Source organism: Piliocolobus tephrosceles, chromosome 4, assembly GCF_002776525.5.
Source record: "Piliocolobus tephrosceles isolate RC106 chromosome 4, ASM277652v3, whole genome shotgun sequence".
Lineage (NCBI taxonomy): Eukaryota > Metazoa > Chordata > Mammalia > Primates > Cercopithecidae > Piliocolobus > Piliocolobus tephrosceles.
Window position 1 is genome coordinate 25,753,398 of NC_045437.1, and position 72,089 is coordinate 25,825,486.

Here is a 72,089-nt window from a genome sequence, read left to right on the forward strand (position 1 = left end):
GGCGACCTTCACAGTGAGAGTTACAGCTCTTAAAAGGCGGTGCCTCTGGAGTTGCTCATTTTTCCCAGTAAGCTCCTGGTCTTGGCGGCTTCAGGAATGAAGCTGCAGACGCTTCCCCGTGAGTGTTACAGTTCATAAAGGTGGCAAAGACTCAAAAAATAAGCAACAATAACACTTTTTGTAAAGAGTGAAACAACAAAACCTTCTCGTTGTGCAGCGGTTCCCTGGCTGTCACTGACTGACTCAGGCAGCCTGCTTTTATTACCTTATCTCACCCCACCCACATCCTGCTGATTGGTCTGTTTTACAGAGAGCTGATTGGTCCGTTTTACAGAGAGCTGATTGGTCCATTTTGACAGAGTGCTGATTGGTGCATTTACAACTCCTGAGCTAGACATAGGGTGCTGATTGGTGCATTTACAATCCTTTAGCTAGACACAGAGTGCTAGACAGGACAGTTATACAAGTTCCCACTAGGTTAGCTAGATACAGAGTACTGATTGGTGTAGTTACAAACCCTGAGCTAGACACAGACTGCTGATTGGTGCGTTTACCATCCCTTAGCTAGATATAAAAGTTCTCCAAGTGCCCACTAGACTCAGGAGCCCAGCTGGCTTGGTACCTAGTGGATCTGGCACTGGTGCCCAGGTGAGCTGTCTGACAGGCCTGAGTTGTGCAGGTGCACTCCTCAGCCCCTGGGTGGTTGATGGGACGGAACACCGTGGAGCAGGGGACAGTGCTCATAGGGGAAGCGCGGGCCCTGCAGGAGCACAGGGCAGAGTGGGGGGCTCCAACATGGTGGGCTGCAGGTTCCTAGCCTTGTCCCACGGGGAGGCAGCTGAGGCCTGGCCAGAATTCAAGTGCAGTGCATGTGGGCTGGCAGTGTTGGGGTACCCCGGGCAACCTCAGCAGCTGCTGGACCAGGTCCTAAGTCCCTCACTGCCCTGGGCCGCAGCGTGGCCGCCGCTCCGCGTGCAGAGCCCGCAGAGTCCGTGTCCGTGCCTCCTCGAACTCATGCTGGCCTGGGAGTGCCGTGGGCAGTCTCATTTCCTGCCCACGCTTTTCCCTCAATACCTCCTTGCAAGCAGAGGGAGCGGGCTCCAGTCTCCAGCAGCCAGAGATGTGATCCCACTGTGCAGTGGTGGGCTGAAGGGCTCCTCAAGCGCTGCCAGAGTAGACTCCGAGGCCGAGGAGGCCCTGAGAGTGAAGGCTGCTAGCACATTGTCACCTCTGAATGCTTAGGTTTTAAAAGAGTCATTTATGGGTCCAGGCGCGGTGGCTAATGCCTGTAATCCCAGCACTTTCGGAGGCCGAGGCGGGCAGATCACGAGGTCAGGAGATCAAGGTAAGACTATCCTGGCTTACAAGGTAAAACCCTGTACCTACGAAAAATACAAAAAAATTAGCCAGGCATGGTGACAGGCTCCTGTAGTCCCAGCTCCTGGGGAGGCTGAAGCAGGAGAATGGTGTGAACCCGGGAGGCAGAGCTTGCAGTGAGCTGAGATCGCAGCCTGGGCAACAGAGCAAGAGTACATTTCAAAAAAAAAAAAAAGATTATGATCTACTAATATATGTAAAATACTGCTATGGGCTCTTAATAGATATTCTGATTTTCTGTGACAAAACTGAGAACTGAAGATTTTTGTTTCGGAAACCCTTTGGTCTTTTTAAAAAAGCTAATAGTTCTGAAGCCAAGATGACCTTTTAAAATAAAAATAAATAGACAATGTGTTCATATTTAATATATTATGTCCAAATATTGGAAATAGCTGCTGTTTAAGAAAATATATGTTGTGGTTATAAGCATTTTCAGCAACAAATTGCCAGGTATTTTTATGGAAAATTAAATGTGATGTGTTGACATTTTGTTATCCTTTAACTAATTTTAAAAGATTCATTAGTTCTACAATATTCAAATATGTATTTGATCTCATAGTTTTTGTTCTTATAATTTTATTATTGTATCAATTATACATATATTATGTTTCAGTTTCATGAATGTAGTTTGCTTTCAAAATGGAAACTACCCCATTATTACTATAATTATCTAATATAATGTATAAATCATTGTTGTAGATTGTTTTCAAAGTTGAAACAACCCTTATTATTACTGTTATTATCTGAAATAAGATATAAATCACTTCTGTCCTCCCAGAGAATGTCTTCACTCTTCTTTCTAGTTAAATTTTTCCACCGTTATATATTATCACTTACTGATTTTAGTCACCATAATTTAGTGTGCTGATTCTTGTGTTTTGTATAAATAGAATCATCAATGTGAAAAACAGCCTCTGACACATCCACTAATAATTTTCAAGTCCTCATATTCATGCCCTGATTTAATTCCCTCTCTTTGGTGTGTATTGGGTCTAATAGCTTGCTTCCAATGACTAGAATGTGGCAAAAACAAACAAACAAACGGAAAAACAAAAACACAAAAAAAGGCCACTTACCAGATGAGGTTTTAAAAAGACTGTGGCTTCCACATTGGGATCATTCTTTCTCTCACTTTGAAAATACTTTGAGGTTTTAAAAGCTCTTTCTGGTGCAAAACTGAGGGAAGTTTATGGCCAACACTCAGTTTGGAACTGAGATTCAGAGTCTAAAAATCCAGGAGGAAATGACTTTTCTCAACATTCACATGAGATTCTAGGAGTAGGTCTTTTCCATATAGTACCTTCAGATGATACTACAGCCCAAGTTAACACCCTGACTGCTAATTCAGGAGTGTTTCAATCAGAGGTGTCCAGCTAAGCTGTGCTCAGATTTCTGACTTACAGAAACTGAGATAAATGGTTATTGTATTCTATTTTGATTTGTTTGTTTGTTTGAGACAAAGTCTCACTCTGTTGCCCAGGCTGGAGTGCAGTGGCATGATCTTGACTCACTGTAACCTCTGCCTCATGAGTTTAAGCTAGTCTCCTGCTTCAACCTCCCAAGTAGCTGGGACTAGAGGTGCATGCCACCACGCCCGACTGATTTTTTTGTATATTAGTAGAGACAGGGTTTCACCCTGTTGCCCACGCTGGTTGGGAACTCCTGAGCTCAGACAATCAGCACTCCTTGGCCTCCCAAAGTGTTGGGATTACAGGTGTGAGCCACCACTCCCAGCCAAATGTTTACTATTTTAAGTTACAATTCTTTGGTGTAATTTCATAAACAACAATAGATAACCTATGATAGATAATATATGTAGTATAAAACATACACTTTGTGTGTCTCCGTATCTGCTTCTTTTGCTCATTATGTTTTTAAGGTAAATTTTTCAATATTTATCCATGTTATAGCATGTCTCAGTAGTTAATTTACTATTATCCCAAAGTAGAATTCCATTGTATGAAAATATCATAATTTTAAGATTATTGGCAGTTATTGAAATCTTATTTCCCTTTTTTGGTCTACTATGAATAATGCTGATGCAAATTTCTCATGGACACACATTTTCATTTCTTCAGGAAAATGGTGTCTTGGTCATGATGTAGAAATACTTTTTATTTTTAAGATATTGCCAACATCTTCTCAAAAGCATTAACACTTTACACTCTCATTAATAAAATATGAGAGTTCTATTTGTTATACATCCTTACCAACATTTTCCATTGTCAGTCTTTTTAATCCTTGCCGTTCTAGTGTTAGAATTGTTTTATGGTTTAATTTTCGTGTCTCTGATAACGAATGATGTTCTGCAACTTTTAATGGACTTAATATCTATCTGTGTATCTTATTTAGTCAATTATAATAAATTTTTAACTTCATAATTTATTAAATTCACTTGTTCTTTCTAGGGGCACTTGTACATTTTGGAAATGAATGTTTATATATATATATGTATATATATATATACATATATATATATATATCTACAATAATTATTTTCTATCAGTGTGCTTTACCAATTCACTTTTTCTTTTGGTGACCAGATAAGTTATCCTTATTCATATGTTTACCACTTGTGGTATTTCTCTCTACACATTTGGATTTCATATTATATAATTTCAGAATGAAAAACCACTTTATCAATTACTGTAATGCAACTTTGCTGGAGAAAAATTAAATTACATCTTTAACAATTATTTTTAAATATGTATTTATTTTGCCTTCTTTTTGAAATATGTTTTTTTCTAGTTATAATATTTCAGGTTTGTAGTTTGCCTTGTCCTCAGCACTTTAAATGTGTTATTCCATTATCTCCTTTGTCTTCTTTCTTTATTTTATTCTAGTAAGATTTTAGTGTCATTTTGCTTATTTGATTCTTTAAAATGTGCCATTTCCCAAGAGCCCAGCAGTTTTTATGACTTCTTCTTTTATTTAGTGTACAGTCCTTTGACTATAATATGCCTAGTTCAGTTTTCTATGCATTTATCCTGATTTGGATAGACTGAGCATCGTAGATCTCAGAGTTAAGGCACTACAATATTTTGGGAAAATTCTTGGCTACTGTTTCCTCAAATGTGTCTTATGCTTAGTTTTTTCATTGCCTTCCACCTGGGACTCCAGTTACATGCATGCTAAACCATTTTACATTTTCCACAAGTCTTGAATATTCTGTTAACTTTTTATTGTTTCTTATCATTTTATTTTTGTTTTTTGTTTGTTTTACTCTTCCATTATAGATAATTTGTAGACTGGCTTTAATTTGAATGATACTTTTTCTATTGAATCTAATTCACTGTGAATTTCAATGACAAATGTTTTTATTAACGTTATTTCATTTTTCAATTCTAACATTCCCATTTGCTATTTATAGCTTCATTTTATGTGTTAAAAATTGTCACCTATTTATCCATGTAACTTTCCAATAGATCATTTATCTATTATTTTGCATAGTTATTTTAAATGTTTGGTTTGATTATTTCAAAATACTCTTCTATTGATCCTTTTCTTTCTTGATTATGGGTTGTATTTTTGTGCTTCTTTCAAATTTCACAACCCTGGTTATATGTAGGTCAGTGTCTGTCAAAACAAACACTAAAAGTTGATACGAATAATGTAACTTCCAGAAACTGTCATACTCCATATTCTAACAGGCTACTAGATTGTATGATTGGCATCTAATCAGCAGCTTAGTTGTATCTGACCTTTTTATAGCTATAGTTAGATTTAGACTACTGCCAATATTTTAGGAGAATTATCAAGACCTTCCCTCTAGCAGGAATGGAATCTGAGGACTGGAACTCTGATATAATTTTTTTCTACTATGAAAGATTTCACTTTGATTTTTAATCCACTGCCAGATATTTGGGTCTACGTACATTGTTTATGCTCCACTCTTGTCTCTCTTTTTAGTTGTTCAAATACTTTCTTTTTACTACAGTTCCCTGTTCTTGGCCTTTAGCAGGCTGTTGCCTGACAGTCAGGATAAGCCACTCTTGTTCGATGCTATGTCTCAGCTCTCCTGCCCTGCCCTGTGGCTTTGGGCTGTTGCCTTACACCTGAGAAGCCCACAGCACATTTTGGAGAACTATTTTGTCTTTACTAACTGGTTCTCAGCTATTGGCATACTGTCTGTATTTACTCAAAGAAGAATATCAGAGTTAGTGTTGGTAATTAGAATGAGGTTCACTTGGTAACTAGGAATCCTCAAGATTCTAATTCAGTACTTAGCCTATGCATGGCCATTACAAGTTTCATAAAACTTCATCTGGTTTCTTTTTCCCTTGTGCATTCAGGACTCTTTCCATTAGACTCCCAAAATGAAAATAACAAAAGGACTCTTATCTCCTATAAAGGGGAATTATTTTTCTAGAATTTAATTTATTTAAATTTGTAAATGTTTAGTTCCGTGACAGGAAGGAGATAGCTCTGATTTGGTAACCTATATGGCTTGACTTCACTGTTATAGTGTGATTGATGATCATATGAGCTACTAAATACTAACTAAAACCAAAATATTTTTATTAAACAGTTAATTTTACTTTGTTTGCAAAGTATCCAATATATTATTTTCTTTAAATTCTGTTTGTCCATTGTACTACTGTCCATCATATGTAAAAAGTTTGTGTTTAGATGTCAGAATAATTTCTTGAAATATGCATTAATGCCTTCAAAACTATAAAAATATATCATTTAAATTCTTACCTTATATAGTCAGTTCAACCTTGAAAAATATTTCTTTCTATATTTTTTCTAAACCATTGTAGACTTTTGATAAATCTGGAGCTAAGATATTAATTGACCATTACTAGAATTATGTAAATATTAAATCAGTTAATTCATATATTTATAACAAACTTTCTGTAAAGAAAAAGCTAGCATTTGCACAATGTTAGAAAAGAATGAAGTGAATAAAGAAGACAAATATTAAGCTTTGTAGCATATATATGACCTTTTTAAATATAAGCATTTATATTTTTATCAACTGGGTAAAATTAATAAAAGAACCTGAAATTTTCTATTTTATATATATTTTTAATTTCTTTCCATTCATTTGTCTTTTTTGAAGCAAATTTGAGTTGGTATTTTTCTGTGAAGTACACGCATTTGTCCATTTGTTTTAGGGTGACATAAAGCATGAAATCACTGAGAAAGTTGTGAAAGCAAAGTATTGCATCTTGAGGTAATCTTTTGCATTAAATAATTTACCTTAATGCAAATGAAATTTAAAAGTTCTGAGAGAGGATAAAATTTTTAAAATTTGAGTGTTCTTATTTTAATTAACTTATTTTTCTTCATTACAATCCAAATGTACAGAAAAAAGAGTAACAACAAATACACATACATCCTTCCCACGAACAAATAAATGGTTAAAACCTTGCCAAACTTGTTTCACTGGTATATATCTTTCTTTCTGGGAGAACGCTGCAGACCTCAGAACCTCACACTCCAAAATACTTCACCATCCACATCTCAGAGGTAAAGGGTATTAGCTCCTATGAAAATACAACCAAATTACCATCAATTACCTACAAAAGTAAACAGTGTTACAATGATATAATCAAGCAAAATATCTATTCTCAGCTTTCCTAGTTGGCTGCACAATTTCCTTTACCTTTTAATTTTTTAATTCATTTTCATTCCTTGTGTTTTTCTGTTATAGGTCTTTACTCTTCCCCAATCTAAATAATTCCCATGACTTCTCTATGTTCTTCATAACATTAAAGGCAAAGAGTCCAGGCCAGTTACCTTGAGGGGTATCTTAGAGTATCTTGTGTTGGGAATTCAATTTCCTTTTTTTCTATATTCTGGTCAATAATTTCTGCAGAGATATTGCATTGCTGATGCTGCTTAATTCCTGCTGTACAGTGTTCATGTTAGCCTGCCCATATTGGTGATGACAAATTTGAGCACTGAATTAAGGAAGAGATAGATTACATTATTATGAATGTATTTTTCAATTTGTAGTGAAAAAATAAAATATTGGATTATTCTTTGACACCATGTAAATAACTTGTTTCTCAACAACCGTTCACACAACTTAACATTTCTTGACATTCTTTGCTTGAACTAATCATTAAATTGCGTTTAAAATATGATGATTTTCAAGAATGCCATCATTTGTTGTATTTTTATTAACTGGTTTATTGCTGCAAAGAACAAACTTTTCTCACTTATTTTTTGTATCTCTTCTCCCCAATTCAAGTAAATGTTTATTTAATTACATATTTTACATCCATTACTGAGTTATCTTTTTTATTCTCAAATTGTTCTCACTATGATCAATGGGAACTTTTTCAATTTAGTCTTACATCCTATTTTTTGGAATGTTATTGAAATATGAAAGATGTACAGAAAAGTACATAAATAATTGTATTTCTTTATACATTTTCACAAAGAAGACAAATGCTTTCACCTATTAATCAGATTAATAAAAATAAGTTTAAAAAACTACAGCAATTCTCTTCATGTTCCCTCCTAATTACAATTTTCCTGCCGGAGGGGGAGGGTTCCTGATTTTTAAGTTTTCTAGGGTGAACTGAAGAAGGCACCGTATCTCACAGTCCTGGTAATCATTCTTAACATAATAGACAAGTGAAATAATCAATTGATTCTCTAAAACTTTTGCTGCAGAATTAATTATTCATAATGCCATTGTATGTCCATAGTTGCAGTTAACTTACTTCTCACTGACTATAACTAACATGAAGTCTTAAGACACATGCAAATAAATTACTAAATATCATTCTAATGATCTATTTCTGTGGCTACTCCTGGACCATATGCTGAGCCTCAGCCAGGTCCTATCCAAAAGTAGAAAAGAAGTTATATATGTCAAAACATAGAAGTTAATGTGAGGATATAGTATACATTAATGGAAAAAAATAAATGTAAATAATAGACACAAGGGAATTGAACATGTCATTTCTGGGAGTATCAGAGAAAAGTTGGAGGTGGTAATTAAATTCTGCCTGTATGAAGGGCAATTTGTGTGGCAAACATTTGAGAAAAGCAAACAAACAGGATGGAGCAAGTCTTTTCTCTTGCTTGATTCCTTCCTGTGACTCCTTTCTCAATTATAAAACTTAAAATAAAGTCAGCCAGAACAAAGAAAAAAATAATTTTCGGAGATCCAACCATAGTGTCAAAGAGTAGCTTAATAATTCTGACTTCTAACATTGTGGCTTAGATTTGTCAAGCTCTGAACATTAATATACATATAGGAATATATATATGCACATACATGTGTATATATATTATATATAATATATATATACACACACACATATAACTGTGGCCAGGAATGACATTTGATTTAATGTAGAATGCTCCTCTCTTATATAAAAAATGTTAAATTTGTTTTTTTACTTTGCTGAGCCATAACGGCTATACAAAAAAGTTTGCACATTTAATGTACATATCTTGATGAGTTTGGACATATGCATATATATGCAGTACTATAAATATAGACATATATATCAATAAAAGAGAAGAGAGATCCCAGAAATAATTCCATGCACATATGAGAAACTAATCTTTTACAAGGATGCCCAGAACACACAATGGGGAAAGGAAGTGTGATCCACAAATGGTATTGGAAAAACTGGATATCCACATGCAAAAGAATAAACCAGATGCCTGTTGTATACCACACAGAAAAATCAACTCAAAATGCAATAGAGACTTAACTGCAAGACCCAAAACTGTAAAGCTTCTTGTAAAAACATAGGGGACAATTCTTGACATTGATCTTGACAATGGTTTCTTGGATTCGACACAAAAGCACAGGCAACAAGCACAAAGATGGGCAAGTGAGGCTACATTCTGCACAAGAATGGAAACAAGCAACAAAGTTAAAAGCTATTCTGTGGAAAGGGAGACAATCTTTGCAAACCAAACATTTAATAAGGAGTTAATATTTATAATACATAAGACTCTCCTACACCTCAATAGCAGAAAACAAAGCAAAATGAAACCACCTGATTAGAAAATAAGCAAAGGATATAGATAGACCTTTCCCCAAGGACATTTGCAAATGGCCAACAGGTATATGAAAAGCTGCTCAACATCACTAATCAGGGAAATTCCAATCAAAACTCACATTTGCTAGGATGCCTATAATGAAAGAAGAAAGACAAGTGGTACACTTTGGAAGGCCGAGGCTGGCAGATCACCTGAGGTCAGGAGTTCGAGACCAGCCTGGCCAACATGGTGAAATCCCATCTCCAAAAAATACAAAATTTAGCCAGACCTGGTGGCTGGAGTCTGTAATCCCAGCTTCTTGTTAGGGTGAGACAGGAGAATCGCTTGAACTCGAGGCGGAGGAGGCAGTGAGCCGAGATCATGTCACTGCACTCCAGCCTATGTGAAAAGATCAAGATTCCATCTCAAAAAAAAAAAAAAAAGGATAAGTGGTGCAAGCATTTGGAGAAATTGGATCACTTATATACAGTGTTGGTGGGAATGTAGGATGGTGCAGTCACTATAATAAACATTATAAAGGTTCCTCAAAAAGTTAAAATAGAACTACCATTCTATCCAGCAATCTCATTTCTGAGTATACATCCAAAAATTGCAATCAGGATCTGGAAGAGATATACATCAATGTTCATTGCCACATTATTTTTGTTCCAGACTATCTTTAATATCCAAGATATAGAAACAAACCAAATGTCAGTCAATAGCTAGATGGATAAAGAAAATATGCTCCCTACAACATAACATTACTCAGCCTGTCATTTGTGCCTTATCCTACCATTTGTGTCAGCATGTATGAAACTGGAGAGCGTTATGCTAAGTGAAATAAGCCACGCAAAGGAGGACAAATACTGTATGATTCCACTTATATAAAATATCTAAAATAGTTAAACTCATAGAAGGAGAGAATAGAATGGTGGTTGTCAGGGGCTGGTGGAGGAGGAAGTGGGCTATTATTCTTCAGTGAATATAAAATATCTGTTATATAAGATGCCATGGTATGAATAATATCCTCCCAAAATCTATATGTTAAAACATAATCCCCAAAGCGATAGTATTAATAGGTGGGGTCTTTAGAGGGGCCCACTCTGCCTTCATAAATGGGATTAATGACCTTATAAAAGATACGTAATGGGTCAGGTGCAGTGGCTCATGCCTGTAATTCCAGCATTTTTAGAGGCCGAGGCAGGCGAATCACGAGGTCAGGAGATTGAGACCATCCTGGGTAACATGGTGAAACCCCATCTCTACTAAAAATACACACACACACACACACACACACACACACACACACGGAGAATTAGCCGGGTGTGATGGCAGGTGCCTGTAGTCCCAGCTACTCGGGAGGCTGAGGCAGGAGAATGTTGTAAACTCGGGAGGCAGAGGCTGCAGTGAGCTGAGATTGTTCCACTGCACTCTAGCCTGGGCGACAGAAACTAGACTCCATCTTGATATATGCTGTTCCTCTCCTTTGCCATTCCACCGTCTGCCATGTGAAGACAGAGCAACAAGACACCATCTTGGAAGCAGAGAGAGACCCTCACCAGACACTGTATCTGCCAATACTTTGATCTGGGACTTCCCAGTCTCAAGAAATGACTGAAATGAATTTCTGCTATTTATAAATTCCCAGTTTGTGTTATGTTTTTATAAGAGCAGGAGTGGACTAAGATTCAAGATGAATAAATTCTAGAGATCTCTGTGTGATATAGGGCCAGCAGTTGACAATAGAGTGTTGTGTACTTTAAAATATGTTGAGCACAGGCATGGTGGCTCATGCCTGTAATCCTAGCACTTTGGGAGGCCGAGGTGGGTGGATCACCAAAGGTTAGGAGTTCAAGACTAGCCTGGCCAACATGATGAAACCCCATCTCTACTGAAAATACAAACAATTAGCTGGGGATGGTGGTGCATGCCTGTAATCCCAGCTACTCGGGAGGCGGAAACAGGAGAATAATTTGAACCTGGGAGGCAGAGGTTGCAGTGAGCTGAGATTGTGCCATTGCACTCCAGCCTGGGAGACAGAGCGAGACTTCGTCTAAAATAAAATAAAATAAAATAGTTGAGAAAATAAATCTTACATTAAGTGTTCTCACCGAAAGAAATTTAAAAAAATATTCACAAAAGAACACGGAAATTTTTGAGGGTGATGGATGTGTACTTCTTTCTGAAACCTTTCTTACAATACCCTAGTCAAAAGGTTATTTTTTTTTTCCTTAACCACTGATAATTTCTTATGTTCTCATTGTTCAGGTTGAAAAGTGGCACAGTTTGGCTCTGTGTCCCTATGTAAATCTCATCTTGAATTGTCATCCTCATGTGTTAGGGGAGTGGACTGGTGGGAGGTGATTGAATGATGGTGGCAAACGTCCCCCTTGCATAAATTTGAGACCCTTACTTTGGACTCAGAATTTCTCAACTGAGTAAAAATATGTCATAAGGCATGACTCAAGCTCAAGCTTGACAAGTGCAGATGGAATTTGCAAATCTAGACTGTCTCTTTTCTATTTTTTTTTTTTTTTTCTGTATTTGCGGGTGTTATTTGCTAGTATCCTTCCTCCAGATTCCCAACTAGAGCTATATTCCAAGAAAAACGAATTTTTGTATTTCACCAGGGATATATATTCATTAAGTATGGGACACCTGAAGGCAGACTATAGCTTACAGAAGGAGACTAAACTCTGTAGAAGAGTAGAAAGTTCAAAGATAAGCATACTCTGCCTTTGGTTAGCAGAGAAAGTAGACGATTTAATTCTCCAACATTTGTTATGAATTCAGAAAGAGTTTTCCTTTTCTTTTTTGAGAGGTCATGATAAATTGTTGCCATTAAGAATTCCCAGATCCTCAAAGGTCAAAGCTAAGGAAATTTAATCAGGGCAAGGCCTAGGAGTCTTGGAATTATTCAAGCTTATCTCTATTTCCTCTTATCTGTAATTTGCATATGGAAAACAATTTGGAATGTTGGACATGATTTTCTCGTTCTAGATGTATCTCATGATTTTCCTTCTGTGACTTTGACCATTGCTTGAAAAAGCAGAGAAAGTGTTCTCTATTTTGGAAATCTGCAGACATTTCTTTCCAATTTCCTCCATCCTATCCAGGCAGGAACCTATTTTCTGTCTGGCAACATGCTTCTCCTGTCCAGTGTTGGAAGAATATGTTTTCTCTCTGTGAATTCTCTCCTCTTGCCATGTGGAAATAATGCTGTACTTGGCATCAAAATTGTATTTGCCTTCTGCCCATTCTGCTTTCTGAACTGTGCACAGAGGAATCTAAATATTTCCGTAGAAGAAAGAGAAGATGGAGTCAAATGAAACATATTAGAATCAGAGCCTATTACACCAAATACGGGCCCTCACGACAAAGCTGTCTAGTAAATAAAGTTTTCTTTTTATCATGCCTTCCTCCCACAGAGAATCTTAATTGTGTTCATTCAGACAGTAATGGTTACCTGAAAAGCAGCATCATGCTAAGAAAATGACATTTTCCTCAGTGTCTCTAAGTGTTGAGGAAAGATTTAGATATTGGCTGTATATCTGCCTCTTTCTATTATTTACTCTATTTTATTTCTTACTGGGCTTTCCCCTAGATCAGGTGGAATCATTCCCAAAATGAGATGAGCTCCACAACAGGTGGCCAGATGGTGAGAAGCAGGAAAGGGCCCGAACGGTTGACTTGTTGAGTTTTCAGTTTTTGCATATAACCATCTGGTTTTCCAAGCCATAGCTCCAGCTGAAAACAATTTCTCTTTTGTGACATTATTGCTCCATTTTCTGGACCTAAAAAATGAGAAGAGGTTTTCTGTTATTAGTTTTCTGCAATAGGAAATAGATTATGAATGAAACTGCTATGTTAGCTGTACCTACTAAGTGTAATTATGAACGCAAATTATTTTGTCTCATTCTCCTTACACTCCTGAACTGAATTTGCCTGGAGGAGGAAGGAAGATGAGAGCTAACGGATCATACATGCTTGCCTGGCTGGAGTGGCACCAAACAATGTTACTTTAAAAATTCTAGGCCTCCTCCAAGAATCCTAGGCCTCCTCCGGATTAAATTCTCCTTAGCTTTGACCTTTACAGACCTGGGAAATCTTAACAAGAACAACTTACCATGACCTCTCAAAAAAGAAAGGAACGTTCTTTCTAAATTCATAACAAATGCATGAGAATTAAATCTTTTACTTTTTCTGCTAACCAAAGGCAGAGTATGCATCTCTTTGAACTTTTTACTCTTCTACAGAGTTTAGTTTCCCCCTGTAAGCCATAATCTGCCTTCAGGTGTCCCACACTATAGTAGATTAATGAATTATATAGGCCTGGTGAAACAAAAAAAACTCATTTTTGTTCGAATATAGCTCTAGTTGGGAATCTGGAGAAAGGATACTAGCTAATAATACCTGCAAATACAGAAAAAAGGATAGATACAAAAGAGGCAGTCTAGATTGGTAAATTCCATCTGCACTTGTCAAGATTGAGCTTGAGCCATGCCTTATCATTCGAGACAGATTTTCACTCAGTTGAGAAATTCTCAGTCCAAAGGAGGGGTCTTCAGTTCATGCCCTCTCTTTTCAGGTATTTTTAAAATTTTTTATTTGTCGGATAACTAGAAAATACATTCTGATCAGCAAAATCAAACAATCTACTTTTTCCCCTTTTTTTCTTTATTTTTTTTTGTCAGCGCACTGTACTCAAATAGAGATATTTAAATCATTCATTCATCAGTTGACAACATGATCAACTCAGTCTCAGAGAAGTTCACTGGTATCCCCCAAATGTCAGTAATTTATTATAACCTTATTACCACAGATAGATTTTCAAAGAGGGCCTTGGTTATTATATCAGTAGTAAGTGGTTGCAATTTTAGGTGTGATTGATATGTTACTTGTACAATTTGTAATCCTGGACACCTTTAGTTTGACAAGCCATCCCCACGTGAATTGGGAGTAGATTGCAACCTTCGAATTGAGATTTTTCAAGAACTAAACTTTTATATAACAAATTTATTTCCTACTGAATCACTATCCCAATGGAATGGCAGGAAAAAAAAATCAAACCACCCTTTTCTATGTGCCATCCTGACCCAGAACAGGTGATGCTCTGATGGGTGGACTAAAATGTGCTAAGGCAGCAGGAATTGGGATCTAGAGCTTTTCCTAATATCTGTATTCTTATAGAATATATTTTTAATATCTGTAATCTTCAAATGTCTATTAAACCTGCAAGACTAAGGGCTATCTTCTGTTTACACTCGATGGTTAGAACATTTCAGTAAATTTCAGTTACTTGGTTTATTACCTTTGGTCTGAATTTCTGTTTCCTGAAAATGAGAAATATATAATGTTGCCTCTCTGTGAAGCAAATTATAAAACCATGCAATGCATTTATACATATAATAAATACACAAAACTAGTTTTATCAGAACCTATATGAAAATGATTTGATAACTATAAAAATTTATTTTTAACAAATATTTGAGGATAAATTTTGATTAAAATCATTTTGGCATATATATGCCAAAGTAATTTTAGATTTATATTTGTGGGAAAATTTAATTTGTCAGACTTATCTGAGCCAAAGTGTCAAACTAAAAATTTAAGTTATCTAAAAAAGAAAAACTTAAATTTACTATGAAAACATCTGTTGTTCAAAATAACGAGGTTTAAAGCATAAGCTTCTATGAATACCTAATAGAAAATATATTAATATACTTAAAGTTTATATAAATTATTACATTGAGGACTCTAAGATGCTCAGGCTTAAATGAGTTATACAATTTGACTTCAGTGTTTTGATGTCTTTTGGATAAATTAAGAATGATTATATGTAAAAATATAAATATAAACATGAAAATATAGTTATATTCATTTGGAGCTAGCTAAATTTCTTAGGACATTTAATTGAGGAAGAATTTGGTTCACTTGGAAAATTTCCTAACTTTGTAGAGAAATATAAACAGTAGAAATCATATGAAACTCCATTAATTATTCAAAATCAAATATGTGTATTTTAGAGAGTCTTAAGGGAAGCAGACCAGTGTGGTGGCTTACTCCTGTAATCTCAGCACTTTGGGAGGCTAAGTTGGATGGATCACAAGGTCAGGAAATCGAGACCAGCCTGGCCAACATAGTGAAACCTCATCTCTACTAAAAATACAAAAATTAGTTGGGTGTAGTGGCAGGCACCTGTAATCCCAGCTACTCAGGAGATTAAGGCAGGAGAATCACTTGTAGAGGTTGCAGTGAGCCGAGATTGTGTCACTGCACTCCAGTCTGGGCAATACAGTGAGACTTTGTCTCAAAAAAAAAAAAAAAACAAACAAAAAACAAAAAAACCAGAGTATTAAGGAAAACAATATATACATAATATTTATCTATGTATGTATATATGTGTATTTTTATAAGTTTGCTTGGTTAACAGAAAAGACATAATATTATCTTTAAAGTAAATTTGGTTTACCATCTCACAAAAAATACAAAAGTTCATCAGAGACAATTATGAACACTTCTATGCAGCAAACTAGAAAACAGAGAGAAAATGGATACACTTCTGGAAACACACAACCTCCTAAGATTGAATCAGGAAGAAATTGAAATACTGAACAGACCAATATTGAGTCCCAAAATTGACTCAGTAATAAAAAAACCTAACAATATAAAAAAAGCCCAAGACCACGTGGATTCACAGAAAAATTCTACCAGACATCCAAAGAGCTGGTACCAATTCTATGCAATCTATTCCAAAATAATTAACTAGGATGAAATCCTCCCTGACTCATTCAATGATACCAGCATCACTCTGATACAAAAACCTGGCAAAAACAAAACAAAACAAAAAAAGAAATCTACAGGCCAATATAGCTGAATAATATAGACACAAAAATCCTAAACAAACAAACAAACAACAACAACAAAAACACACTGGCAAACCAAATCCAGCAGCACATCACAAACTAAATACACTATGACCAAGTAGGCTTCATTCCTGAGAAGCAAGATTGGTTCAACATATGCAAATCAATAAATGTGATTCACCAAACAGAGTTACAAATAAAAACAATATAATCATCTCAATAGATACAGGAAAAGCTTTCAATATAATTCAACATCTCTTCATTATAAAAATCCTCAACAAACTAAGCTTTGAAAGAACATACCTTTAAAATAATAAGAGTCATCTATGACAAACCCACAACCACATCGTACTGAAGGGAGTAAAGCTGGAAGCATTTCCCTTCAAAATTAGAACAAGCTTAAGATACCCTCTGTCACCACTCCTATTCAAAATAGTACCAAAAGTCCTAGCTAGAGCAAACAGGCAAGATAAAGAAATAAAAGAAATCCAAATTAGAAAAATAAGACGTCAAACTATTTCTCTCTGGTAATGATATGATTCTATACCTAAGAAAAACTTAAAGACTCTCTGAAAAATCTCCTGGAACTGATAAAGGACTTTAGTAAAGTTTCAGGATACAAATTCATGCACAAAAATTAGTACCATATCTATGCACCAGTAACATTAAAGCTAAGAGCCAAATCAAGAACATAATCCCATTTACAGTCACCAGAAAAAACACATGGGAATACATCTAACTAAAGAGGTAAACAATACTTACAAGGAGAACTGTAAAAGACTGCTAAAAGAATCAGAGATGACAAAAAAATAATGGAAGAAAACATTTCTTGCTCATGGATTGAAAAAATGAATACCATTAAAATGGCCATACTGCCCAAAGTAATCTACAGATTCAAAACCATTCCTATCAAACTACCAATGTCATTTTTCACAGAATTAGAAAAAAAAACTATTCTAAATTTTTTAGACCCAAAAAAGGATCCTGAATAGCCAAATCATTCCTAAGCAAAAAGAAAAAAAAAAGGCATTATGCTTCTGAATTTCAAACTACACTGGAAGCCTGCAGGAAAGGAAACAGCATGGTAGTGGTAGGAAAACCAACACATAGACCAGTGAAACAGAATAGAGAAACCAGAAATAAAGTTGCACACATACAGCCACCTGATCTTCAACAAAGTTGACAAAATAAGCAATGGGGAAAGGATTCCTTTTCAATGCATGGTTCTGGGATACCTGGATTGGGCCCCTTCCTTTCATTATATATGAACATGAACTCAAGATGGAGTAAATATCTAAATGCAAGACTTCACAATGTAAGAATCCTAGAAGAAAACCTAGGAAACATCATTTTGGATATCAGCCTTGGAAAATAATTTATGACTAAGGCCTGAAAAGCAATTGCAAGAAAAACAAAAATTGACAATAGGGAACTAATTAACCTTATGAGTATCTACACACCAAAAGAAATGGTCAACAGAATGAACAGACATCCTACAGAATGGCAGACAACCTACGGAAACCTACAGAATGAGACAAAATATTCACAAACTGTGCATCTGACAAAGATCTAATATACAGAATCTACAAGGAGCTTAAACAATTCAACAAGCAATAAAACTAACTCCATTGAAAAAAAGGGGGGGTGAAACATATGAACAGACATTTCTCAAAAGAAGACAAACAATAATCCAACAAAGAAAAGAAAAAATTCTCCATATTACGAATAAGAGAAGTGCAAATCAGAAATACGAGATAAAATTTCACACAAATAAGAATGGCTACAATTTAAACAAATAAAAATAAAAAATAACATATTTTGGCAAGGTTATGGAGAAAAGAGAATACTCGTAGATTTTTAACATAAATATAAATTAGTTCGGCTACTGTGAAAAGTATGTTGGAGATTTCTCAAAGAACTGAAAACAGAATTACCATTAGCCTCAGAAATCCAATTACTGGTTATATATCCAAAAGACAACAAATTGTTCTATCAAAAAGATGTGCACTCTCATGTTCATTGCAGCACTATTCACAAGAGCAAAGACATGAAATCAATTTAGCTGCCTATCAATGGTGGATTGGATGAAGAAAATATGGTACATATGCAACTTGGAACACTACAGCGCCATAGAAAGGATGAAATCATGCCTTTGCAACAATATAGATGCAGTTGGAGGCCATTATCCTAAGCAAATTAGCACAGAAACAGAAACTAAAACACCCCATATTCTCACTTAACAGTGAGAGCTAAACAATAGGTACTCATGAACATGAAGATGGCAACAATAGACACCAAGGACTAATAAAGTTGGGGAGAGACACAAGGTCTGAAAAACTAACTGTTGGGTGCTATGCTCACTATCTAGGTGATAGGATTATTTGTATCCCAAACCTTGTTTTGTGTATACCCATGAAACAAACCTGCACATGTACCTAAAACAAAAGTTGAAATTATAAATTAATAAATAAATGAGATGTATTAGGTTTAATACTATATTATTCCACTTCTTGAAATATACATTAAACATATCAATGACATTCCTTTAACATTAATTATTAATAAAAGAAATAAGATTTTTTTAATAGTGGTAAACATGAGAAAAATTGATGAACATGAAACTATTCCTACTATAAATGCAAATTTTGTTATAAAATGTGAAGTATATAACAGAAAATGAAAAATGACTTCCCTTTTTCATGTTTGATGACTATCAGAATTTATAAGTTGATGTTGCAAACTGTGTTCACTGAGCATAATGCGTTTGTGTATGTGAATTTGTGTTTATGCATGCCAAAATTTAATATTGGGTAGAAAATAAACAAAAAATACTTAAAAGAAATAAGGACAATAATAAATTGTCTAGCTTTACAAACACAATTATTTTGCATTGTATAAAACTCTCCAATTAATGTAATCAATTAATATAATTTACCTATCTACACATTTCTGAAAAAATAAGTTGTATAGAATTAATCGTATTTTAAACTATGTTTTTATAAGTTTTATGATGCCCAAATGAGTATGTTAAACTAATACAGAATAAGAAAACACTGACCTTGCTTTTTTGAAGATACAATAAAATAAAGAGAATTGGGTAAGTGAGGTATAGACAAACGTGCCCCAAAATGCTTTATATTTGGAACTAAACTTAAGTCAATTGCCATGTATTAAAAAAAAAAAAGACAATATTTAGGAAAAGTCATTAATATATTTATGTGTTTGTATGGTCTTTAATACTAGTCTTTTAAACAATTTTACATCAAGATGACTTCATTAGTATTGGTTCCTAACAGAAATAAAGTAGTAAGATAAAAGTTAAAAATGTGCTAGGAAAGTTATAGCTTCACTTAGTATTTTCACACGTGACAATTCTTATTCAAATTAACAAATAGATATTCCAAATTAAATGAAAATCATTCCAGTTAATGTCTCGAAACTCCTCCCCATTGAAAGGTATGATCTAGTCTTTAAATGCCACATAAATATGTCCCTAATCAACGATATAATAACAACTATATTTTGTAATATAACTGAAAACATTTTTCCACTGCTCAGTTAGTGATAAAGATAAGACCAGTCATTTCCTTGATTTAAGATAAAAATGTGTGAAGGCTGTTACACACAATACATCATTTATATATAGCCTATTGGCAATTCACGGCTAAAGAATCATACAAAATATATTAACTTATCATGATTCATTGTTAATTAACTGCTTTTGCTGGAAGTTTTCCCTGTTAATACTCTCATATCATGCTTAAATATTTATATTCTATAGGGTATGCTTTATGTTGTTTCAATTAATCCATCACTTTTTTGCTTTTACCGCTGCTAGGTAAACAAAGATAAGCCTCTAGCAGCTTCCAATTTAAACATATCCTTAAGTAGAGCATAAAATTAATATAAAACTAAATATATATACCATTGCAAATTAATTATTATTAATCAAAATATACTATAAAAGTATGTAGAGGTTAAAATATTTAAATGGGAATGAACTCTGTATTGGGAACATCATTTATTAAAAAAAAAAAAAAAGTTTGGTTTGTGTACCCATATGTGGCACCAATATAGTAAACATAGTGTTTTCGTTCACCTAGCTTACCAAAATATTTGATTTTTTTTTTTTTTTTTTTTTTTTTTACTTTTAAGTTAAAGACATTTAACTTTTTTGAGCTGAAACTTCATAAACGTAATCTCTAAAAAATCTTTATGGCCGGGAGCGGTGACTCACGCCTGTAATCCCAGCACTTTGGGAGGCCGAGGCTGGCGGATCACGAGGTCAGGAGATTGAGACCATCCTGGCTAACACGGTGAAACCCCGTCTCCACTAAAAATACAAAAACAAAATTAGTTGGGTGTGGTGGCAGGTGCCTGTAGTCCCAGCTACTCGGGAAGCTGAGGCGGGAGAATGGCGTGAACCTGGGAGGCGGAGCTTGCAGTGAGGTGAGATCGTTCCACTGCACTCCAGCCTGGGCGACAAAGCGAGACTCCATCTCAAATAATAATAATAATAATAATAATAATAATAATAATAATAATAATAATAATAATAATAATAAAATTACATAGAAATCTAAACAAATGATACAAATAAATATGTTTACCTGTGTATGTGAAGGATGTGTGTATGTGTGTGAGAGTATGAGTATTCTGCTATAAACCATTTATTTCACCACTCACATTTTGGTGAAAAATCCATAATACTGATGAATAAAAATGTCTCTCATATATTCTTAACTTGTCACCCTTTTTCACTACAGTAGTTTGTGGATCAACTTTAGTTTCCCATTAATGAACTCTTGGTTTCAAAGCTGAAGCACTGATAATAAATGTTAAAGTTCTATGTCTGTTATTGGTGTATAGGAATGTTTGTGATTTTTGCACATTCATTTTGTATCCTGAGACTTCGCTGAAGTTGCTTAGCAGCTTAAGGCGATTTTGAGCTGAGACGACGGGGTTTTCTAACTATACAATCATATCATCTGCAGAGACAAATTGACTTCCTCTTTTCTGAACTGAACACACTTGAATTCTTTCTCTTGCCTGATTGCCCTGGCCAGAACTTCCAATACTATATCAAATAGGAGTGGTGAGAGAGGGCATCCTTGTCTTGTGCTGGTTTTCAAAGGGAATGCTTCCAGTTTTTGCCTATTCAGTATGATATTGGCTGTGGGTTTGTCATAAATAGTTCTTATTATTTTGAGATACATTATTGTGGCACTCTTCACAATAGCAAAGACTTGGAACCAACCAAATGCCCATCGATGATAGACTGGATAAAGAAAATGTGGCACATATACACCATGGAATACTATGCAGCCATAAAAAAGGATGAGTTCATGTCCTTTGCAGGGACATGGGTGAAGCTGGAAACCATCATTCTCAGCCAACTAACACAAGAACGGAAAACCAAACACCACATGTTCTCACTCATAGGCGGGAGTTGAACAAAGAGAACACATGGACACAAGGAGGGGAACATCACACCCTGGGGCCTGTCAGGGGGTCGGGGGCTAGGGCATGGATAGCATTTGGAGAAATACCTAATGTAGATGATGGGTTGATGGGTGCAGCAAACCACCATGGCACGTGTGTACCTATATAACAACCCCGCACGTTCTGCACATGTACCCAAGAACTTAAAGTATAATAAGAAAAAAAATAAAGTTTTCAAAGTCAAATCTGAGTCAAAGTGTAGTCTGCAAAGTAGAAAGCTTTTTCAATTACCTTAAACGTTTTATACATATCTGCTGCTCACAAACCATTGAAATTTGGTAAAAATGAATTTATTTCCCCAAATTTCATACTGTAAACATTACAACAGCCTGAGAAAGCCTATGGATGTTCCTGCACTGACAGGAGAAATTGGAGTAAAATGTTTCATTCACTGTTACAAGAAAGATAACATTTTCCCCAACTTCCAGACTCATCTCAGAGGCCGTTACTCAGTTATTACACAGCCACAATATGAAAAGTGGTTAAAATAAGTCCAGAATTAAAGCAGCATTTAAGCAGCAAATATGATAAGACTCTGGTCATCTATAAACTTTAAAATTAGGAAAATGCATAAAACTAAATATACACGTACCAAATGACCCAGCAATTCCATTCATACATGTTTGTCTTAGGGAAAGGAAATCATATATGTACACAAAGACTCATATGAAAGTTTATAGCAACTCTATTCACAGTATCCAAAACCTGGTAAAAACCCAAATGTCAATTGATGTGTGAATGGATAAACACATTGCAAAAATTGCATTACAAGAGAATACTATTCAGCGATGGAAAGTATGGAACTACTGTTAACATTTAATGGCATTCATAAACACATTATGCTGATTAAAAGAAGTCAGTCATCAAATAGGATATACTGCTTGATTCAGTTTGTGTGAGACTTAGAAGAGGAAAATTAGTATATAGTCTCAAAAAGCACATTGGTTATTACTTGGGACTAGGGAAAAGAACGTAAGGAAAGCTTTGGGGTGTCTAAAAATACTTTCTATCTCCATTGGGGTGGTAAATAATAGAGTTTGGCTTTTGTCAAACTCATTTTAAAAGGTACACTCAAAATGGATGTGGTTTTAAAAATGCAAATTAGATCGCAATAAAGTTGATTAAAAATTTCTAAAAGTGTCAGTATTTATTTATTGCTTACAATGTATGCTTCACCATCTCATGACTTTGCGTATATTTTTTATATTTTTATTTGGTGATTCTTACTGGTGTAAAAGTTACCTTCATGTTGCAATGTTTTTAACGTCTTACTTCTAATAGGAGCTTTGATAGTCATAGAAATGGGTAATAATAAATCAGATAAATAAAAATAAATATGTTCATGTTACCCTCATATTCCCATTTGCATGGTAATAATATCTTAATTCAAAAACAAGCATTTTCTGAATAATACAATTATTATAGCAAGACCAACTCTATTCTACTGCCACCATGTCAAATAGTCTTTTTGATATGTTTTAAAGCTTACTTCATTTGACCGCTATAAATCTTTGATGAAGGTTCCTACTTGTAAAGTGGAACTTTCTCAAAATTGAAAGCATTTTTAGAGTTATTTCAATTAGAATGTGTTCAATACCTCTTTAGCAATTGCTGCCACATGAGAAAAAGTGTATATTATTTTAGTCAGCCAGTCAACAAGTATTTATAGAGCTCTCACAGGATGTCTTATATTGTACTAAGCAAATTTATTACTTTCTTACAAGTACCTATGAGGCATGAGGATATTTTCCCAGAGTTGCTATGAAATGCATTTCACAATTTTGATTAAATAGGGATGCAAAAAGGGAAGAAATTGGCATTTTCATGTGAGAGTTTTTCCTTTTTTATGTTATAATGTATGCTTCCAGATAAACCTCTCTCATTTGAGTAAGTAAGGCATACAGGATTGCAAATATTATGATACACAGGTCAGAATTGACGCCAATGTTAAGTGTAAAATTTCTCAATATGTTCCCTTATAGCTCCATGAACAAACAAAAGGGGTAGAAAAATTAGATACTAAAGTAAATGCCAATTATCTTTGGCCCATTTTTTATTTAATATACACTGCCTAAATGTGAGATTTCTTCCAATATCATAATACACATTACCATTTCCAATTATAAACTCGCACTTGATTCTAAAAGTAGAAACTGCTGAGTCCCTCCAGACCCTGATCCTTTGATTTTTTTTTTTTTGTAGAGATGGGGTTTCGCCACATTGTTTAGGCTAGTCTTGAACTTGTGAGCTCAGGCAATCTTCCCGCCTCTGTCTCCCAAAGTTCTGGGATTACAGGAGTGAGCCATGGCTCCCAACCAAGAATATAAATGATTGTAATACAGTAATCTTGCATCCCATGACCTTGACAAATTCATTTATTCGCTCCAGAATTTTTTATGAAATTTCTTGGGATATTATATAGAAGCAATCATAAACCTAGCAATAAAGAAAATTGTACTTTTTTTTAAAATTTACTTTAAGTTCTGAGATACATGTGCAGAACATGCAGGTTTGTTACATAGGTATACATGTGCCACGGTGGTTTGCTGCACCTATCAACCCGTCATCGAGATTTTAAGCCCTGCATGCATTAGGTATTTGTCCTAATGCTCTCCTTTCCCTTGCCCCCAACCCCCTGACAGGCCCCGGTGTGTGATGTTCCCCTCCTTGTGTCCACGTGTTCTCATTGTTGAACTCCCACCTATGAGTGAGAACACGCAGTGTTTAGTTTTCTGTTCCTGTGTTAGTTTGCTGAGAATGATGTCTTCCAGCTTCATCCATGTCCCTGCAAAGACATTAACTCATTCTTTTTCATGGCTGCATTTTTTTCTTTTTTTCTTTTTTTTTTTTTTTTTTTTTGTTTTGTGACAGGGTCTCCCTCTGTTGCCCAGGTTGGAGTGCTGTGGCACAATCTTGGCTCACTGTAACCTCTGCCTCCTGGGTTCAAGTGATTCTCCTGCCTCAGCCTCCCGAGTAACTGGGATTACAGGTGCCCACCACCAAGGCTGGCTAATTTTTGTAATTTTAGTAGAGACGGGTTTTCACCATGTTGACCAGGCTAGTCTCAAACTCCTGACCTCAAGTGATCCTCCCGCCTTGGCTTCCCTGTGCTCGATCACAGGTGTGAGCCACCTCGCCTGACCCAATTACACCTATTTCTGATTATTATACTTTTTCTTTATTTTCCTAATCTTACTGCATTGGCTAGGGCTTTCCTAACAATATTGAAAAGGTGGTGAGAGGAAAGTGGAGCAAGATGCTCAAGTAGAATCCTCCAGCAATCATCCCACACCCCCACCCCACCCCTGCCCAGGACCACAAAATGGAAAACTCTCAAAATGAGAAAGCACCTTCATATGAACCAAAAATCAGACGAACAATTGCAGTATCTGGTTTTAATATCGTCTCAAGAAAAGAGGCGCTGAAGAGGACAGGAAAGACAGTTTCGAAATGCTAACAGCACCCGTCTCCTACCCCACGGCAGCAGCCCCATGGCACAGAGAGAGAATCTGTGTGCTGGGGGAGGTGGAGCGCAGTGACGACAGGACTTTGCACTGGCACTCGGTGCTGCACAGTCACAGTGGGAAAGAACACAGAGCAGCACTCAGCGGACACTCACAGGCATAGAATTTACACCAGCCCTAGCAAAGGCAAATCCTCAATCCCACTACTGTGAACCTGAGTTCTGGCAAGCCACACACTGCCGGCTAAAGGGCTCTGGGGTCCTAAATAAACTTGAAAGGCAGTCTAGGCCACAGGGATTGCAATTCCTGGAAACACCCTGGAGCCAGTGGACTTTGGGTGCACGTGACCTAGTGAGACACCGGCGGGGGCGGCCCAGGGAGTGTTTGTGTCAACCCTCACCCACCCTCAGGCCGTGCAGCTCACAGCACAGGGAGGGACTCCTTCCCTCTACTGGATGAGAGGAGAGAGGAGGAGAAAGAGGACTTTGTGTTGCCACTTGGGTACCAGCTCAGCCACAGTCAAATAACTCACCCAGCAGAGTCCTGAAGCTCCCCTGTTCTAGGCCCCAGCTCCTGCACAATATTTCTAGACACATACCGGGCCAGAAGGAAACCTGCCGCCTGGAAGGAAAGGGCCCCATCCTGGCAGCATTCTTCACTTCCTGACTAAATAGCCCATGGGCAGTAAATAAATATCAGCAATAGCCAGGCAGTACTCACCAGGGGTCTTGGGTGAGACTCAGAGCCATACTGGTTTTAAGGGTGACCCAGCACATCTCCAACGGTGGTGGCCACAGAGACAGACTCCTCTTTGAAAAAAAGGGAAAGAAGATACTAGTAAAGAGGACTTTGTCTTGCAATGAGGTTACCAGCTCAGCCATAGTAAATAAAGCACAAGCAGACTCCTAAAGTCCCAGATTCCAGGTCTTATTTCCTGGATGGCATTGCTGCACCTGCTCTGGGCTGGAAGGGAATATGCCACCCTGAAGAGAAACACACAAGCCTGGCTGCATTTGCCACCTGCTGACTAAAGAGCCCTTGGGGCTTGAATAAACATCATTGGTAGCCAAGCAGTTCTTGCCATGGGCCTGGGGTGGTAGTGGCCATGGGGAGAGGTCCTTCTGCTTGAGGAAAGGACCGGGAAGAGTGAGAACAACTCTGTCTTTAACTCAAGTGTCAGCTCACTCACAGTAAAATCAAGCACCAAGTAGGTTCCAAAAATTTCCAATTCTAGGCCCTAGCTCCTGGAAAGCATTTTGAGATTCACCCTGGTTTCTAGACCCACCCTGGGCCAGAAGGGTACCCGCACCGCGAAAGGAGAAAGACAATCCTGGCTGCTTTCACCTCCTGCTCAGCAAAGAGCACTTGGGTCTTAAAGAAACGTCAGTGGGAGTGAAGCCATAGTTGCCACAGGCTGTGGGAGACTGTGCTGGGCTGGCTTCAGGTCTGACCCAGCATGGTCCTGAGGACAGAGGCCATTTCTCTTACTGTTTCCTGTCTCTGAAGAGAAGGAGGAAGTAAAAGCTGAAAAACAGCAGGAATGAAGTCAGTGGCAAGACCAGCTGGCACCACTGATGACCAGGTCTGAGGTAAAAAGATTAACCCCCCCACTCTAACCACATGTGCTATCTATAGATCTCAATCTATCACTATCCTTTCATGTGGAACCCCTTAGAGTTGTAAGCCCTTAAAAGGGCCAGGAACTCTTTCTTCTGGGAGCTCAGTTCGTGAGATGCGAGTCTGCTGACACTCCCAGCTGAATAAAGCCTCTTCCTTCTTTAACCCGGTGTCTGAGGGGTTTTGTCTGCAACTCGTCCTGCTATAGTCCCAGTGCTGGTGGTCACAGGAGTGCTTATGTTGTTTCTCCCCTAACTCCAGACAGCTCTGCATGGAGAGAGAGAGACTCCATTTGTTCGGAGGAAAGTGAAGGAAAAGAACAAGAGACTCTGCCTGGTAATCCAGGGAATTCTCCCAGATCTTACTTAAGACCACCAAGCTGGTACCTCTATGAATCTGCAAGAGTCATAGTGTTACTGGGCTTGAGGTGTCTCTGATGCAGATATGACTGCAGTGACCAAAGACTTAAATCACAACCCTATATTTCCTTTGAATACTGGAATAGCCTTTTCAAGGATGGAAGGCTGGGTGCAGTGGCTCAAGCCTGTAATCCCAGCACTTTGGGAGGCTGAGGCAGGTGGATCACCTGAGGTCGAGAGTTCGAGAGTTCGAGACCAGCCTGACCAACATGGAGAAACCCCGTCTCTACTAAAATTACAAAATTAGCCGGGCGTGGTGGCACATGCCTGTAATCTCAGCTACTCAGGAGACTGAGGCAGGAGAATCACTTGAACCCAGGAGGCAGAGGTTGCAGTGAGCCGAGATTGTGCCAGTGCACTCCAGCCTGGGCAACAAGAGAGAAACTCCATCAAAAAAAAAAAAAAAAGGGGAGGGGGGCAGGCACGGTGGCTCAAGCCTGTAATCCCAGCACTTTGGGAGGCCAAGATGGGTGGATCACAAGGTCAGGAGATCGAGATCATCCTGGCCAACATGGTGAAACCCCATGTCTCCTAAAAAAATACAAAAAAATTAGCCAGGCGTGGTGGCGGGTGCCTGTAGTGCCAGCTACTCAGGAGGCTGAGGCAGGAGAATGGTGTGAACCTGGGAGGTGGAGCTTGCAGTGAGCTGAGATCTAGCCACTGCAGTCCAGCCTGAGCAACAGAGTGAGACTCCATCTCAAAAAAAAAAAAAGAATAAGAAAGGGGAAGAAGAAGAAGAAGGAGGAGGAGGAGGAGAGGAAGAAGAGGAGGAGGAGGAAGAAGAAGGGGCCCAGATGTGGTGACCCATGCCTATATGCCTATAATTCCAGCACTTTGGGAAGCCGAGGAGGGAGGATCACTTGAATTCATGAGATCAAGACCAGCCTGGGCAACATACTGAGATCCTGTGTCTACAAGAAATACCAAAATCAGCTGGACATGGTGGCGTGTGCCTGTAGTCCTAGATACTTGGGAGGCTGAGTTGAGAGGATCGCTTGAGCCCACGAGGTTGAGGCTACAATGAGCCATGATCATGCCATTGCGCTCCAGCCTGAGTGACAGAGTGAGACTCTGTCTCAGAAAAAAAGAAATAAACAAAGAAAGATGGGTACACACAAACACAGACTGTGGAGATTACAATAAATAACTAATTATTTAATGCCCAGACATTGACCAACATCCACAAGCATCAAGAGTATCCAGGAAAACATGACAACACAAAATGAGCTAAATAAGGCATGAGTGACCAATCTCAGAGTGATAGAGATATGTGAACCTTCAGAGAAAAACTTCAAAATAGCTGTTTTGAGGAAGCTCAATGAAACTCAAGACAACACAGAGAAGGAGTTCAGAATCCTATCAAATATATTTAACAAAGAGATTGAAATAATTTTTAAGAATCAAGCCAAAATTCTCAAGCTGAAAAATGTAATTGACATACTGAAGAATGCATCAGATCTCTTACCAGCAGAACTGTTCAAGCAGAAGAAATAATTAGTGAGGTTGAAGATAGGTTATTTGAAAATACACAGTCAGAGAAGACAAAGGAAAAAATAATAATAAACTATAAAGTGAGAAATAAAATAAAAACAATGAATCACACCTACCAGATCTAGAATATAGCCTCAAGAGAACAAATCTAAGCATTAGAGGAAGTAGACAGAGAGATCAGCATAAAAAATCTATTCAAAGAGGTAGTAACAGAGAGCTTCCCAAACCTAGAGAACGATATCAATATTCAAATGCAAGAAGGTTATAGAACACCAAGTAGATTTAACCCAAAGAAGATGACCTCAAAGGCATTTGATAAACTCCCAAAAGTCAAGGATGAAGAAAAAATTCTGAAGGCAGAAAGAGAAAAGAAACAAATAACATTTAAGGAGCTCCAGTATATCTTGCAGCAGACTTTTTAGTGGAAACCTTATAAGCCAGGAGAGAGTGGCATGACATATTTATAGAACTGAAGGAAAAAAAAAAAAAAAAAAACTTTCATCCTAGAATAGTATATTCAGTGAAAATATTCTGACGTCAAGAGTTTGAGACCAGCCTGGCCAACATGGTGAAACCCCATCTCTAGTAACAATACAAAAATTAACCAGGTGTTGTGGCGTGTGCCTGTAATCCCAGCCACTCAGGAGGCTGAGGCAAGAGAATCACTTGAACCCAGAAGGTGAAGGTTGTACTGAGCTGAGATGTGCCACTGCACTACAGCCTGGGCTACAGAGTGAGACTCTGTCACAAAAACATAGTAATAATAAAAGAAAAAGGCAAAAATTCAAACAACTAAATAGAAACTGGGCAAAAGAGTTGAACCAGTCCTCCACAGAAGAGGAAATGTGGAGAAATGGCTAATAAAAACATGAAGAGGGTCTCAGCCTAACAGGGGGAGATTTCACGTGACACCCACCAGACTGGCAAAAATCCCACAATCCAATCAATGTGAGTGTTGGGGAGAATGGAGAGTCGCAGAAATACCAGGCACTGCTAAGAATGGTTGTGAAATATATTTTTGTTATGCTTGTGTATGAAAGGCTGTGTGTTGCGTGTTATAAGGAAAATTACATTTCTTACCGGGGATGAAATTTTTAAAATTGAAAGTTACTGACCAGAAGAAACTTACACTTGTGTACAAAAAAAAATGCTCAAGGATGTTCCTAGCAAAACACAGTCCTAAGGGCCCCAACCTGGCCAAACACTCATCCGCAGGGAAATGAAGACATTTCCCATGCTCCCCTCATATGAAGGGAGATCACGCTGCAATGAAAATGAATCATGTCAATGTGGGTGGGTCTCAGGAAGAGAATGGAGGAGAAAAATAAACATCGAGCAGATGCTCAGAGCCATGCAGTATCGCAGCAACCACACAGGAGAATTTCTTCATATCAAAGTTCAAAACTACAGCCGAGGCAACAGAGCAAGACTCTGCTCAAAAAGACAACAAAAAGTTCCAAAACTAAATGGCATATTTTTTAGGGATGTACACATATGTGGTGAAAGAAACGTACTACGAAGGAAAATATGGGAATACTAAAGACTAAAGCAGGAAGTGATTCCCTCTGCAGGAGAAAGGAAGGGACTAGGACTCAGGCAGGGCCTCCAGGGAGCACCCAAAGTTATATTTCTTCAGATTCTCTTCCCTAAACTTGATGGAGGTCCTCTGTGTCCAATGTGTTGATATTCTTTATACCTTACCCATATTGTACAAATGCTTTATTTCTATTCAATATTTAGAAGACAGTTATAAATAAGATGCATTAAATAGCAAGATGGCAGATGAACATCAGGAAGGAACATCAGGAACATCCATGAGGTTCCATTCACAGAACCTCACCATGGATATGCTTATGACCAAGGGCCTGGTCTCCCCTCAAGACACAGTCAGAGATCAGAGGCCGCACCATCATAGCAGTGGAGCAGGACCAGCTGGGAAAGGGTCCTTCTATGACACCTGCTGCATCACAAGGCTGTGCTAATGAACTCAGCTGCCAGAACTCACAGAATATCAGTATCAGCACCGAAATATCACAGGAAAAATGGTAAGTTCTAAGTTTCTCCATTAATAGTAACTCTCAGATTAATCTCTGTCATCCATTGCTTCTCCATGAAATAACTTTTTATAGCTTTGCACGGGTCTATTTTTCAATTTATATTTTATTTTACTAACTGATTGAAAAGATATATATTGTGTGTGGTGTGTGATTTTATCTCTGTCAGGATAATCATAGTTTAACTTATATTATTATTATACCAATATCATTTGGTTTTTTAAGCTTTTCAATTCTGAGAGTATTAATCAGGGTCTTTCTATCACGTGAGACAGAAAACAAATCCAAACTGTGTAAGATAAAAAAGAATTCATTGATCACGAGAACTGAGAAGCCCCCAGACTTAATTTGCTTGGGATTCAGCCACATATACAGTTTCAAGTGGCGTCCTGTAACTCTTTCTCTCTCTAGTTCCCCAACATCGGCTCCATGTTTAGCTCCACAAACCTCTGACTTAAACAACATCACTGGCTCCTGACCAGGATTCCAGCTCCACAAACCTCAAGCTAGAACACCAGCCCGGCTTCTCCGCAGGTCTCCAGTTCCAAAACCTAAGACATTAGTGGCAGTACAAACTCCTCCGGGTGGCTTCCAGCTCCAGGACCCCAGACTTGAACCGCAGCACCAACTCTTCCCTGAATCTCCAGCTCCACAACCCTCAGACTTAAACAACAGTAGCACCAGCTCATTTGTAAATCTCCAGCTCCACGACTCTCAAACTAGAACAGCACCAGCTCCTCCCCAGACCTCCAGCAGCAAGACCCTCAAACTAGAACAACATTAGCTCCTCCCCAGGCCTCCAGCAGTAAGAACATCAAACTAGAACAACACCAGCTCCTCCCTGGGTCTCTAGTTGCATGACACTCAAACTAGAACAACACCAGCTCCTCCCTGGGTCTCCAGCTGCATGACATCAAACTAGAACAACACCAGCTCCTCCCTGGGTCTCCAGCTGAACGACACTCAAACTAGAACAACATCACTCACCCTTGGATCTCCAGCTCTACACACCTCACACTAGAAGAGCAACATTGGTTCCTCCACAGGTCTCCAGCTTTACAACCTAAAACATGAGTGGCAGCACCATCTCATCCCGGTAACTCTAGCTCCAGGACCCTCCGACTTGAACTGCAGCACCTGTTCTTCCCTAGATCTCTAGTTTGATGACCTTCCGACTTAAACAACAGAAGGATCAGCTCCTCCCTAGTTTTCCAGCTCCACGGCCCTCAACCAGAACACCATCAGCTCCTCCCTGGATCTCCAGCTGCCTGACCCTCACACTAGAACACCAACATCGGCTCCTCCGTGGGTCTCCAGCTCCACAACCTAAGACATCAAAGGCAGGATTGGCTCTTCTCATAGATTTCAGCTCCAGGACCCTCAGATTTGAACCGCAGGACCACCTCCTCCCTGGATCTCCAGCTGCACGACCCTCAAACTAGAACAACATCAGCTCCTCCCCAGGTCTCCAGCTGCACAACCCTCAAACTACAACATCAGCTCCTACCAGGGTCTCCAGCTGCATGACGCTCAAATAGAACAACAACAGCTCCTCCCTGGGTCTCCAGCTCTACTACCAGCAAACTAGAACAGCATCAGCAACTCTCCAGGTCTCCAGCTCCACGGCTCTCAAATTAGAACAACATCAGCTTCCCCCAGGTCTCCAGCTGCACGAGCCTCAAATGAGGAAAACAGCAGCAAACTAAAAAAACGTCCCTGGGCTTTTCTAGTTTGAGGGTCATACAGCTGGACACCCGGGAAGGAGCTGATTTAAATCTAGTTTGAATATTATGGAGCTGGACGCCCAAGGAGCTGGTGTTTTTCCAGCTTGAGGGTTGTGGAGCTGGACACCTAGAGGGGAGCAGTGTTGTTCTACTTTGAGGATGTTTGAGGGTCAGCTGCACGACCCTCAAACTAAAAAAACACTAGCTTCTACCTGGGTGTCCACCTCCATTACCCTCAAACTAGAATAACATCAACTCCTCCCTGGGTCTCCAGCTCCATGACCCTCAAACTAGAACAATGTCAGCTCGTCCTCATTTCTCCAGCTCCACAACATTCAAATTAGAACAACATCAGCTCCTCCCTGGATCTCCAGCTTCATGATCCTCAGACTTAAACAAGAGCAGCACCAGCTCCTCCCCGGTTCTCCAGCTCCGCAACCCTCAAAATAGCAAAACATCAGTTCCTCCTGGTGTCTCCAGCTGCACGACCGTCTGATCAGAAAAACATCAGCTCCTCCCCAGGTCTCCAGCTGCATGATCCTCAAACGAGAACATCAGCTCGTCCCTGGGTCTCCAGTTGCACAGCTCTCAAACTAGAACATCAGCTCCTATCCGAGTCTTCAGCTCCATGACACTCAAACTAGAACAACATCAGCTTCTCCCTGAGTCTCCAGCTGAAAGACCCTCAAACAAGAACAACATCAGCTCTTCCCTGAGTCTTCTGCTGCACGAGCCTCAAATTAGAACATCAGATCTTCTCAGTGTCTCTAGCTGCAGGACACTCATACTAGAAAAATGCCAGCTCCTCCCAGGTTCTAAAGCTGTACGTCCCTCAAACAAAAACACCAGCTCCTCTCTGGGTCTCAAGCTGCATGAAACTCAAACTAGTACAACACCAACTCTTTTCTGGGTTTCCAGCGCCATGACCCTCAAAGGCGAACAACATCAGCTTCTCCCCGAGTCTTCAGCCGCACGACCCTGAAACTAGAACATCAACTCCTCTCTGGGTCTCCAGCTGCAAGACACTCATACTAGAAAAACTCCAGCTCCTCCTGGGTTCTACAGCTGCACCACCCTCAAACTAAAGAAGCACCAGCTCCTCTCTGAATCTCCAGCTGCATGAACTTCAAACTAGAACATCAGCTCCTCTCCCGGTCTCCAGCTGAAGGACACTTATACTAGATAAACGCCAGTTCCTCCCAGGTTCTACAGTTGCAAGACCCGCAAACTAAAAAAACACCCGCTCCTCCCCAGGTCTCCAGCTGCACAGACCTCAAACTAGAACATCAGCTCCTCTCCAGGGCTCCAGCTGCATGACCCTCAAACTAGAACATCAGCTCCTCCCCTAGTCTTCAGCTGCATGACCCTCAGTCTAGACCATCACCTCCTCTCCAGGTCTCCAGCTGCAGGACACTCATCAAAAAAAAAAAAAAAAAATGCCAACTTCTCCCGGATTCTACAGCTGCATGACACTCAAACTAAAGAAACACCCGCTCCTCCCAAGGTCTGCAGCTGCGCAAACCTCAAACTAAAAAAACACCAGCTCCTATCCAGGTCTCCAGCTCCATGACCCTCCCATTGAAACACAACAGTTCCTCCCTGGGTCTCCAGTTCCAAGACCCTCCAATTAAAACAACCCTAGCTCCTCCCAGGTCTCCAGTTGAAAGATCCTCAAACTAGAACACCTCCCCTTCCTGGATCTCCATCTCCATGACACTCATAGAAGAACAGCAACACCGGCTCCTTCATTGGTCTCCAACTCTACAACCTTAGACATCAGTGGCAGCACCAGCTCCTCTGTGGACCTCCATCTCAACAACTCTCATAGACTTAAAAGGCAGCACCTGCTCCTCCCCATGGTTCCATTTCTGCCACCCTCCAATTTTAACAGGGTTAGCAGCAGCTATTGTCCAGGTCTTCAGTCCCACAACCCTCCCTGAAAAATCCCTTCTCATGAAATTCAGCAGTCAAGAAAACTGCAGCAGAAGTAAATGAATACATGTTTTGTTTTCAAATTGACATATCTTTTAGGTTCATGCAGTTCAGTTAACTTTTCTGCTTTCCATTAACCTTGCAATCTACTTATGTCCAATGTGAGATAGAAATACACCATTTGAAATGACGTTTAAAACTGAGAAATTTTTTTTTAATATGACCATTACACAGCTGTAGACACAATCTTATTTTTCTCTGCCTGTGCAGAAATCTTATGAAAATTCAAACTATGAATTTCTTTGTTGAGATTCCCAGAATACACATTAATCCCAAATGTTACTCCCCTTCTTAAAATCTTTTAACATGTGGCCATCACCTGAGCATAAATGCCAGCTCTCATCCATAGCCCATGGTGCCTAGTGCGGCCCTACCCTCTGCCCTGGTCTATGGACTCTCCTCTTAAATGCTAGCTCCCATCCACAGCCCACAGTGCCCAGCATGGCTCTGCCGTCTGCCCTGGCCTATGGTCTCCCCTCTTAAATGCCAGTGTCCACATATAGCCCACAGTGCCCAGCACAGCCCTGCCCTCTACCCTATCCTCTGCTCTGGCCTAAGGTCTCTCCCCTCTGCCATTCCCTTCCTGCAGGACAGGCCTCTGTCAGTTCCTCAAACCACACAGGTTCAGGCCTGACTCTGGGCCTTTGCCTTGCTATGCCCTCTGCCTGGGGTGCTTTTCCTGGGCTCCATATCCTCCTCTCAACCTGCTCAGCTCCAGGCTCTTGTCAACCCTCAGGTGGGTGCACACACGTGTCCTCTCACCTCTCCCTTCCCCTGCCCCAGCCTTTGCACAGGCTCTTCTCTGTGCCGGAAACACTCCCCCTCTCACCACAGGGATTTTTTCTCTAATTACTATTCATCCTTGGACTCTCCATTGAAATATCGCTCCCTGCCCAACCCCACACTCCGACTTAACCTTGGTTAAGTTGCCAACCCCTATCTCCTGACTCCAGGAAGTTAGACACTATCCTAGCACTTGGAAGTTCCCCATGACCACATTTTGCACACCTGTAATTATTCTACTAGGTTGGTACAGAAGTCATAGCGGTTTTTGCCATCACTATTAATGAACTGCAGCACCGGCTCCTCCCCACTTTTTTTTGTCATTACTTTTAAACACCACAATGACTGCTGCACCAACCTATTAGAATCATTTATATTTATGCATCCATCATCTGCCTTCCCCTCTAGAAAGGAAGTTCCATGAGAATAGAGGCCAAATCTACTGAAATCACTCCACCTTCCCAGCACATTGTTTGCCAATAATTATTTACCGAATAACTAATAGAGAAATACCTTCACTGTTGCTGGGATGAGGCATATGACATGGCCTCATCAATTCCATGGACAGTCAATTCCACGGACAGTTAGCATTTGCTCTTCACTCCTGCACCCGAGGCATGGCTGGGCTTAGGCTGATCTACTCTGGGCTTGACTCTAGGTTGAGGATGGGAACCATGTGTGCCCCACATGCCTCTCTTCCTGCAGCCAGAGCCGCCATTCCCTGGGTCATGTGCATCTCACAGGGAAAATCAAGAGCCATAGAGGGGAGGCCTGGCAGTATGCACAACTTCCAGGCTTCTGCTTGAGCCATGTCTGTGAAAATCTTGTTGGCAGAAGTAAGTCACCCAGCCACAAGCAACACCTATGGGATGGATAAGTCCATCTATCCTCCCTCGGGTCCAGGCAAGGATGTGGCTGTGTCATACTCTTATGGAGAAGTGAAATATTGAGGCCCAACACTCAATCACTCACAGCAAGAAATGTCAGCTTCTGTGTCCCCACGTTGTAATCATTCTTCACCAACGGGTTCGCCTAAGCTGACTTCCCTTTGCAATGGTGTTTGCAAGTTTAGGCCAGTGCTGTTCCCTGTGGAGGACAGAGAAGCCTCAGTTGGCTTCCATCTGTTGGGAAGAACAAGATACTAGCTTGGCGCAAAACAACCACAAGCCCCAGGTGGCCCACGTTCCATGAGACAGGAGGGGGCAAAAAACTGTAAGAGCTCAGGAAAACTTGCATCCTCAGCACCCTCCCCTGTGTCCTCAGCCCCCTCCCCTGAATGCCCCCATTTCTCCCTTTTCTTTCTTTCTCTTTCTTTCTTTCTTTTTCCTTCCTTCCTTCCTTCCTTCCTTCCTTCCTTCCTTCCTTCCTTCCTTCTTCCTTCCTTCCTTCCTTCCTTCCTTCCTTCCTTCCTTCCTTCCTTCCTTCCTTCCTTCCTCCTTTCCTTTCCTTTCTCTTTCTCTTTCTTGCTTTCTTTCTTGCTTTCTTTCTTGCTTTCTTTCTTCTTTTCTTTCTTTCTTTCTCTCCTTCATCTGGCTCTGTCATTCAGGCTGGAGTGCAATGGGATGATTCTGGCTTACTGCAACCTTCACCTCCCGGGCTCAAGCAGTCCTCAGCCTCCACAGTGGCTGGGACTACAGGCGCATGCCACCACACCCAGCTTTTTTTTTTTTTTTTTTTTTTTTGAGACAGGGTTTTGCCATGTTGCCCAGGCTGGTCCCGAACTCCTGAGCCCAAGCAATTCTCCCATTTCAGCCTCCCAAAGTGTTGAGATTACAAGTGTGAGCCACCAAGTCCAGCCTGCTTTATTTTTCTTTACAGTACTTGGAACCTTATTTATTTATTTATTTATTTATTTATTTAGACGGAGTCTCACTCTGTCTCCTAGGCTGGAGTGCGTGGTATGATCTCGGCTTACTGTAACCTCTGCCTCCCTAGTTCAAGTGATTCTCCTGCCTCAGCCTCCCGAGCACCTGTGACTACAGGAGTGTGCCACCACGCCTGGCTACACCTTGATCTCAGAGACTTCTGGCCCTCAGAACCGAGAGAAAATAGATTTCTGTTGTTGAAGCCCACAGTCTCTGGAACACTGTTAAGTAGCCCAGGGAACAGAACCTGGCACAGAACCTGGCTGGCCCTCTTGGGCGAACTGCTTTCTGCCAGGCTCTGGGGGTGGCGGGTGGCGTTTCATTGATCTCCTCCAGCACTTGCCGCTGTTCTGACTTCAGGAGTGTCTTCCATCTTCCTAATGTTGATAGCCTCACACAGGTGGCATCGTACTGGCATCCGTGAACCAGCACCCATGTATGCAGTAATTTCAGATATTAGTTATATTTATGCATGGTCATGGTCATACTCATAAATTTAATTGGACTTATTTTTTAAGAAAGTGAAACAAATCCTAAATTCTCCATTGTCGTGTAGGCCTCAGTTCCAGGAGCTGTCCTGTAGTTTCTGGAATAAAAGTGCTCCCAACCTGTACGTGGGGTCTCTAGACAGCTGCCTCATAGCCTGGGCCCCAGACAGCTCTGAAGTCAGAGGAGAGGGGCTTCAACAGGTTGTGGTGGGGTGAAATCCTGTCTGTCACCCATTAGGAGGGACTAATGCAGCAGAATCCTCTCTGAGGCAGCGACATGATCAGGAATTGTCAGTCATCAAGCTATCCCTTTGGAAGTTCTTCACGGGACAATACGTCTTAGAATTTTTAACACATACTGAAGTGCCACGAGATGGCTTACCTGTCCCGTTCCTACTCATGTACATTTATATTCACAGTAGAAACAGAAATCACCTTCTACATAACAAAGTCCTGAAAATTGTTACAGCTCTTAAGCCACGTGGTTCCTCAGCACCACATGAGCTGATCCATCCCAGCTAATGATCATGCGGACAGACTAGGATGTAACTGTAGACGCATCGGTATTTTATATGCATCAAATTTCATTTTTAAAAGACATTTTTAGAGGACAGAAATGTTATAGAAGAAATTTTAATGTTCCACAAAAGTATAAAAAGTAGAAAGGGAAACTAGTGCATGTGAACTAGGACTCCATGAAAAGTACCCAGGGATTGAAGCTGCACAACTTTGTGGACAGAAGTTTGCATAAATATTTAAGCGATATTAGTTCCTGAACATCAGGACTGAACATACAAGCAAGCCGTGGCAGGTCTGTGGTCAGAGACCTCTGGAGCCCTCGTTGAGAAGGCCCGGCTCAAGGGGCTTCCATTACTGGTTGAGGAGGGGAGGAGACACGCCACTCGCCACTCCCAGGGAGCCCCCAGCCACAGACTCTGGAAAGAACAATGGTGCAGAACATGAGGAGCAGCCACCAGGCGGCGGGTGCACCTGCGTCCCCTCCTAGGTCCCTTCTGCATCCCCTGCCTGCATCGAGGCAGCAGGGTCCACAAGCGCTCAGGGACTATGTGCAGGACACTCCAGAAAAGACCACACAATCTGAACTGGGGGCCACAGAGAGAGGACCTAAGGGGAAGGGCAGATACCCCACCCCTCCCCACACCCTGTCCTCTGCCCCCTGCCCCCGGCAATCACCTGGGTCTGTGGCAGCAGCTGTGATGACAAAGGCAGAGGGCAGGACCCAGCCCTGCGGGGGAACCTCCTCTCCATGTGGGGCTCCAGCAGGATGGGACCAGCCCCATTGCTTCTTTCTCCCTCCATCTTCCCAGCACTTGGCCCAGGCCTGCCACAGCCATGGGAGTGCACAGCTCAGCAGGTAACTAAATCCTCAGCTTTCTAGCTAGAGAATGAAAATGAGGGTACCCAAGGAGAAAGAACATTTTAGGGAGATTCAGGAGAGGGAGAGTCTTGGTAAGTGGTGTGTGGCCTCCTGGGCTGCCCTGAGCTGCACACATGTGGATTTGAGCTCATGGGCAGACCTCAGCCTAGACCCTGGCAGTGCACACAGAGAGCAGATGCAAACAGCCCCGAAGGCTTTGAGAAAGGAACTGACTGTGGAAACCCAGACCACAAAATGTTAGTTGAAACTTGCAGCCTGAATTTAATTGGGTTAATGCTCACTAAAACAAACCAATGCAAAATCAACATTCTTCACTGGAGTAAAATAAGATGCAGAGTCTCCTAACATAATATTCACAGTGTCTAGAATGCAATTCCACCTTACTAGGATATGAAGAACCAGGAAAATCTCAACTCACTCAGGAACCAGCCAGCCCATGCCCATGCCAAGATGACTGAAATGTTGTGATCTGCTGACAAAAACATGAAAATAGCTGTGATAAAATAACCCCACCCATAGTCACAAACACTCTTAAAACGAATGAGAAAGGAGAAAATCTCAGGAAAGAACTAGAAGATGTAAATATAAACCAAATGGACATCTTAGAATGGAGGGGCAATAAGTTCTTTTTGAATAAACTACACTGGATGGGATTATAGAAGACGGTAAAGAAATATCAGAATGGAACAAAGAGTCCGTGGATTTGAATGTAGATCAGTGGAAATTATCCAATCTTAACAACAGAGGAAAACATGAGAAAGGAATGCTTTAAATGAAATTATCTTCTCGTGGAGACTCAGTGTGCAGACTAGCTCGTAACTCTCCTGTCACTGGAGGGGCAGGTGACGGAGACCTACGTGGAGATTGATTCATCAATTCCAAGTAGCAAATATGGATTCTAGGCAAAGTATGAAAAGTTAACTATGTACATTTTATTTCATAGACAGTGATGCACTATGTAAAACTAAATCACCCCAAATATAATGATAGAGATAGGATGCAAATCAAAAGATGAAAAATAAAGCAAACGCCATGCAAACCCTCATCAAAGACAGCGGAATAAACCATGTTAGCATTAGGCAAAGTATGCTTTGAAGTAAACAAAATCACCAGGGATAAAGAGAAGAAGTAAATAGTGGCAAAAGGGTCAAGAAAACAACAATCCTAAACATGAATTCCCCAAGTACCAGAACTCTAAAATACTTGAAACAAAAATTTAAAAACCCAAGTCTTTGTTGTTGTGAATAGTGCCGCAATAAACACACATGTGCATGTGTCTTTAGAGCAGCATGATTTATAATCCTTTGGGTATATACAAGGGTGGTTTGATAGCTCAAAAAGTAAAACCGACTGATGCAATACATCATATTAACATTCTAAAGAATAAAAATGACATGATAATATCAATTGTTGCCAAAAGGCAGTTGACAAAGCAATATCAATCTATGATAAAAACTCAGCAACAAATATGAGAGAACTTCTCCAACCTGAACAGGGCATCTGCAGAAGGTCTACAGCTGCCATCACACTGGACAGTGAGGGACCCATGCTTTCTCAGTGGGATCAGGAAGAAGATAGGAATGCCCAGATTTTCTAAGCCTATTGGACATTACATTTAAAATCCCAGTCTTACAATAAGGCAAGAAAAATAAATAAAATGCATATTGATTGGAGACAAAACAACAGTGTCCTTAGTTGTAGATGACATGATTTTACACACAGAAAATCCCAAGAAACACAAAAACTAACTAACTAAATATCTCCCAGAAATATTGAAGGAATTTAGCAAAGTAGAATTTATGATCAACAAACCATATTTCTACATTTACATAGAAAGCCAATCATATTTTTACATAATATCAATGTATTATTGGAGATTCAAATATTTTAAAACATGTTTTTGTATAATAGATCCAAACAATGAAACATTTAGGTATGAATCTTTCCAAACATGTACAGGATTTCCATGTACTACAAGAGGCCTATGAAGACAGTTTTTGCATATATGTATATATGTATAAACAAATGGGTGTTGTGGCGGGTGGGTACTGTGGTGGGCAGGTGTTGACTCAGGTGTGGTGGGCGGGTGTTGTGGTGGGCAGGTGTTGTGGTGGGCAGGTGTGGGCTCAGGTGTTGTGGTGGGCAGGTGTGGTTTCAGGTGTTGTGGTGGGCAGGTATTGCTCTGGGCAGGTGTGGACTTAGGTGTTGTGGTGGGTGTGTATTGTGCTGGGCAAGTGTGGACTCAGGTGTTGTTATGGGCAGGTGTTGTGGGCAGGTGTGGGCTCAGGTGTTGTGGTAGGTGGGTGTTGTTGTGGGCAGGTGTTGTGGTGGGAAGGTGTTGTGCTGGGCAGATGTGGACTCAGGTGTTCTGGTGGGTGGGTGTTGTGGTGGGCAGGTATTGTTCTAGGCAGGTGTGCATTCAGTTGTTGTGGTGGGTGGGTGTTGTGGTGGGCAACATTGTACTGTGCAGGTGTTGACTCAGGTGTTGTGGTGGGTGAGTGTTGTGGTGGGCAGGTGTTGTGGTGGGCAGGTGTTGTGCTGGGCAGGTGTTGACTCAGGTGTTGTGGTGGGTGGGTGTTGTGGTGGGCTGGTGTTGTGCTGGGCAGGTGTTGACTCAGGTGTTGTAGTGGGCAGGTGTTGTGGTGGGCAGGTGTTGGCTCAGGTGTTGTGGTAGGTGGGTGTTGTGGTGGGTGGGTGGTGTTGTGGATGGGTGTTTTGGTGGGCAGGTGTGGACTCAGGTGTTGTGGTGGGTGGGTGTTGTGGTGGGTGGGTGTTGTGGTGGGTGGGTGTTGTGGTGAGTGGGTGTTTCGGTGGGCAGGTATGGACTCAGGTGTGGTGGTGGGCAGGTGTTGTGGTGGGTGGGTGTTGCCACCTGTTTGTCACCTCTTCCTGCCCCAGGAAAGTGCTGGTTCCCAAGAGCACTCCCAGGTGTTGGGTTGAGGTTTTCCACTGTGGGACCCAGTACCAATTCTGGGCCCCAGGAAATTCTCTCTGGACTCTGTGCTCTTACCCCCTGCATGGATATTGAGCTATTGGTAGGTCTTTACAAATAATACTGGGTCCATTATTCTGAGAGGAGCTGAACTCCTGTGTGAGATACCACATCTGAAACACTAGGGCCAAAAGCCAGCTGTACTCCCGGCCTGCACTGTCAACCTCACTAGGTGCCAGTCTTCCTTGCTGGGTCCGGCAGTCTGCTGGAGAAACTGGACTCTCCCAGCCTTTCTGGGGGCCGCATTTTGGCGAAACTGGACTCTTCCAGCCTTCCTGGATCCGGCTGTCCGCTGGCGAAACTGGACTCTCCACATTTTCCTGCATGTGTCACAAGCCAGTTGCATTGTGTTGTCATTTGCAAATGGTAAGATGCTTCCATTTTTAGCCGTATTGTTTGATGGCTTTTGGCAAAATAACTGTTGAAGAACAGAATGTAGTAATTGGCTATGCTGATCTCACTTTATTCCCGTTTTTCCTTTTTCCTTTTAATTTTGGTAGCAGCTTCATTGAGATGCAATTCACCTACCTTACGATTCACCAATTTACAGTGCACAATTCCTTGATTTTTAGTGGTTCACAGAGCCGTGCGACCATCACCACAATCAAAAGGAAACCCCATGCCCTTGAGTTATCACCGCCAAATTCTCCCGAGTCCTCAGCAGCCAGTCACCTACTCTCCATCTGTAGGATTTGCTTATTCTGGACATCGATAAAAATGAAATCAATATGTGGCCTTTCCTGGTGGCTTCCTGCCCGGAGCGTGAGGTTCCGAGGTTTATCGTGTGGCCGTGGCCGCGCCTCCTTCCTTCCTGTAGCCAAGCAACTTCCTATAGTGCGGGATTCTTGCCACTCAGCACTAAAGAGGCAAATAAACTAATGCAGCAGCTCCTCACCCTGTGGAGCCAAGCGGCTCAGTGTCCTGATTCCCCACTCCAAGGCCCCTTCACAAGCTACACTGCACCTGGTTTTCTCTTTTGTTCTAACTTATTTCTAAGAAATCTTTAAAGAGTCTACTTACTAGTTAATTGTATGTTGACAATATTTTTTAACAAATAACTTTCTATTTTGACATAGTTAAATGTATTAATTTTTTTCTTTCCTTATTTATTTCTATATTTATCTTTTTCTTTATTTTCTTTAATGCTTTTCAGGATTTCTTTTCAATGCTTAATGTTTATTATTGAATTTATGTAGGGATTTATATCATTTAATTTATTGTTTTTGGATAATGTGAGGTTGGTGACTGTAATTTTTTTTCCAATCTGTAATTGACTCCTTCTAATATTATTTATTAAATAGTAGATTTGTCTTTTTCCTTCCTACTTAATAGAATGTATATCACATACCAATTCCTGTTGAATAAACAATGCTCGTTCCACTTTTATTGTCTCTTTATTTGCCAGTGTCTTAATGTCCCATAAGGATAATCAGTTCCCTATTTCCCCATCAGTCACCACCTACCTGTCCATAGTACACATTAATTTCAGAGTATGTCAGAGCACATGTTCAATGTTAGCTACTTTAAAAATCAATGTAGCAAGCCATGCCTTGTAACAATGTTCTTGGGACTATCACCTAATAGTATTAAATATCAGGCAGTTTGAGAAGCAAGGTGCACTCAGCCACATAGACTCACATGCACACATAAGACTCGGTGAGATATCAGGAACATTTTTTTCTTAAATCAGAAATCACTGGTTATTTTTTGATATTCTAAGCGCAGTTTTCTCCAAATTATAACTCCCTGGTTTCTTCCAAAGTATTCAGCCAGAAAGAGATATAAATGTACATTTGAAATTGCCCAAAATGATGACTGATATAGAATACTGTCCTTCTTTAAAATATCCAGTCATTAAACTTTGAAAAGTTATGCTAGTAAGAACAGACAATCACCAGCCAGAGGATATTAATTTGAAAGCAGACAAAAATGGTTTTATATTTCTATTTTGAAAGTTCCATATAAAACAATTACAAATATCTGTTTTAGTGATCTATGTCATAGTTAGCCTGCACTTAGTACAAGTACAAAATAACAGTGATTAAAAAGAAAGCATTATACTTACTACTTTTTTTACTTTATACCATTTTAAATGAAATAATACAGCAAAAGAATACTTAAATGAAAACAACATACATACTATTTTTATGCAATGTTCAGCCCCCTTAGTTCAAAGGAAGATAGAAAAGAATGTTTATTATTCCTGTGAGAAGGAGGGGCACAGTCATTTCTATGAGTGTTTGACTTCAGGGTAAGTTACAATTTAAAATTTCCTACTGGGTTAATAGCAGGTACCAAAAGTTCAGAAGAGCAGCAGTAATTACTTCTCCCAAATACAGAGATTTATCAGGAATATCATGCAGCTTAGCATTATGCATATCCTGTTCTTTTCATTATGGCTTAAAATACATGCAATTTAATGTTACTTCTCCTGAAATATCCAAAGACTATGTCATAATCAGATTAGTATATTTGGCTATTTCAAGTTACATATTTTCTTCTTATAATTCAGTTTCTTTATGAAAGCACATACAAAAAGTACGTGTATAACAGAGGATGACTGATTCTGAACATCTCTGCCCTGTGATGAACAGGACATACATTTAACAGATTTCTCTGGATTGAACTAGTCTGGGTATTGTACATAGTTTGGTAATTCAGGCACTATGAAGGATTGTGTAAATCTTGAACAGGCTATTTTTCTTTCTAAATTGTCTAAAGATCACAGTCAATTGCTACATATATATATCAAGCTTTCCATGGCTTCAAAGCATTGATGTCCCAGCAAATTCTATGTTCGCTTTATTTTATCTTCTCTACTCCCTTAATAGTCAGTCTTGCTTGCTGCTGAGACCTCCATTATGTGCATGTGGCTTCCTGTTTCATGTGGTTCTGGATGCTTCTTTCTCTCCAGGCCTCTGCACCCCGCACTCTGCTGCATCTTGCTCTGTGTTCCCATAATAGCTTCATTAAACTCGAGCAAACACTTCTCTTGCTGGGCTTGATTTCACTCCAGTACATGACAACAATTTGGACACTGTCTTAAGCACTCATTAACTCACAGTTATTTTAATGATCTACTTATTTATTTCTTGTTACTGACTTCTCCAGCTTCATCACAGGATTCTGAGGATGAGAAGTGAAATTGAAGCCAAGACAGAGGATTGCTAGAGCAATACAAACTGCATTATCCTAAAAAAATTAATAAAAATTTTAAAAATAAACAGCATTATTTTTACATGAAGCTCAGTGTCTATGTTTGCTCTCCCTGATAAGTTAATTCCTTCTCTTGAGGGTCCTAGATTTCCCAAGCAAATAGAAGTTAGCTTTTCACAAACCCAGAGCCAGATAGCCTTAATGTTCCCTTCAGCTTGACCAAACTTGTGACAGTTTCTTCCTGATCACAGGACCCTGTCCTACATTTTCTTAGAACATTTACTTTAGAAAATTCTCCAGTGTGAATTCTTCCTTTGACCATTTGAGATGCAAATTTTCTCCCAATCACTAGCTAGTTTTATAATTTAGGACTGTCTTTTTTTCTCAAGGAGCCATCCCTTTGAAATGTAATCATCAGGAGAGATAGAGACCTCATCCCTTAGCCTCTGTGGGAGGGCGGGAGCCTAACTTCCCTAAACACCAACTAGCAAACACAAAGTAATCCATATAATTCAAAGTTACCCACATAATTTATTTTAGTGAGGGCACTACATTAGTATCTTTTCACACTGCTGATAAAGATATACCTGAGACCGAGCAATTTACAAAAGAAAGAAATTTAATGGACTTACAGTTCCACAGGGCTAGGGAGGCCTCACAATCACGGTGGGAGGCAAGGAGGAGCAAGTCACGTTTTACATGAAGGTGCAGCAGGCAAACAGAGAGAGCTTGTGCAGGGGAACTCCTTTATAATACCATCAGATCTCATGAAATTTATTCACTGTCATGAGAACAGTATGAGAAAGACCTGCTCCCATGATTCAATTACCTACCATTGTGTCCTTTTCACAACATGTGGGAATTATGAGAGTTACAAGATGAGATTTTGGTGGAACCCAGCCAACCCATATCTGGCACCTATTTTATTTTAAAGTAAAATAAAATTATATAACTTAGAGTTATATGTCATAATTATATATTCTAATCGTGTATATCATAATATGTATATACACATAATAGTTCTATTCTAAAAGTTGAGTATGCTATTAATATAGCAAACTGAGGTGCTAGTAAGCCAATGGGAAACTAGCCTCCATTACTGAAAATATAACTTTAAAAGAAGGACCGGGAAGAGAACTTCCTAATATGGCCAGTGGAGATTTTGTGTAAGAATATTAAATCCTCTGGGCAGGCCATTAGAAATTGGTAGCTAAGGATCCTAAAAATACCACATACAGAAGTCACACTATAAAGTCCTGAAAATATTCTTAAATATGGTGAGAAGCATATCAACAGGTAAAAAGTATGTTTTTACTTCTCTTCTTGGAAAACAGAAGAAAGACTACTAGAAAACAACCAATGAAACATGGGAAGTTAACAAAGTGGATAACACTGGTTTGTATTATTGGAAGAGTCCTGCAGAGTTGCATGTGACATGCAGGGCAAATGTAGAGTGAGCAACAGAATGCCTTGGAGATGGGACAGGATCTTAAATTAGGAAGGAACACATATATTTGATAAGGAAAACCTCCAAAGCAGAAACAAGCACAACAAATTCAGAGTCCCTCTACTTTGACCTCAAGAAGGGACACTAAAGAAAAGAAAAATAATCAGTTTCAGATACAGGGGAAAGAGTGTCAGGAAGCCATAAGTTCATTATGTCAGTCAAGGTTGTTGATTACTAAATAACCAAAAGTACTCTATATACTTTAAATGAGAAAGGGATTCATTATTGAGTAAGTTGTTCATTGAACCATTAAATAATGATTGGAGGAACAGAGTAGCTGTGTATCTGCTTCTCTCGCCAGGTGCCTCCTCAGAAACATATAACCACATATTACCTGGGGAGAAACCTCCAACTCTGCAACTTATGCAACTGTGGGCACAAAACAAGTATTTTGACTAGAGGACAATAGCTACTACTGCCACCAGAAAGGTGCCATTCTGTGCCCTGGCAACCATTAGAAACCTGTGCTGCTGTTAATTATGAAAAATAACATCAATTCACTGCTCACATCTGCAAAAAGCAGAAGTTCTATACTGAATTTTTTCCTTACACTATTCCATTTTGTAGAGACATCTCAAGTGGGCCTATTTAAGTAACAAAAGACTCAGTTCTAACTCCAAATGGAGCTAGAAATATGTTTTGATTCCTTGCAAGAATGATAGAACTTGTATTTTCTTATGCATAGAACGGGTATTCGAAATGCATTCTTTGCCATCCTTCATTTTATAGTAAACTTTCAATAGCTAGCAGAAATCTACAATAAAATGTTTAACAAAACTTCATCTCATATAAACAAAGTCACATTTTTACATAAGGTGACATTGCTAGTTGAGTGTTCTTCAACACATTATTTTCAATTTCAATTCAATTTTCAATCTTTCAATTCTAAGATCGTTACTGATAAGGATCTATCTATCAGAGGAGTTTTGAAAATTAAAGAATAATACTATTTGTGAAAATATTTCTGGGGATAAGTTGATAAACACTTTATCTTTTTAAGTTTTTACTGTATCAGGTTAAAAAAAGAAAATCTGGTGATCTTCAGTTGCTCTACTTATTTTTTTCAATATTTAAAAATTTTAAAACTATGATATGATTTACTTATTGATTACGCATATTTTTCACTAACAATTTCACGGCCTAGAGGACAAAAATCTTTTTCTATTTTGTTTGATTATGTTTGCCAGGAGATTGACATAGGGTAAGTCATAGGCCCGTAATAAAAACGAATGACTGAATAAATGTCTTTTTTTAAAACATACGCACAAGGGTTAGGATAAAACTCCTCTTTCTCATCCTCAAACACGGATTAAGTAGTTTGAATTAAATAATCAATTGCTATATTTCATCTACTTTGTCAGTAGGTGTCTTAGTTTGGAATGCTATAACACAGTGTCATAGATTGGATGGCTTATAAACAACAAACATTTATTTTTCAAAGTTCTAGAGACTGAAAGTCTGAGTTCAGTGTGCCACCATGATGGGGTTCTTGTGAGGCTCCTCTTCTGGGGTGCAGACCACCGACATCATGTTGCAGCCTCACATGGTGGGAAGAGGGCAAGAGAGTTATTTAGCTCTTTTTTATAAGGCCACTAATCCCATTCATGAGGATCCACTGTCATAACCTAACTACCTTCAAAATCCCTGCTACCATATAGCATTTCACTGTGGATTAGATTTCAAGATATGTATTTTGAGAGGGACACAAACATTCAGTCCATTACAATAGGGCTTGTAAATGATAAATGGGTACCCATATCTATGTTATAACTATACATTTCTTTTTATTTTTGTCAGTGTACATACATAACATGTTCTTGGGTATATAAATACTTTAAGGTATGGAAATACATAGTTCTTAAATTTTTGTGCCTTTTGTCTGTAATTATAATTCAATGTTTTTTCATATTCTTATATAAATGTAATGATTGCTTGTAAATTACTCAGATATGTACATTGAAAGTACAATCTAAGATTTAAATTGACAAATGAAAAATTATGGATGGTAGAATTACTAAATGAAATGGCTTTCATTGTTTCATACAATGTACTTAGAATTTTTTACTTGAAAATGTTTCTAATTCTGAAATAAAATATTAAAAATAAAAAGATATTTGAAACTAGACTTTTCTAGCAGTGGTCTGTGAAGATAATTTTTGGAGAGTATATGACAACATTTATTTAGATAAATTCATTTCTTAAGTAGGAAATAAATGTGGTATCATTAGCATTTCACACAACCTTTAACTTGAAGTATAAAACTGTGTCTTTTTATTGCCAGTTGTATCTGTTTTTAAGGATTTGTCTCATTGTGAAAAATAGGGCATAATAGAACTTAAAGTCATAGAAAGTTTTTTGAATTTGGTTCATATACTTTTCCTGCTTCTCAATTCTGGAAAATAGATATACCTGGAGTAGTATGCATTTCAGTGAAGGCACAATGGAAAGCTTCTCTCTTCAAATGAGAAGTAGACCTTACCAGAATTAAATTTGAAATTTGTGTTCTAATTTCTTATTTTATTGACGCAGATACACACCTAAAAAAGCAGTCACTGAGGCTTTTTTTTTTTTTGAGATGGAGTCTCGCTCTTTTGCCCAGGCTGGGATAAAATGGCGTGATCTTCGATCACTGCAACCTTCGTGCCCAGGCTGGGATACAATGGCGTGATCTTCGATCACTGCAACCTTCGCCTCCTGGGTTCAAGAAATTCTCCTGCCTCAGTCTCCCTATTAGCTTGGATTACAGATGAGCTCTACAATGCCTGGCTAATATATATATATTTGTATTTTTAATAGAGACGGATTTCCACAATGTTGGCAAGACTGATCTCAAACTCCCAATCTCAGGTGAGTGCTGGGATTACAGGTGTGAGCGCTAGGGCTTATTTTTCTTAACTTTATGTATAATTTTTAATTTGTCTATTTTGCGTAGTACAAGACACGTTAGACGTACAGAATCAAAGGGACTTAATATTTTGAGACACAAGTTATATGCCGAAATATTTGTCTTATTTCATATCGTTATTTTCACAATTAACTTTGGAATTGATAGTACCATTATTATTTTACAGTAGACAAAACAGAAACTGACTAACTCATTCAAGGTCAAATATTCCTGCTGATTCACCATTCTGAAAAGAACAGATAAAAATTATTGACTGAGAATCTATCCTTTCAAACATGCTATTTCTTAAAAACACCCTGGCATTCATCCCACCTCTTTTCATTTTATTTAAAAAGAAATCGTAAATTAATAAATTAATAAATCCAGTTAAGAATGTCACCATTATCCTCCCTCCAACTCTCATTAGAGAGTTAACTTGCCAGTTTTCTTCCACAGCCTCAGATCTTAGAGGACAATATGGTTTTGTCTCTAAAATGTAACTTCACATGAGCTGATGCTTCATTAAAAAAAGATAAATGCAATTATGTTGTGAATTTCTTGTGACTTCCTAGAATTTTTGCTTCTAAATCTACTTTGACTTCAATTTACATATACACAAAACACATGCGACTATACACAATCATTTGTATTGTTGCAGTAACAGATTATCACAAACATAGTGGTTTAAACTAATACAAATTTATTTTGTTGCAGTTCTGAAAATCAACTTTCCCAAATGGGTTTTACTGGAACAAAACCAAGATTTCCGCATGGTCATGCTCTCTCTGGAGGTTCCAGGCAAGACTCTGTTTACTTGACGTTTTTAGTTTCTAGAGGCTGCCAAGGTTCCCTGGCTATGGCTTTCTTTTACTTTTAAAGTTAGCAATGGACAAGTATCTTTCTTACATTTCATCACGCTGACATTGCCGCTTCCTTTATCTGCTCCTTTCATTTTTTTTTTTTTTTTTTTTTTGAGACTGAGTCTCACTCTGTCACCAGTGGTACAATCTCGGTTCACTGCAACCTCCGGCCTCCTGTTTCAAGTGATCCTCCTGCCTCAGCCTCCTGAGTAGCTGGGACTACAGGCTCCCACCACCACGCCCAGCGAATTTTGGTATTCTTAATAGAGAAGGGGTTTCACCATGTTGGCCAGGATGGTCCTGATCTCTTGACCTCTTGATTCGCCTGTCTCGGCCTCCCAAAGTGCTGGGATTACAGGCGTGAGCCACCCCGCCCGCCCTACTTTCACATTTAAGATCTCTCGTGATTATATTGAGTCAACCTTGACAATCCAAAATGGTCTCCCCATCCCCAAACCCTTATTGTAATCACATTTATAAGATTTCAGTCTGGGCGCGGTGGCTCACGCCTGTTACCCCAGCACTTTGGGAGGCTGAGACGAGCGGATCACGAGGTCAGGGGATTGAGACCATCCTGGCTAACACGGTGAAACCCCCTCTCTACTAAAAATACAAAAAATTAGCTGGGCAAGGTGGCCGGCACCGGTAGTCCCAGCTACACGGGAGGCTGAGGCCGGAGAATGGGGTGAACCTGGGAGGCGGAGCTTGCAGTGAGCTGAGATCCGGCCACTGCACTCCAGCCTGGGCGACAGAGCGAGACTCCGTCTCAAAAAAAAAAAAAAAAAGATTTCAGTTATTAGGGAGTGGACATTTTATGGAAGTGTTTATTCTGTGTGTGTATACATAGATAATGTATTTTAAAAATATAAATCTTCAAACTGGAGGCATTTAATAAGCTATGTTCTTGGCATGGGGTATCTAATTCTTGCCTAAAAGTGAAACATTTGAGAAAGTGTGTTTGATTTTTATGTCCACAGAGTGACATTTAATAAAAGACCGTTCCAGTGAACTGGAAGGTCCACCCTTAAATAAGCATTAATTTATTTCATATCATTACAATGTTAGAAGATAAATTATAAGAAAAATGTGCTTCAGGCTTAAATATTGTAATTAAATACATGCAAGATATATGGCAGTATAAACTGGGGCTCGAAAGAAAATGTTATACATAAACAAATGTCTCATTTGCCAAATATATTTTACTGTAATTTTTGAAGGAGATATAGATAACCAGGAGATATACATGACCAAAACATTCTTTAAATTGATAATTAAACAAAGACATCTCCTCTATATAGTTTCTCTTCTTAAAAAATTTCAAATAACAGATGCACAATATCATCTTTTATAAAAAATTTACTTCTGTCTATATATGGGAAAGTTCATAAAATTTTTCCAATATCCTTAATAATTTATAATTTTGATGATAAAAATACATAACAATTTGTAACCAAGCCTATTTTTATTTCATGAACCTATTAATACTGTCATGGTTATATGAGATCCACCTGGGACAGATATATATTGAATTATAAAAAGGTTTTAAGTCTCCAAGGCAAATGCAGGTGATACTTTAGAAGATCTGAAATGGAGAAAAATATAGCAACCTAAAACTCTACAGGCAAAGGAAGCAATTTAGCTTAACTTCAAATTAAACAAAAGCAAATTACAAATCACATGCAAAATTACCCGTTTTGCATATGTAATTACATGTTTTTATGCATCACTAGATATAACTTTTTAAATTTAACCTCAGAACTTGCCTTTCTACTTTGACCAAAATTATACAAATATATAAAAGGATTGTATTAATACCATCATACCTTGACTTTCCTTTGCAAAACACTGCTTCTTCATTATTATTTTCTTCTCAATTAAGAGCAATGGCATTATCTTATTTTCTCTCATTTCCTAGTTTTATTCCTGCCATTGTCTCAAGGATCCTTTGATTTCTCTCCTTCCATTTGTTGTTAACCCAAAGTTGTTTAATATTAAATTTGTTCAATAGCTATGACCACCAAGCATTTTTAAGACTATTAACAATATCAATTTGCCTTGTTTTAAATCAGCGATTCGTGAATCTGGCTACAACTTGTAATGACTCCAGTTTTAAACAAATATCAATTTTCAGGTCCCTCCTTGGAGATTCTAATTTAATTAGTGTGTGAAATAACATGGCCATCAGAATGTCTTTAAAACTCTTCACGTGGTTCCAGAGTGATTTCCAGGTGTAAAAGCATTGTAGGAAGCACCGAATAGCTCAAGGCCTAGGAAATTTTCTTACTTCTCTCTGCGACAAGTATGTTGTCAGTTGTTGAAATAAGCCATCTCTAATTCTCAAAATAGTTCAGTAAGGTAGATTTGATTATCCCCACTTTAGAGATGAAACATAGATATCAAAAAAGTACAAGTAACCTGTTCAAAGTCACACACCGAATCATTTCACAACCCAGGATTAAAAGCAAGGTCTGTCAGATTACAAAATGCATTCTCTTCAGTTGGGGAACCATTAAAATACATGTTAATCTATTTTCTATTGTCCTCAAACATTTTTGTGTTAATATTTCTAATTTTGGGCAATACATTCTTGCCACCAAATTCTACTCAAAATGCAGGATTTTAAATACGAAATAGCACTAAAGATTTAGACTACATTTTAGAGGATGTTAGATAGTTTGAAAATATTTAAAGCAAAGATAAAGTGAGATATAAAATTAAACACTACAGCAAGACATTATACATATACATTTCTCCTATTCGGTTATGTATTTCTAACTGACTCATGCTGTATTCTCATGGAATCTATATTACATTAAGAGCTATGCACTCCACACTTTCTACTTTAATATTTATAGTGCTTAACAGAAAACTAAATTTTCTTCAATTTTTATTTAAAGACAAAAGTTAAAAATTTTAAAGTGAATTTCTTCACTTTTTAAGGAATAATTGAAGTACTCTTGAAGACAAGTGTTTTCTGAATAATTATTAGCATACTCTTTTAGTTATAAATTATACTAAAATCATGGGATGTGAAGCATGAAAATATTTGCTAAGTTAATTCATCTTCTTGTATTTATTTCATGAGAACTTGACGAGTACTTTCCTGAAAATTTTGTAGTGATATATTTCATGAAGGCAGCCTAAGTAAGAATTAAGATCAATGGCCTGCAATGAGTAGCAAGATTTTTAACCTTGCACTGCCACTGCATTTATAACTTTTACGATTCTTTTCACCTTACAAATTCTACATTTTTTTCCTCCCAGTACGTATTATTCTTCCATATTCGTATATAAAGAGATTTCTGTTGTTTTATTTTTCTTTTCTAAATAAAATCTTTGGAATATTTAAAGAGAAATTAATTTAGACATAAATAATCTTTATTTCAGAGGCCAGTAAATGTCAAATGTTAGCCTTATCTTAAATTTGCTAAACTACTACATATTATATTTCTCCTGAATTCGGGCTTCATACAAGAAGTTTGTTCTATATTTTTAAAGGTGTAATTTGGTACTATTTAAAAACTAACAATAAGTATTGATTTAAGAAAGGACAAGACATTGCTAGAATTTAGGTAATTATAAAAATCATTGTGAAAGAATAATAAAATGAAAAATTTATCTGACTGTAGGAGTACATTGAAGTTAGTAGCCATCCAGCATTTGCTAAGATCTAATTTAAAAAGAAGACTAAATCAGCATTTTTACTACATGTGGCTTTAATCAGTGTGATATAATTCTCAGTTCCTTTGATTAATGAGTACATTCTCAGCTATTAGGTGTTACCTATTTGTTCAGAAGCCATAGAAACACTCCAACTTAACTGGCTTAAACACACTTTTTTACTTACTTAATTAGCTTATCTAGAGTTGCTAATAATCACACAGTCTTGACTATGAACCATGTAATTATTTTGACATTAATTCTCTCCCTGGGATATCTTATTCTTGATGTCATCATTTCTGCACTTCAGTTTCTGGCTAGTAATTTTATAACTGTAATAAAACTACTACTGGAAGATATGCATGAATATTATACTTTAAAATTCTGTGGGATAAATAGGTGTCAAATTTCATTCTCGCTGTAACAGCAACTATATGCTATATACAATCTGATCATTTACAAAAAAAAGTGAGGTAAGAAAACTATTTATATCCCTTTAAGAAAGATGAATCAAGGTCATTTTTATCAAAACATATAGATAGAAACTATGTTTTTCTAGTCTGTTTTGTGCTGTTGTAATAGAATACCCAAGACTAAGTCATTAATAAAGAACAAAAATATATTTCTCACAATTCTGGAGGCTGGGAGGTCCAAGATGAAGGCACCCACATTTGGTCTACTGAGTGTCTTCTTGCTGTATTCTCACATGGCAAAAGGAGGAGAGTAAGCTAACTGAACACTGCATGAAACCCCCTTTACAAGAAACCTTAACCCATTAACTAGAGAGCAGCCCTCATGGCTTAATCACCTGTTAAAGGATTCATCGCAATACTATCACATTAGAAACACTTGAATTTTGAAGATGACATATTTAAAGCCTAGAATTCCACCACTGGACACCAATATTCAGGTGCTTCTCACATAGAAAATACATCTATTTCATACAAATAACCTGAAAGTCTTAATTTATTCAGTGCCAACTTTAACATCTAAAGTTCAAAGTCTCATCTAGGTATCATCTAAATTAGATAGGGATGAGCCTCATAACATGACTCATCCTGAGACAAATTTCTCTCTCCATCTGTAAACTATAAAATTAAGCAAGTTATATGCTTCCAAAATGCAATGTTGGGATAGGGAAAGCATAGACATTTCCATCATGAAAGGGAGAAATAAGCGAGAAGAAAGGAGTGATAGGTCCCAAGTAAGTCCAAAATCCAAGAGCGCAAGGACCATTAAATCTTAGGGCTTGACAACAATCTCCTTAACTTCATTTATTCGCTTTTAGTCACAGTAGGGCACAAGATTGGCCCCAAGGATTTTGACAGCCATGACATGATGACTTTGCTGGGACTGGCCCAAACATCAACTCTCGTGTATTGAGGTCATATGCCTGCAGATTTTCCAAGCTGATGTTGTATGCTTGTCGCTCTCCAGTTCTGGAGTCCTGAGAGTGGTCCAGCCCTCAGGGCTCCATTAAGTGTTACTCTAGTTTTAACTCTCTGTGGTGTTCCCAACCCCATTGTTCTGATGGACATTACCCTAGTGGGGGTCCTTTGTGACAGCTTGGAGCCTGCAGCAGGTCTCCTTCTGGGCCCTGAGGCTATTCAAGACATCTTTTGAAATCTAAGTGGAAGTAGCCATGTCTCATAGCTCTTGTCGTCTGCATGCCTGCAGAATTGCAGAATTAATAGTACTTGGATGCTTTGAGATGCAAAGTTTGTGCTCTCCAGAGTGGTGACCTGAACCATACTTGGACCTGCTTGAGCCATAGCTGGAGTGATTGAGAAATGCTGCCCCCAAATGTGGGTAACTGAGCCCCAAGGAAGCCATGGCCAGCTAGCACTGAGGTTCCACAGACACCCTGGGCACTTTCCCTAAAACTATTCTGTCCCCCGCACCTCCCACCCAAGGTCCTAGCACTCTAGGCCTGTGATAAGAAGAGCATCCCTGAAGATCTCTGAAATGCTGTTGAGGTCGTTCTCTCATTGTCCTGATAAAAAAAAATACCTGGCTTCCTTCTAGACATACCGTTTTCCTTATCAAATGGTTCCTTGGTCATACCCCTGGCTTTCTCTCCTAGACATGCTTAAAAATTCTTTATATGGCCATGGTAAGAACTTTCCAGATCTTTATGTTCCACCTCCTTTTAATTTAGAATGCCACCTTTAAATAATTCATCTATTCTTGAACTTACTAGTAGTTAAGTTTTTATAACTCAGTAGTTAAGAGAAGCCATACAGCATCTTGAATGCCTTGCTACTCAGAGATTCCTTATGCCAAACATCCTTTTTCATTACCACTAATTCTGCCTGCCATAAAGTCCTGGGACATGGACATACTTCATCAAAGTTCTTTACCACTATATAGCAAAGTTTATTTTTCCTCCAGTTTCCAATACCTTGTTTCTCCTTTTTATTTGAGACCTCATCAGAATAGCCTTTACTCTTAGATTCATGGAAGAAACACAGACTTTTTTCTGACATTCACTTAAAAAGGGTTCTGGCCTCTACCCATTACCCAGTTCCAAAACTGCTGCCATATTTTTAGGTAATTGTTATAGCAACATCTAATTCTCAGTTCCACTTTCTGCCTTAGTCTGTTTTATGCTGCTGGACGAGAATGCCTGAGACTGGAAAATTCATAAATGACAGAAATTTATTTCTTACAGTTCTAGGGGCTGGGAAGTTCAACATCAATGCACTAGTGTCTGGTGAGGACCTGCTTGCTGTGTCTTCACATAGCAGAAGATCAAAATTGCAAGCTAGCAATCTAGCCAAATGCTTTCTGAATCCTCTTTTTTTAAACGACCTTACTTGCGTTAATAAACAAAGCAGGCTTCATAGCCTAATGACCTCTTAAAGGCAGCACCTCTGAATACCATTACATTGAATTCACTTGAGTTTTGAAAGAGACCCATTAAACCACAGCAAGTATGGACACTGGTTGCATTCAGTATTACCTCGGTTGCCTAAAGAAAAGTTAGCCTTACTGAGCTTAGTCTCTCCATCTTTGTCAGAAATAAGTGCAATTACCACATTGTAAAAATAATTTTAAATGAGACAGTACATGAGGTTTTATATATAGTAAGTAATTGATACGCAGTTAGTAAGTATAATTAGCCAACTGACATTGTTGAGAGTATTTGGAGTCTTATTTGCTTCTTTTGATTCTCAGTAACTACCACAATGACAGCAACTCTTATGCCAGTGGTTTGCTACTGGTTGAGTTTGTATTTGTGGAGTTATATAGTTATATGAGAGGGAGAGACAGAGAGAGATATCAACGTTTCAGAGAGTGTGTGAGAGAGATTTTCTTTATCCATTCATTTGTTGATGAGCATATCTTGGCTATTGTGAAGAAAGCTGTAATAAATATAGGTGTATGGAATGGGTATCGCTTTGAGATACTGATTTTATTTTCTTTGTATATCTACCCTAAGGTGGGGTTGCTGGATAATATGGTAATTTTAAATAAGAAATATTTCTTATTTAAAAAATAGAAATTTTTCCAATTTTTTGAAAATCTTCATACTCTTTGTCATTTAGCTGTATCAAATTACATTTTCATCAATAGTGTAGAAGAGTTCTCTTGTTTTCCACATTCTCACCTATGCTTACTATCTTTTTAAAAATGTTTTCATTCATTTAGGGGAACAAGTGCAGTTTTGTTACACAGATACATTGTGCATTGGCAAAATCTGGGCTTTTAGGTACCCATCACAAAAATGTTATATATTGTAACCATAATGTAATTTTTCTTCCCATTTCCCCTCCCACCCTCCCACCTTTCTGAGTCTCTGATGTCTATTATTCCAATCTCTATGTTGATATGTACATATTATTTACCTCCTACTTTTAAGTGAGAACCTGCAGATTTTGACATTTTTGGGGGAGTTATTTTAGTTAACAAAAAAGCCTCCAGTTCCATCCATGCTGCTGCCAAAGGCATTATTTCATTCTTTGTTGTGGCTGAATAGTACTCCATTATATATATATACACACACACACACACACACACACACACACACACACACACATATACAGATACATATACATATATATTTTTTGCACCACATTTTCATTATTCAAACATCTATTCATAAGCAGGTTGATTCCATATCTTTATTGTTGTGAAGAGTGCTAGAATAAACATATGAATGCAGATATCTTCTTGATTAAATGATTTATTTTCTTTTGCATAGATACCCAGTAGTGGAATTTCTAGATTGAAAGGTAGTTGTATCCTTGGTTCTTGAGAAATCTCCATACTGTTTTTCATAAAGGTTGTATCAATTTACATTCTCGCTGACAATGTATAAACATTCCCTTTTCTCCATATTCTCACCAACATCTTTTTTGGTTTCTAAATTTTTAGTAATAGCCATTATAACTGGTATAAAATGATAACATATTGTTGTTCTAATTTTCATTTCTCTAATTATTAGTGATGTTGAGCATTTTTTTCATATGCTGGTTGACATTTGTATGTCTTCTTTTGAAAGATATCTGTTCATGACCTTTGCCCATTTTTTAATGGTTTGTTGTTCTTGTGGTGGTGGTGGTGGTGATTGAGTCATTTGAGATTTTTTGTAGATTCTGAATATCAGTTATTTGTTGGATGCATAGTTTGAAAACATTTTCTCCTATTTTCCAGGTTGTCTGTTCACTCTGCTGATTTTTTTCTTTTGCTATACAGACTCTTTTCAGTTTAAGGAAGTCCTATTTGTCTATTTTTGTTTTTATGGCATTTGCTTTTGAGGTCTTAGTCATGAATTCTCTGAATATTCCAACGTTTTGAAGAGTTTTTCCTATTTTTTTCTTCTATCATTTTTATAAAGTCTTACATTTAAATCTTGTGTCAATTGTTTATATACAGTGAGAGACAGAGATTAAATTTTATTCTGTATATGACCATTCAAATTTCCCAGCATCACTTATTGAAAAAGATGTCTTTTCCTCAGTGAATGTTTTTGTCAACGTCGTCAAATATCAGTTGGCTGTAGGTATATGGTTTTATTTATGGATTCTGTAATCTGTTCCATTGGGTTATGTGTCTGTTTTAACACCAATACCATGCTGTGTAGATTACCACACCTTTGTAGTATAATTTGAAGTCAGGTAGTGTGATGCTTCCAGCTTTGTTCTGTTTGCTTAGGATTGCTTTGGCTATTTGGGGTTTGGGGTCTTTTTTTTTTTTTTTTTTTTTTTTTTTTTTTGGCTCCGTATGAATTGTAGGACGTTTTTATTCTAATTCTGTAAAAGTCACTTAGATATTTTGATAGGTATTAGTTTGCATCTGTAGATTATTTTGGGCAGTATGATCATATTAAGGATGTTGATTGTTATGATCCATGAGCAAAGGATGTTTTTCCATTGTTAGTGTCATCTACAGTTTCTTTCATGAGTATTTTGTAGTTTTTTTAAGTAGACATTTTCACTTCTTTGGCTAAATGTATTCCTAGGTATTTTATTATTTCTTTGTAATGACTGTAAATGGGATGGACTTTTGGATTTGATTTTCAGCTTAATTATTATTGATGTGTAGAAATGATCCTTATTTTGGTACATGTATTATGTATTCTTGGACTTTACTGAATTTGTTTACCAAATCTTGTAGTTTTTTGAAGGAGATTTTAGGTATAAGATCATAGTATTGGCCGGGTGCGGTGGCTCAAGCCTGTAATCCCAGCACTTTGGGAGGCCGAGACAGGCGGATCACGAGGTCAGGAGATCGAGACCATCCTGGCTAACACGGTGAAACCCCGTCTCTACTAAAAATACAAAAAATTAGCCGGGCGAGGTGGCCGGCGCCTGTGGTCCCAGCTACTCGGGAGGCTGAGGCAGGAGAATGGCGTGAACCCAGGAGGCGGAGGTCGCAGTGAGCTGAGATCCGGCCACTGCACTCCAGCCTGGGCGACAGAGCAAGACTCCATCTCAAAAAAAAAAAAAAAAAAAAAAAAAAAAAAAAGATCATAGTATCAGCAAACAGAGAGAATTTGACTTTCCTTTTCTAATTTGGATGACATTTATTTCTCTTGCCTGATTATGCTGACTAGAACTTCTAGTACAATGTTGAATAGAACTGGTAAAAGTGAGCATCCTTCTCTTTTTCCAGATCTTAGAAGGAATGCTTTCAGCTTTTCCTGTTAAGTGTAATGTTGGCTGTGGTTTTGTCATACATAGATTTCATTATCTTGAAATATGTCCCTTCAGTGCTTAGTTTGTTGAGGGTTTGGTGAATCACATTTATAGATTTGAGTATGTTGAATATTTTGATTTTTGATAATAGTCATTCTAGCAGATGTAAGGTGATGTCTTATTGTGGTTTTGATTTGGATTTATCTAACAATTGATGATATTGAGTTTTTTTTTTATATACTTGTTGAGTATTTGTATGTCTTCTTTTCCAAAATGTTCATTCAGGTCCTTTGCCTGTTACTATTATTATTATTATTATTATTATTATTATTATTATTATTATTGTAATCAAGCTATTTGTGTTCTTTCTATTGCGTTGTTTCAATTTCTTATATATTTTGAATATTAATCTCTTTTCACACATTGGTGTAGGAAATTTTTTTTTGGATATAATATCAAAATCACAAGCAGCAAAAGCAAAAATAGACATATGGAATTATATAAAAACTAAAAATCTTCTGCATGGGAAAGGAATCAATCAAGTGAAGAGACACCATACAAAATGAAGAAAAAAAACTACTTTGAAACCATATATCTGATTTGATTTAAGGTTTCTCATTCACCCTAGTTAATGGTAGAGAGCATAATTTTTAAACAATAATAAAATATAGAATTACAACTTAAATACAAAACAAGCTATTTATTAGTTTTTAATACATGTCTTATATTTATCTCTGATTATTCCAGAGATGTATGAGAATAATATACGTGATATTTTGTAGAAAATACAGCTTAATTATGCTAGATTTTTAAAAATTATTATACAACAAATGGTTGTCAAACTGAGAGGAAGACATAAACAACATTGCTACGTTAATTTGTAGATTTTAATGGCAAAAAAGTCCTGATTATAATGTTTAAATTAGCAAAGTAATAACTTAGTTTGTAAATTTACATATGCATGCACCCCAGCATTTAGGTGATTATTTGAATTTATTTATTTATTTAATTGCATTTGAAACAAAAAAAATGGGCTGGGAACAATTATTTATACTCTATTAGAATAATAATGTCATCTTCCCAAATATAATTGGTATTACTAATTTTAAAGTTTACATTTGTGGAGTTTTTATAGACATTTATTCTGATTATTTGAAATATATAATAATTAAAGATAGAATAATTATTTTAAAGAATAGAACAATTAAGAAAAAATAATTTTCCTTAATTATGGAAATATCTTTATGAGAAGATATAATTAAGAGGAATAATAAAGTTTTTTAATGTGCAGCCTAGTACATAATTTTATATTGATTTTTATTACAGAATAATTTTTTTGGCAGTTCAGAAAAAATCGAGCTCTCTAAGATAAATCCTACTGCTTTCAATGGTTTATGTGTATTTTAAATTTGGAGCTCAAAACCAGCTAATTTTGATATCTTGATAGCAACTTGAAAGCATAAAAGAGAGAATGATATTTGGAACAAGATGAACCTGTGAACACATAGGCATTCTTTTTCATCTAATTTTAGAGTCAGCTAAATATATTATTCTAATGCCTGTTCAACCAGCATTTATTCAGACACATATTAAGACCACCTTTAATACTGTCTCACATTATCACATAATGTTTCAGATAATGTTCTTTGGTATAATAGATTTGGATACTGTTGTGCAACTAGAATTCTAAGAATAAACCCCAATGATCTCCCATTGTAGAATCTTCTCCCCATTAAGTGTCCGTAGAATTTATCAATATGAAATCTTGTCACTCCATGATTATTACATTAAATGGCAAAAGTGATTTTGTGGATATAATAAAAATTATTAGTTAACCTTAAAATAGAAAGATATTTTTGCATGGGCCTAATTTAAATGCATGAACCCTTTAAATGAGAGAGTTTTCTGGTTGTGGCAGATAGTCAGAGGTTGTAGGTATGAGAATTCAGTGCTTCGTTGCTGACTTTGAAGATGGAGACAACCAGGAGTTGAGAAATAATACAGGCAGCCACTTGGAGCAGAAAGTGACCTCCAACTGATATTTGGTGAAAAATTTTAAAAAGAAGAAGGAAAGAAGGAAATAAATGGGTACCTCAACCTATAGCCACAAAGAACTGGTTCTGCTAATAACCCAAATGAGCTTGGAGGCAGATTCCTTTTCAGAGCCTGCAGGCAAATGCCTGCCCTGCTAATACTTTGGTTTCAGCCTTTGAGACTTTAAAAGAACTCAACCAGTGAAGCTGATCCTGACCTTCTTATGAGATACTAAATGGGTATCATTCTAATCCTTTTTAAACAATTTTATTTTTAATATTTAAAATTGACAAATTAAACCATATGTGTGTATATATATATGTATGTATAGTTTACAACATGATGTTTTAATACAGTATATATGTGTGTATATAGCTAATATATTAGCTATTTAGTAAATAAAATGAGCTAAGAAGAAAGACCTTGATCTTTTTCCCTTACTTTAGATGCATCCTTTAATATCTCTGGGTCTTACTTTCTTATACATAAGAAAGCAACTTTAATGAATCTTGAAATTCATTTTAAAACTAAATAGTTTATATCCTTTCCATAAACTAATATAACATATAATTAACTACCTTTATAAATCAGTATCTATACTGCTAACAAGAAACTGCATTTAAGTACCAGAAGAGCCCTTGTTATATGGATAGCTTACTCAGTAATAATTCAGAAAACGTTTAGCAACATAAAAAGGCAACAAAAGCAGCACACCTCATTGCATGTGCTAGCATTATTGAGAGCTTCATGTATACTAATTCTTTCAATTCTTATAACCTATTTATTTTTGCTTTGCGTGTATTAGGTCTTAACACAGTCTTAAAGACCAAATACTGAATGATAACACATATGGTAAAGTGAAAAGACTGAGGGGCAGAATGACTTAATATCTTGCACGGGACTGCATGGAGGTGGGTTTTGAGATCCTATCTTTCAGGTTCAGAGAAAATGTTGATAGACAGTTTGCTGCACTATCATCTGTGTTGGTTAAACTTTCCTGGTCTCCATAATTTCATGTTAAATTGGAGACACTAACTAGTTACAAACATTTTTTAAAGATTAGCAATATATGTTTATGATTACTGTAGTGCCTAGCAAAGTATTGGTACTCTATAAGTTCCTATAAATCATAGAAGAATAATTTTTGTTCTATGATGATGATATAGTTATGATAAAACCAGTGCAAAAACATTGATAGACACTTGAAATAAACAGATATATTAAGTGATGTAACCCATATAAACATAATTATTTCATATCTGATATTGACTATTTATTAAAATTTATATTTCTATATAGGAACACAGAAAGATATTAAGACAGATACACATCTACCTTAGAGACTCAGGTTGGTTCTATTTTAACTGATCTAAAAGAAAATCTTGCATGAATCACGTTTTTAAGATTAACTTCAAAACATAATGCAGGGTGAAATGCTACTAAGAAAAACTTTTTTGAAGGGAAAAGATACTTTTAGTCAACATAGACATTGACAGTTTGTAACTGCAGTGCCTATTTCAAGGGGTTGAGAGAGAACCCCCTGAAATGTTTTGGATGACCATATCATGTGTATTAGCAAACATAGCATAAAGTTCAACTAGCTAAATTCCTGATCCCACCTTGAATGTCAAGTTGTATTACAGCATACAATAGTAATAAATTCTGTAATTAATTTAGCCGAATTTAATATTACATCTGAAGAAAAAAGTGAGTGATTTTACTTTGTTGTATTTGTCAATAAAAGATGTCATTAATGCAAAAATATCATTTTTTGAAAAAATCTAATAAGGCCATTGTTTGATATTTTTCCCTTTTAAAACATTATGTCTTCCAGATTTATGATTATGTACTCAGCATGTTTCATAAATAAATTTTGGTGTACACTTATGCCAAGTTCTGAAGTTCTTCCAATAACTTTTTTTTCCCTAAATACATTTTGGAAATCTCTTCATTAATATTTCCAGTTGCTAGGCAACACCTCCTCTTTCCTCGTTGCTATGGTGACCCTTGAATCAGGGAGGACAGGAAGCCATCTGTTTAAACCAAAACCCTTCCTTTCTTTAAAGTATGGCCTGCTCTACTGCCAGAGACAAGGAGGAGTAAGTTAAATATGACTTAAAGTTTAGACAAATACAAGGGTAAAACTCCAGAATCATAATTTTTTTGTTTAAAAAATAATTGCTTCTTAATAGAACATGAAATCACTCTGATGCAAAATGCTGTATTCACAATAGATTGAAATTATACTCTGAAATTTTAAAAACAAAATATACAGTGAATAAAAACAACCAACATAACCTTGGGTGCTTTAAATATTGATTTTATTTTATTTTATGTGTCTTTATTTGCCTATACCTGCACCTCCTAAGATAACATTTTAAAAGAATTTTTGAATAAGTAACCAAAACACTCAACTGGTTTTGTACCTTGGTATTTTTGGAAGATAAATGCAAAAGTTGACGCCAAGACTATTCTGAGTAAAAATTGAAATTTGCCTTTGTTTTTGCTTTCCCATGTTGAAACAAATATCATTTCTTGGACTACTAAGTGGTTTCAGAATGTGCCTGGGGATTTGGCTTTATTGTGGTTAAAATTTTACCAAGTATCCTTTGTACATAGGTGAATATTCATAAAAGAGTTATTCCCAGTAATTTATTTAAAAAGCTAAATAGAGAAAGCAAGCTTTCACTTCTTTGAGGTGTACATAGATTTGGTGATTACTACAGTATTTTTAACACTGTAAATGTGAATCATACCCTTCCTTTATAATATTAATTCCTTTACAATACTTCCATCGTTATAATCCCATTGACTTTCAAGATTGTGCTCTTGTCCATTATTTCAAAATCTCATTATTATGTAACAGATTATTAATAAGAATGAGCTCTGGTTTCACCTTTCAATATTCTTCTTTGGACCACTTGCCAAAATGTGTTTGACATTTCACTGACTTGCTTTTGGGGCTACCCCTGAAAATGTCTTTCTTTCCTTTAAAAATAATGCAATGTGGTGCAGAACCAAGAGCTTCCTAACTATTCGTACATAGCTGGAGTGCATATTTATGTTTATGTGCATGCAAGAGTAATAACAACTTTATCTTGAGCACAAATTAATTTGCATGCCACTTACTATAATGGAGTTCTCCTTTCCTACCCTATTAATCCCAAAATAAGAAAATGCAGTGAGCATTACAATGTTTTGGCTTTATTATGCAAACATATTTTTAATTCAGTATATATTTATCAAGGAAAAAGAAAGGCATATATTTCAAGTAAAACTGGGTGAAAATCTGTATCATTTTCTTTTTTTGTATACTTCCACAACTTTTTGACTTTTATTTTAGATTTAGGGAGTATATATGTAGATTTGTTTCCTGAGTATATTGCATGATACTGAGGTTTGGGATATAAGTGATCCCGTCACTCAGGTACTGGGCATAGTTCTCAACAGTTTTTAGAAGCTTGTCCCCCTCCTTCGCTCCACCACTTCCCCACTAGTTGTCCTCAGAGTCTATTGTTGCCATGTTTATGTCCATGAGTACCTGAAATATAGCTCCCACTTACACATGAGAACATGTGGTACTTGGTTTTCTGTTACTGTCTTAATCAGCAGCTACTAGCTTCTAGATGCATCATGTTTCTGCATAGAACATAATTTAGTTGTGCTTAATGACCGCATAGTATTCCATGGTGTATACATACTACATTTTCTTTATACAGTCCACCATTGATGGGCACCTGGGTTGATTCTATGCCTATGTTATTGTGAGTAGCACCGTGATGAACCTGCAAGTACATGTCTTTTTATAGAACGATTTGTACGATTTGTTTTCTTTTGATGTACACCCAGTATTTGGATCACTGGATCAAAAGGTAATTCTGTCTTAAGTTCTTTGGGAAATCTCCAAATTGCTTTCCACAGTGGTTGAACTAACTTACATTCCCGTCAACAGTGTATAAATGTTCCTATTCTCTGCAACTTCACCAACACTCATTATTTTTTGACTTTTTAATAATAGACATTCTTACAGGTGTGAGATGGTATTTCACTGCGGCTTTGATTTGCATTTCTCTAATGATTAGTGTTGTTGAGCATATTTTCCTATGTATGTTGACAATGTGTATGTCAATAATGTGTATGCCTTTTAAAAAGTGTCTGTTTGTGCCCTTGTTCACTTTTTAATACAGTTGCTCATTTTATGCTTGTAAATTTGTTTAAGTTCCTTACCGATTCTGAATCTTACACCATTGTCAGATGCATAGCTTGTGAATACTTTCTCCCATTCTGTAGGATGTTTATTTTGTGTGCAGTTTATTTTGCCTTGCAGACAATTTTTGGTTTAATTAGATCCCTTATCAATTTTTGTTTCTGTTGCAATTGCCTTTGAGGTCTTCATCATAATTCTTTTTCAAGACCAGTGTCCAGATATTTCCTAGGTTTTCTTCCAGGACTCTAATACTTTGAGGTCCTACATTTAAGATTTTAACCCATGTTGAGTTAATTTTTGTATATGGTAAAAGGTAGGGGTCCAGTTTCATTATTCTGCATACGGCCTTCCAGGTATCCCAGTGCCATTTATTGAATAGGGAGGCCTTTCACCATTACTCATTTTTTCAGCCTTGTTTAAGATTAGATGGCACTAAGTGTGCAACTTAATTTTGGTTTCTCTATTCTGTTCCCCTGATCCATATATCTGTTTTTGTACCACTGCGATGCTGTTTTGGTTACTGTAGCCTCATAGCATATTCTGAAGTCAGCTAATGTGATGCTTTCAACATGTGCTTTTTACTTAGTATTATTTTGCCTATTTAGGCTCTTTTTTGCTCGATATGTATTTCAGAATAATTTTCTTTTCCATGTCTGTGCAAAATAAAATTGGTCATTTGATAGGAATGGTGCTGAATTTGTCAGTTGTTTTGGGGAGTATGGCCATTTTAATGATATTATTTCAATGCATGAGCGTGTTATGTGTCATTTGTTATTTTTAGTAGTGTTCTCTAGTTCTCCTTGTAGAGATCTTTTACTCTGTTTTTAGATGTATTCCTAGGTGTTTTATTTTTGTGTGTGGCTATTGTCATCAGGGTTGCATTCTTGATTTGCCTTTCAGTTGAATGTTTTTGGTGTATGGAAATGTTATTTTTGTACATTGATTTTTTTATCATTTCTAATGGTTTTTTGGTGAATAGTTTGAATTCTTTTCCTATTTTATTTATCTACTTAGATGTCCTTTTTCCCTTATCTTGCCTAATTGCTGTAGCTAGCATTTACAGTACTATTTTGAATAGGAATGGTGAGAGTAGGTATCCTTGTCTTGTTGCAGTTCTCAAGGGGAATGTTTTCAGTTTTAATCCATTCGATGTGATGTTAAATGTGGATTTTTCATAAATGGCTCTTATTTTTTTGAGGTGTGTTGCTTTGATGCCTATTTATTGAGGGTTTTTATCATGAAGTGATGGCAAATTTTCTTGGAAGTGTTTCCTTCATATATTGAGAGGTTCATATGTTTTTTAAAAAAATACACTTATTGATTTGGGTTTGTTGAATCAAACTTGAATCTCAGAAATGAAGCCTAATTGATCATGGTGAATTAACTTTTTGATATGCTGCTGGATTTGGTTTACCGGTATATTGTTGAGGATTTTGTGCTCATGTTCATTAGGGATATTGGCTGGTAGTTTTATTTTTTATTGTGTCTTTGCCAGTTTTTGGTTTCAGGGTGATGCTGGCTTCTTCAAACGAGTTAGGGAGAATTTCATCCTCCATTGTTTGGAATATTTACAGTAGAATTGGTACCAACTCTTTTTGTATCTGGTAGAATTAGAATCCATCTGGGCTGCGATCTCTTTGGTTGGTAAGTTTTTTATCAGTGATTCAAATTTGGAACTCAGTATTTGTCTGTCCAGTATTTCAATTTCTTCCTGCTTCTATATTTGGAGGTTGTGTGTTTCTAGGAATGTATCCATTTCCTCTAGAATTTCTAGATTTTGTGCATAGAGGTATCCATTCATATTAGTCTAAGGTTCTTTTGTATTTCTGAGAAATTCATTTAAATATCACCTTTGTAGATTCTAATTGTGCTAATTTGAATCCTCTTTCCTTTTTTCTTTGATAATCTAGCTACCAGTCTATTAATCTTTTTTATTCTTTCAAATAACCTAACTTTTGCTTTTGATGATTCTTCATATGGATTATTGGGTCTTAATTTCATTCAGTTCTACTCTAATTTTAGCTTTGCCTCTTCTTTCGGTAGTTTCGGGTTTAGTTTATAATCGTTTTTCTGGGTTACTGTAGGTGTGCTGTTAGATCGTTGATCTGAGAGCTTTCCTTTTGAGGTAGGTGTTTAGTGCTATACTTTCCTCTTAACATTGCTATGGCTACATCCCAAACATGTTGGTATGTTATGTCTTTGCTTTCATTTATTTGAAAAAAAAAATAAATTTATGTCTTGATTTCATTATCTACCCAAATGTCATTCAGAAGCAAGTTTTAAAATTTTCATGTCATTGTGTGTTTTGTGATATGTTCTTGGAATTGATTTACATTTTTATTACACTGTGGTCTAAGAGTATGATTTGTATGATTCCAATTTTTTAAAATATATTAAGACTTTCTTTATGTCCAATTACGTGGTTATTCTTGGACTTTGTCCCATATAAAGATAAGAAAAATGTATATTTAGTGGTTGATGGGTAGAGTATCCTGTAGATTTTTATTAGATCCAATTGGTTAAGTGTCAAGTTTGGGCCCCGAATGTCTTTGTTAGTTTTCTGCTTCTGTCTACTGCTGTCAGAGTGGTGTGATGTTCTCACTATTATTATATGGCTGCCTAAGTCTTTTCATAGTTCTAGAAGTATTCGTTTATGAATCTGGGTGCTTCATTGTTGGGTGCTTATATATTTGGGATAGTTAACTCATTTTGTTGAATTGCACACTTTATGATTATGTAATGCCTTTATTTGTCCTTGTATACTGTTGCTGGTTGAAAGACTGTTTTATCTCATATGGGAATAGTGACTTTCGCTCATATTTGTTTTCTATTTGTGTTGTAGCTCTTACTCGAACCCTTTTCTCTTTTTCTTTGAATGTATAAGTGTCATTATGTGTGCGATGAGTCTCTTAAAGTCAGCAGATAGATGAGTCTTTCTTTTTTTTCTTTCTTTTTTTTTTTTTTTTGTTCAACTTACCTGTCTGTGCCTTTTTGTTGGGGAGTTTACACCATTTACTTTCAAAATTAATATTGATAAGTGAGGTTTAGAAGCTGTTGTGAAGTTTTGAGCTTGTTGACTTCTAGTTTCTATTGTGTGGTTGCTTTATAGGATCTGCACGCTATGTACTCAAGTGTGTTTGTGTAGTAGCAACTATCATCCATTTGTTTCAACATTGAGAACTCCCTTAAGTATCTTTTGTATTGGTAATGAATTCCCTTAGTGCTTGCTTCTCTGGAAAATATTTTATTTCTCCTTCACTTACAAAGCTTAGTTTGAGGGATATATAATTCTTAGTTGGAATTTATTTTATTCAGAATATTGAAAATAGGCCACCAATCTCTCCTGGATTGGCTGGTTTCTCCTGAGAAGTCCACTAGGTCCACTGTAAGCCTTATGAGTTTTCCCCCACCCCCCGTCCGGGTTTTTGTTCTTTTTTTTTTTTTTTTTTTTTTTTTTTTTGAGGCAGAATCTCACTCTGTCACCCAGGCTGGAGTGCAGTGTTGTGATCTTGGCTCACTTCAACCTCTACCTCCTTGGTTCAAGCGATTCTCATGCCTTAACCTCATAAGTATCTGGGACTACTGGCACATTCCCGGCTAATTTTTTGTATTTTTAGTAGAGATGGGTTTTCACCATGTTGGCCAGGCTAGTTTCGAACTCCTGACCTCAGGTGATCTGCCTACCTTGGCCTCCCAAAGTGCTGGGATTACAGATGTGAGTCACTGCACCCAGCCCTATGAGGTTCCCTTAGTATGTGATTTGCCCTTTATCACTAGCTGCCTTTAAGGGTTTTTCTTTAGTATTGATATTGGACCATCTGGAGACTATATGCCTTGGTGATGTTCATTTTGTCTGATATCTCACTGATAGTCTCTAGATTTCCTACATCTGGATGTTTACCTATCTAGCAAAATTAGGAAAGTCTTCTTGAATTATTTCCTCAAATATATTTTCCAAGTTGATTGCTTTTTATCTCCAAAATATCTACATTTCACAGGTTTGAACACTTTACATAATCCTATATTTCTTGATAAGTTTATTCATTTTTTAAAAAATTCTTTTTTGGAAATTTTTGTCTGACTAGGTTGGTTCAAAAGATTGGTCTTCAAACTCTGAAATTTCTTCTGTTGCTTGGTCCGGTCTCTTGAAAACGCTTTCAAATATATTTTGAAAGTTCTTAAGTTAGTTTTTCAATTCCAGAAGCTCTAATAGATTTCTTTTCAAGATGTTTATTTCTTCCTCCATTTCTTGGATAGCATTACAATTTTCTTTGTGTTTATTATCAACCTTGTCTTGGATCTCACTGAGTTTCCTTGCATTTCAGGCTTCTAATCATTCATCTGTCACTTCTGAGTTTCCATTTTTGTTAGGGACCATTGCTGGAGAGGTGGTACAATCCTTTGTGGTATCTAATTTTTCATGGTGACAGAATTCTTGCACTGGTTCCTTCTCATCTGCAGACATTGGCACTGCTAATTTTAAAATTTTTATGTGAGTAGGTGATATGACTTGGCTGTGAGCCCAACCAAATCTCATCTTGAATTGTAATGCCCATAATTCCCACATGTGGGGGGAGAAAAACAGTGGGAGGTGATTTAATTATGGCGGTGGGTCTCTCCTGTGCTGTTCTCATGATAGTGAATGAGTCTCTTTCTCTCATAGCATCTTCATTCTTTCCCAAAGTTAGTTCCAGGGGTGGGAAGAAACAAAGTACTCTGCCTTGGTCTGTGCTGTATGGATCCTCAGTGGAAAGGTAAGTCTTTCTCTCTCTCATGTAATGGGGGCTTCAGTCTCTTTTATCAGCCAGATATCATCATGGGGGCTGTTTGCTGGCATTTTTCTCTCTGATTTCTGGGGTGTCCTTTATGATTCTGGTGGATTCTCATTTTTCTTCTTTAACTAAAATTTAGAGTTGATCTTGATGTACTATCTTGTTGTTTCCAAGTGGCTGAGGCATGCTGAAAGGCATGCTGAAAGCCTCTAACCCTGTATCATCATATTCCTTAATACAGGAAGACTTTTCTCAGACTTTTAGTAATGCTTCATGTACCAAAACCCACAATGATATTTTCTTAAGCATTAGTATGTAACATTAAATAAAATGCCACTTGCTGTAATTTTATTTTTAAGTACACGATTCTTTATTATTTTGATCCATTTTCAATGTTATAGTGAATATTTCAGATTACAGTGCTGTTCTTCTAAATTAAATATTGTTTATGTTTATGTCATTCTTCATAGAACAAAAAACCTCCAGTATCTTAAAAATAGTGTTTGTCTGAATATCAAACATACTTCATCAACATAGGCTTTTCTGTTTCTAGAGGTCAATGTACAAATATAACTTTTCAGATTCAGAGATTGTATTTCACTTGGTGTTCTGCCACTGTTTTGTGATGAATTTATTGTGTGGTTTGTTGACTTTTTATGTGTACTTTAATATCTATTTAAGCCTTTGTGTCTTCAATATATAATTTTTTGAGAACTCAGCATAAGGAAAAAATTGATTTATTAGTAATGATATTTTATATTCAAAATAATTTGTGACTAAACATGTTATTATCTTCATCTCTCATACATAAAACGTATCTTCATGAATAATATAACACATGGTATTTCTCTTCACATTATGAGATGAAATGTTATGG